The sequence below is a fragment of the Diadema antillarum genome, unplaced genomic scaffold (genome assembly GCF_040938485.1).
Source record: "Diadema antillarum isolate AM-2024a unplaced genomic scaffold, OU_Dant_1.0 seq00000523_RagTag, whole genome shotgun sequence".
Taxonomy (NCBI): Eukaryota; Metazoa; Echinodermata; class Echinoidea; order Diadematoida; family Diadematidae; genus Diadema; species Diadema antillarum.
Genome location: NW_027271475.1, coordinates 55802 through 125466, shown reverse-complemented (window position 1 = coordinate 125466; position 69665 = coordinate 55802). Strand labels below are relative to the sequence as shown.

Here is a 69665-nt window from a genome sequence, read left to right as displayed (position 1 = left end):
TAGGCCTAGGCCTAAGAATAGATCTAATGAAGTCAAAACTGAGGTCTATAGAGTCTAAACTATACAGTACCTAGATCTAGAACTAGACATCTAATGTTAACAGAGGTCTACACATAGAGTAAGATCTAGACAAGGATTTCTAGATCTAGGGTCTAGAACTATTTCTCTAGGCATTGGGGATCTAGATTTTGTTAGAATTTCTAGAACTGTAAGGTCGACTACTACGGTACGGTATTAAACCTTTGAAGACTCCTAGATAACACGTTAGACTCTAAGTCTAACTAGTTACTAGTCTGTAAATTATAAACACAAATTGTACATAGACAATCTACAGTAGACTAGAAGTTAGGTAGGCCTATTCGCCTATATCAAGAATTCAAAAATCTGGCAGATAGAGCTAGGTACAATGTGTAGGTCTAATACAAATGGTGAAGATCTAAACTAGAGTCTAAACTCTGACTTAGATCTCGTGTAATGGTCTTGATTTTCTACGTCTAAATCAACCAGTCTAGGTCTCACGTTAACGTTAGATGTAACAGTAGGCCTACAGTTGTTAGGTTAGATTCCAGTAGATTCTACTAGAGCCTCTGGCTCTAGATAGTTAGTAGAAATCTAGATCTAGATCTATAGAAAGTCTAGTATACTAACCGTTTTATAGATCTAGGTAACGTCAGATGTAATATTTCAGGCACTAGATCTAGAACCTAGATCTAGTCTAACAGTTAGATCTAGAGGTCTAGGCCTAATTGGAAACTAATCAGATCTAACAGTTAGCCTACAAATCACAATGAATGTACATGTAACTAATGTGGGATCTAGTATTTTCCAACCGTTAGAGGCTGGCCCCGACTACGTACCGTAGACCTAAGGCTAGAACCTATTTAACTAGTATTGGCCATGTACCCATACATAACATGTTAGAGTTCTGTCGTAGCCTACGTTTCTATTACTGTTAGTGTCATTAATTAGGCCTAATTTCTTTTGAATATCGGACATAATAACTCAGCTGTTAGACCCTATAAAGTTTTGGTTTGTTCCCTCATCGTCTCGTTGGGAATTGAACTGCTCCCCATCCTGCTATTAACTAACAGTTAGGACACTGCAATTTATTGTTAGAACTAACGTTAGACGGGATCTAGACGGGATCTATAGAAGTCTAATACTGTTATGTGAACTGTGTTAGGCCTGTTACTTCTGATAGTAGGATAGGGCCTATATGTTAGTAAGTTACTGTTGATTCTAACAATACTCCAATAGTTAGACTCTACATCTTAATGATCTAAAGTCAACAGTTAACGTCACCGGTATATGATAAGCATACCGGTAGTTAACTTAGCCATGTAAAAAGGCACCTAAACTAGTGACATTAAACCTAACAGTAACACCACAGTTCTAGGTAGAAAACCCTATTGTGCCACAGACGGTCTGATATACGACGTACCGTAACGTACGTTTGAAGTAGGCTACCGATACTATATGGTACGGACATCTACAGTACGTTACTACTAGATTCTACTGTAAGGCCGAGTATCCTAACATTTTAGAGTCTGTAACGTTAGAATCCATAAATTATCTCCCGTTTAATACTACTAGTAGGCCTACTGTAGATCTAGATCCTCTGAATCTAGGGCAACAGTTGGGCCTACAATTAAAAGTGTTAGAATTTCTAGTAGACACTTCTACTACCTGGTACTGTGGTAGGCCTACTGGTACAGTAGTTAATGCAGTATGGCACCATCAGCCTGCCAGACATAGACAAAAATATATAAAAATTGCATTCAGTCCTTTCAAGAGACAACAAGAGCAATCTGATTGATATCTATACATCCAACACTATTCATTAGGCTCAAATGTTTTGCATATTTGGTTTTCAAAAAGATGATAAGAACGGATTAAAACTTACCCAAATCACATTCGCGAACATCATCTGCAGCCAAACTTCCAGGATTAGCGAGCGAGCGCAGGTCACTGCGCATGCGTGCATTACGTACAAGTACGTACGTACATTGACGAATAGAAACGCTCCCTGCCAATGACGTAATTTGAGACGGCCCTTCTACTCAAAATTTCGAAGCAACACCCGACAAAGTTTTGGAAATGAGTAGAATTCTACTTAAAATAAGTAGAACTTCTACTCAAAGTGAGTAGTTACGACTTAAAAATATTTGAGATGGTGTTCTACTCATAAAATGACAAGTTTGTTTTTAGAGTGTACGGCAAATCATGCAAATTCGTATCCCTAAATGGCACTATACCAGGTGTATATCTCTTACCCTAACTGGCGTATTGTAAAATATCCAAGAGAATCTGAACCCGGCAATAAACATTAAGTTTTAAGAAAATACCGTCAAGCATTACTAACAGAGACATGGGGGAAAGTGAAATTTAAGAATTTGACCTTGAAATTTGATGTTTGTACATGTACTTGAGCATCTACTGTGCACAAAATTAATTATGGACAGAAGGATGGACAGACGGTAGACGATCCAAAAACATTATGCTTCCGGTGACACTTAAAGGGTGTGTACAGTTCTGGTCGAGGTGAGGATTTATAGCTTTTAGCGTTTTGTGAGATATTCAGAAACCACTCAATGAGATGTAAAAGAGCATGCAATTCTAAGGGGCATCAAAAGTTTATTTGATGAAAATCGGTTTGGAAATGGCTGAGATATCCAAATACAAGGTGAAACAAAGAGATCCTAATAAAAGGCGTGGCCTGTCGCCTTTTATTATATTATCACTTTTTTGGCTATCTTAGCCATTTGAAAACCAATTTTCATCAATTAAATGTTGAATCCTACTTAACATTACATGCTCTCTCATATTTCATAAGAGGTTTCTCAATATCTCACTTAGGAATGTTCAAAACATGAATACCCACCTCAACCAGTACTGTACAATCCCTTTAATGGCACAGGCATAAAAGCAGATCCTTTGATAATGCTTTATTCAGATGCAGGATCTAGCCAAGATCGATAAATCAATTTTCATTCCAAATGAAATGTGGCAAATCCTATTGTGTCATTGATAACTTTGCTAATTGTAGCAAAGTAAGAATGGGAATTTTATATATTTTAAATCATTTTGCTTTATATATGTAAGGAAGCATTTTTGTGGTTGTATTTGTAGTATAGTAATAGATAGTTTTGTTATGATTTGAGTATGCATGTTCTTTGATCACAAGTGGTGGCAATTCAGCATGAACAAACACGCAAAATCATAATTTATGAAGAGTTTGTTCGCAAAAACGGATAAGTCCATTTTTGAAGATTTTGAAGTACGGTCTCTGTCATAAAGTACAAAATAATACCCTTTAAATGGCATATTGGTCACTACATATTAAGGTACATTTTTTAAGTTATGGTCAAAAGAAGCTAACATTTTCTTATTATTCTCTTTATTTTTCTTGACCTTTAATTGTAAATATCTCCATTTGGCAAATATGGACTTATCGGTTTTTGCAAACAAACTCTTCATATATATGCTTGAATGCACACACGCTAAATGCACACACACATAACTGTACGCACATTATACATACACAAGTTTAAAGACACATCCCTCTTGCACCTCAGCATGGAGTTTGAAATGCACCAAGAGGCATTTACTCGTAGCAAAGTATCGGAATCATATGTATATTTGTATGCATTATCTGCGTGTATAAAGAATTGTATGATTATAATATGATTATATTTGCAGTCAGGTATCAGACAGTTGTATGCATCATGACTTTTATGCACAATTGTGAGCAATTCAGCAATCACATTGCTGCAAGTCACGATTTCAATAAACCATGAATAATACTACTACTAATAATAATATAATTGGGAGTTAAATGATTCATGCTTTTCTTGTGGGAATTTTGTAGTCATATGAATACAATACAATTACACACAACACAAGCTCACATACATTCTCAAAAAAGAAAAGTCAGTGCACAAAACCTTCATACATACAATACAAAGCAGCTATGACCATAATGACTTGCTCAATGCGTTTTGTAAATAATTGACTGAGCACCATTCATTGGTGTTTATTTATTTTCATGCATGGCCATGCACCCAGCCTCAAATTCTTGTGGTGTGGTGAATCCCACATTATATGAATATAGACCCAAGTGCAACTCAATGTCGATCACAACACAATTTACTGACTGTAGATAAAAAAAATAAAAAAAATGGTGCATGGTCTGTCAGACATTGTTTCAGACGATTATGCATTCAAAATGGGACTAGTCTTCAATGAGTCAACAGCCTTCACACATTTCATATCTCATTCATCCTGACTTTTGACCTCGGTGAATTTAAAGGGACTGTACAGTACTGGTTGAGGTGGGGATTCATGTTTTGAACATTCTTAAGTGAGATAATGAGAAACCTCTTATGAAATATGAGAGAGCATGTAATTTTAAGAAGGATTCAACGTTTATTTGATAAAAATTGGTTTTCAAATGGCTGAGATATCCAAAAAAAGTGATAATAATAAAAGGCGACAGGCCACAACTTTATGAGGATCTCTTTGTTTCACCTTGTTTTTGGATATCTCAGCCTTTTCAAAACCAATTTTCATCAAATAAACTTTTGATGACCCTTAGAATTGCATGCTCTTTGACATCTCATAGAGTGGTTTCTGAATATCTCGCAAAACGTTAAATGCTAAATCCTCATCTCGACCAGAACTGTACACGCCCTTTAAACTGCACTTGGACTGTACAAGTCATTGCCCTTATTCAATCTTCCATAGAACAAGAAAGATGGTGTCTTTATCAAGTTCATGATCATGGATCAATATAAAGTCAAACCTACCTCAGTGGCCACCTGTCAATAATGGCCACCTGCCACATACAGCCACACTAAAAACAATTCTACTGAGAGAAAAGCCATGTACAATAATGACCCTGTCTACAGTGGCCATGTCTATGGAGGCCACTTTCTATCTCCCCTTGATGGCCACTGTAGAGAAGGTTTGACTGTATATCTTTCCTTATCTAATGTGAAGTACAAAAAGTGAAAGTATTCATGATCATGTTATACTGAGTACATGCAAAAATATGTATGCATCATACATACAACACATAATAATCGGTTCTGTGTTCTTTTTTTCTGACTATCGCAAAGTATCATTATTGACAAGATACATTCATGGCTTATGATTGTCTTATACAGATATCTGCATGCTTCTAGCATGTGATCATAACATTGTGATATCATCAGGAAAATAAAATGATAATTACAGAACATGGCTGGCTTCAGGCAAAATCAGTGGGAGATGACGTATTATTACAAATCACACTAAAATTTAGCACAAGCGCATGATGGAACAAGGAGTAACTGTTGCCACAATTAAGTCAGAACACTATCCTCACGATTCTACAGTAAGCTTCCATTGGTCTAGGAAAGACGTATCACAACAAAAAATAAAGCTTCAAGTAACCTTCATATTTTGTAGATCTAGCCAGCTGTAGCAGCAGAATGTATAAAGCTTATGATCGTCCAATATAATAGGAGTGGCACCCCATCCTGAGTAATTATAGGATAGGCACCCCTGGGGCCCTTACCTACCCCACAGTGGTCACTTTGCAAGATAAGCATTCTGCTAGGCCACACTCCACTGATTCTCCCTGGCCATATAATACAAACATCTATGTGGCAAAGCTCAGATGCTGACCACGACCATCATTTATGAAGACAAAGAGAGCATCCCAAGTCAAGTTGTGAAAAGTTTATTGAAAGTATGGAGTATCAAACAATTGTGAACCGCAATCACAAATGTATGCGGCCACTCACACTATCGCAAATGTACGAAGTACACACGCTTGTACATAACCATATGAAGTTGTGTACACCGTACATCTCCACATGAACGTTTTTTCTGTACACTGACGAAATAAACGAACAGTTTGCTCAGCAGAATTAAAGGACTGTGGATTTGGATTCATGATTATTTGCGCGTTCCAATGACGATACCCCCTTATGTAGACCGTTTGACGGAGAAGCTACATTAAAGTTCACAATTCTGTATCTCAACGAAGTTACTGCTTGAAACAAAGGATTTATGATGGATCCACCACCGAATGAATCAACGACGAAGGGCGGCGAGATGCCGGAAGCGGACATCTCACCGTCAAATGATGTAACAACAAAGAGCGACAATGATGACGTGGAAATCCAAGTGGAAATCCAAGACGGTTCCTCAATGGGTGAGGTAACTGCCCCCAGTGTTAAGAGTAGGAGTAATGTAAATAACGAGATTAAGGAGCTAAATCTAAAGCTCCAGTATGGCAAGGTAGCGTAGTACCTAATGTTGTTCCAAGCATTAGTTATAATGCCAATGTTGAAACAAAATTAAATGATGTTGTCCATGCCGTAGACGTAGCCTTAAATATCCCCAAAACCAGAATTGACTACATTTAGTGGTAGTCCTCTAGAATACTGGAGTTTTACTCATCAATTTGAAGCCACTGTAGCCAGCCGACCAATTGACGACAAGGCAAAGTTAATTCATCTCATACAGTTCTGTTCAGGCAAGGCCAAAAGTAGTATCGAAAATTGTATCTTTTTGAGTGGCAAAGAGGGATATTCTAAGGCCAAACAGATCCTGTCTGAACAGTTCGGACAGTCTTACGTAGTGACCACTGCCCACATGAAGAAGATGTTAAGTCACGCTCCGCTCAGACCCAATGACGGAGACCCCCTGTGGGATCTAGCGCGGGATATGAGGAAATGCGAAATAGTGCGAAATAGTGTAATATCTCTGTGTGATGCAAACCTAATAGAGGAACTTGACGTAAAAGGGGGAAAAAAGGCAGTTCGAACTAACAACTGTAAATGGCGTTAGCTCCAAGAAGGATGGCCTCGAGGTGAGTCTGACAGTGCAGAACCTCAATGGAAGGGAAGAAATCGAGATACCACGTGTTTGGACGGTAGAGAAGTTACCGATATCAGACGCTCTTATTCCTAACAAGGAAGACGTCACACAAGGGACCACCTCCAAGGAATAACATTCCCATCAAAAGATCGAAAGAGGTCAAATTTCTGATTGGCGGAGACACCCCAGAGGCATTCTGGGTCCTTGAACAAAGAAAAGGAAAGAGAAAAGAACCCTATGCCATACGTTCTCCACTCGGTTGGACGCTGATGGGATCTATATCAATGCGACAAGGGCCTTCCTCCATCGATGTTCACTTCACATGTCATGATGATCAACTTCAGCAGCAGCTAAAGCAGTTCTGGGAGTCGGACTATGGAGGTTACATTAACGCATGAGAAAATCGGCGACTCAGTCGAAGACCTCCGCGCGCAGAAGATCGTGGAAGAAAGTGCTTCCATGGTCGGAGGTCATTACGTAGTAGGCTTACCATGGCGCCACTGGCCTCCGAACCTACCAAACAATCGTTATCTCGCAGAAGCAAGACTGCGGTACTTGAAGAAGAAACTGGAGAAAGATGACACCCTCCAAGAAAAGTACACGAAAACTGTTGAAGACTATATAACAAAGGGTCATGCAGAAAGGGTACCAACACAGACACGAGAAGCAGGACATCAAGAAGAGAAAGATGAGAAGCCTACTTCAAATACATGGTACCTACCGCACCATGCTGTTGTTTACCCTTGGAAACCAGACAAGGTCAGAGTCGTTTTCGACTACGCCGCGAAGTACCAGGGTACCTCTTTGAACAACGAGCTACTTCAAGGACCTGATCACACTAACAACCTGGTGGGCGTACTTTTGAGATTCAGACAGGAACCAGTCGCCATGGTTGGTGATGTGGAAGCCATGTTCCATCACGTAAAGGTCCCCGATAGAGATTTCGATGCACTTCCATTCCTCCGGTGGGAAAAGGGAGAACTTGCATCAGAGCCAAAGGAGTATAGGATGAAAGTTCATCTGTTTGATGCAACCTCCTCTCCAAGTTGTGCAGGCTTTGCATTGCGGAAGACCACAGAAGACCACCAGAGCGAGTATGACAGAGATGCAGTCGACACGGTACGGAAGAATTTCTATGTTGACGAAGTCTGTGAAAACCAAAGAAGCAGCCATAAAGCTGATTGAAAACCTGAGACGGTTACTGAAAGAGGGCGGTTTTCGGCTCACAAAGTGGATTAGTAACGAGCGTGACGTCCTGGCTACTGTACCTGAGGCTGACAGGGCAGCATTCATGTCGAGTCCTGACATTGAAGAGTTACCAGAAGAACAAATGCTTGGAATTCTTTGGGAAGAACAAATGGATGCCTTTGGGTTCAAGGTCAACGTAAAGGACAAACAAGCAACAAGAAAAGGCATTTTGTCGGTAGCTAGCTCCCTATAAGACCCACTATGGTTTGTAGCACCATTTGTACTTCCAGCAAAGGCACTGATTCAACGGTTATGCAGACGAGGTCTAAGCTGGGATGAGCCAGTCTCCGCAGAGGAAGACAAAGAATGGAGAAACTGGTTGGAAGATCTTCCCACATTGACAGACCTAAAGATCAACAGATGTATCAAACCAGATGGTTTCCAGGAAGTGGCTTCAGCTCAAATCCATCACTTCTGTGATGTATTTGAAATAGGATATGCATCAGTGGCGTATCTGCGCTTAACAGACGTCACAGGTAAAGTGCACTGTTCCTTCATGATGGGGAAATCCAGACTAGCACCTGTGAAGGCCGTATCCATACCAAGGTTTCAGTTGATGGCAGCAGTCCTGGCAGTGACGTTGGACCAATTCATCAAGGACGAACTTCAGATTGAGGTCACAGACACCACATACTGGACTGACTCCACATCAGTACTACAGTACATAAGAAACGAGAGGAGGCGTTTCAAGACCTTTGTTGCAAATCGTGTCGCTAAGATTCACAACGTCTCCACACTATCTCAATGGCGTCATGTTGATACAACATCCAACCCCACAGACGATGGATCTCGCGGCATGAAAGCGACAGAATTAACCAACAACCCACGCTGGCTGAAGGGTCCCACATTCCTATGGTAAGAAGAAGAAAAATGGCCATCACCTCCAGAAGTGCTCCAGGGACTGCCACAAGAAGACGTAGAAGTAAAGAAAGCCAATGTCAATGCAGTGGTTTCCACTGACAGCATATGGGAGCTGTTAACCAGGTTCTCTTCATGGAACAAACTCATGAGGGCTCGAGAGTTTTGAGTGATCTCCACGAATTTTGTACGCAACGCGGAGCGGATTTCCCCCGTCGCAGGCTTTTCTCGCGGACTTTTTGTCATATCGCTTGTTCTTCAAAGAAGCCTCGTTCCAAACTGCGAAATGCGACGGCGGCAATTTCGCACTTATACACTAGTCTTGGTGTTCCAGACATCACGAAAGCTCATGCTATTTCCTTGCTCGTCACGTCTCTAATCAAGTCTGGCACATGTGAACCTATGCGATCTACGGATGTACTTCGATTATGCCTACAGGAAATTTTGTCGATCAAAATGCTTCGATTGAGGGTGATTACGTTGTTAGCATTATGTCTCATGTTGAGACCATCGGATATTGCCCCCAGAGCAGTTTTTCGACCTCCTTGGTCTTCAGATGCTGAATCCCTGCCGTTCTGTATCGAACATGTTAAATTTGTCGATGATGGGTCGGCGGTACTTGCGTTCTTCGGTACTAAAAATGACACCCAGCGTACGGGATTTGAGTGCCATCTTCCCCCACACAGTGACCCCCTTCTTGATCCCATACATGCTCTCTGTGTGTATATTGATCGTACCAGTCGTGAGCGGGCAAATACGCGACACTCCCCAGTTTTCTTAACATTGCGTCGACCCTTCAGACATTTGGATGCCTCAAGTATCGCAAAAATTATGAATGATGCGATCGCCACTGCGGGTCTTGACCCTCGCGAGTTCACTGCCAAGTCGTTCCGACCTACGGGTGCAACAAACGCGGTGGATGCGGCTGTGGAGCCGGATAAGGTGAGACGGCTCGGCAAATGGAAGACTCAAGAAGTGTTCTATTATCACTAAAAGAAACAAAATGAACAATGACTTCACAGACAATCTTTTGAAGGCGTGAAGTGATATGTCTTTTCATTGATTCTGTATGTACAATTATGATGTGCATTTTCATCGTTTTTGGTTGTGGTTTGCTCATCCCCCCTTTAATTGGTGGTGGTCTATGTTATTACACCTTCTTCATTTACAAAATTTGCCACTATGTTTCCCCATGAAGGTTTTTGGCCATACCAGTTCCATTTCCCATGATTGATGTACCTTCCTCGCTTTTATTCTCCTTCCTCCACCCGTTCTCTCCTCTTTATGAATCATGTTTCTCATGATAGTTTCATACGGCTCATTAATAAGGCTTGTAAATAAATGTAATGTTTATTTATATTACTGGTGTGGCTGTGTCTCCCTTTGACATAAGTTTCTCCTAAACTGTCACTTGATGGAGCTTCTGCTTGCGCATGCCCTCTCGAGCCAAGGCGGTTTGGCCTTGGCTCGGCACTCTTGTTCTGTGCAAAAACTGACTTCTGCCTGCAAGCTCACACCTGGTTGTAATGCATATACTTCAGCTGTACGGTGCTCTGAACTGTTTGCTGTACATGGACATGAGTATTAAAGGCTTGTAAATAAATGTAATGTTTATTTATATTACTGGTGTGGCTGGGTCTCCGTTTAATGTAAGTTTCTCCAAAACATTTGTTAGCTAATCGTTTTGGTAATGATTTTGTCATCAGTGTCGTTGAGGGTCCAGTCATACAGAGTAACAGCAAACAACGTAGAGACTTTGTCGATCAACTAAAGACCTGTGCCGACACACTGAGGGCACTTGGAATGTTGCAAGAGATGAGCAACCATAGAGAGTTGGTCAAGATAATCAAGAGGCTACCATACTGTACCATCTTTGTAGTCATTGGTTAAAGTAGGTGAAGACTACCCGAGACAGAGGTGGATCCCCGCACACCATTGACATTGACACCATTGACACCAACACCTACAAGTCATCGTCTTCCTAATAGAGGTACCTATTCTACATCTGTCAGTACACCAAGATGTATTCTCCGTGAAGCTAATCATGGGCTCTTCTATTGTCAGCGGTTTAAAGACGTGAAGCCTGATCAACGTCTTTAATTAGCCTGGGACAAGAGATTGTGCTTCAGCTGTCTGCTGCCATGCACGATATCTCTTCTTGGTGTCGCCCTTTGTGGTTTTTGACGTCATCAAATGGTGTCTGGGGCTCATACCTTACGTCAAATGCTTACCCAAACTCGGTAACCATTGCTTCTTCATTCTAAATGACACATACATTGTACATATTCTTTGTTTGGTTTTTCACTGTATCATTGTTAATGATTATGTAGCTGTAAAAAGAATGGTAATCAGGTTGAGATATCTAGCTGTTGTTTACCTGCCGTGGATGCATCTGTGTACTACACTTTCTGTACAACAACAATTGAGGGGTTTATCATGATATGACATGTTAAAATGAAGGTGGCATAGGGGAGAGCGGGGCAATAACGGACGTGGGGTAATAACGGACACTAGTACTTCACCATCTTGCCGGTAGGTGGCGTGATCCAGACTCCGCCCATATTTCGCTAGACGAATAACGTAGACATGTGCAAAGTGTCAGCTCCACTCGTCCTTTATTGGCGAAATTATCACAATTAACGGTAAGTAAACCCATCAAAATAAGATATTAAGCATTATATAATCGATCATAAGTATATATTGTTATCGATAATGAGTGATGACCCTATGTTCGAAAGATTTGGTGTGGATTGGGATTGTTGTCAATGAGATGTGAGCAAATATTTCCGTGATTGTTTTAGTGTAGCCAGGGATTATTAGTCGAACGTCACTTGGGGCAATGACGGACATATGTCCGTTATTACCCCAATATGTCCGCTATTACCCCCTAATTTTTTTCTCTTGAAGTTTTCTCAATCAAATCATTTCATGTGATGATTAAAATACCTATTACTGTTTTTCAGATGGTGAGAAAGTATAAAGCCACAGGGAAGAGAAAGTCGTGGACGTCCCAGGATCTTCGAGCCGCATTACGGCAAATCGAACTAGGAGAATCCGTGCGCCGAGTGGCTGAGCGATCGGGCATCCCAAAGTCCACACTCCATGATGCAAAAAGTGGGAAAAACAAGCATGCAAGACGACAGCAAGATGAATGTCACCTCGGAAAGTACAGCGTTTTTACGGCCGAACAAGAAGCAGAGCTTGCAAATTATGCAATGGAGGTTTGCCGTTCATTCTTTGGACTCTGTCCCGAGCAAATACGACACATGGCGTATGAATACGCCGAAAGAAACAAAATCAAACACCCTTTCAATCCTGTGACGAAGTTGGCTGGGAAGGATTGGTTTGCGGGGTTCCTTCGTCGAAACGCACAGCTTGCTTTGAGAACCCCAGAAGCCACTAGTTTTGCCAGGGCAATTGGGTTCAATAAAACAGCAGTTGGGAGGTTTTTTGACAATGTCAACTCTGTTCTGAGTGAGAACAACATCAGCCCTTCGCGGATCTATAATGTCGATGAGACTGGACTGTCAACATCGCCCAACATAGCAAAATCTGACAAAGTTGTGGCTGGAAAGGGACAAAAACAAGTCGGAAAGCTGACCAGTGCAGAAAAGGGGCAAACTATAACGGCGGTTGGCTGCATCAGTGCATGTGGCACATATGTTCCACCCATGTTGATATTTCCGAGGAAGAATTACACTGAAGCACTCATGAATGGATGTCCTCCGGGATCTACAGGGAAGGCCTCTGAATCGGGTTGGATCAACAGTGAGCTATTTGTCGATTGGTTGAAACATTTCATTTCGTTTGTTGGTGCTACTCCAGAGAATAAAGTCCTCCTCATCCTCGACAACCATACTTCTCATGCTACACTGGGTGCATGGAAAACCTGCCGCGACAATGGTGTCGTGATGGTCTCGATACCTCCACACACATCACACAAACTGCAGCCCCTTGATCGAACAGTATATGGCCCCCTAAAAAATGCGTTTGCCAGACAGAGCTCCAACTTCGTAAAAACATTCAAACGCAGGATCACTCCTTACGATGTTGCAAACATATTCAACAAGGCATACTCCAAGATTGCGACTGTAGACAAAGCAGTCTCTGGATTCCGATGCACTGGCATATGGCCAATAAACCCTGATGTCTTTGATGATGAAGAGTATGCACCGGCAGATACACTTATGCCTCCAGAACCTCTGCCCGTGAATACGGCTCCTCAGGTCACAGCTCCTTCCGGGACGAATGACGTTACTCCGGTCACAGCTCCTTCCGGGACAAATGACGTTACTCCAGTCACGACTCCTTCAGGGACAGACAAAGCTGCTCCGGTTACAACTCCTTCGGGAACAGACGAAGCTGCTGCAGTCACGACTCCTTCAGGGACAGACACAACTGCTCCAGTCACGACTCCTTCAGGGACAGGCGAAACTGCTCCAGTCACGACTCCTTCAGGGACAGACGATACTGCTCCAATCATGACTCCTTCAGGGACAGACGAAGCTCCCTCAAGGATGAATCTGCATGCAAATGAAGCTGCAAACCTCAATGCTACCCCACCTGATCTCCACCAGAATGAAGAGGATACAGAATCAGATTGTTCTGTAGGCGAAGGTACAGCTGAAGTCAGCATGGATACCAGTGATGATAGTCAATCCTTTTACGAGCTCTTTCCTTTGCCTAAAGGGCAAGGGAAACCATCGAGTAGGCCAAGAAAGCGTAAGGCGGGACAATCCGAAATCATCACATCCACGCCAGTTAAAATAGTTCTCATGGCAAAACAATCAAGAAAGGACAAAGTACAACAAAAGAAACAAAATCAGGCTAAGTCAAACAAACAAAAAGGAAAGATACGCCACCAGACAAACAAACAAACTGTGAAGAAGCAAAAGGCGAGCGTCAAAAAAGCTGGAAAGAAGAACATGAAACCAGCAAAAAGATGGTTCTGCATCTTCTGCAAAGAGGAGTATCTTGACCCCCCTACGGAGGATTGGATTCGATGTGTCCGCTGCAACAATTGGGCCCATGAGCATTGTACAGACTACGGGTCAGGTGCAGGTTCTGGTGGATATGTTTGTGACTTATGTCGCTGATCAATCCACTCGGTACTGTTTCGGAAGAAATTTAGATCAAAATAAGTAAATCTAATTACTTTCCGGCTCTGCTGAGATGCAATGTGAACATTGATTGAGTATGTCCAGTACAGAACGATATGATTTCATAATTTCAGTTGTATTTCGAGGCAAATAACTAATTATGTGCTCACCTCTCATTCATTATTTATGAACTGCATGCATAATTAGACATATTCTTTTAATAATCAGTTTGACTGTTAGGCCTATTCGTCATTAAAGGTAGTGGATCTCATTTGCAGCCCCCCAAAAAATGATACTGAATAAATATCCTGGTAGGAAGAAGCAAACACCATTTAGAAACTCACCTGAGAAAATCAGAACTGGAAACTAACTCTAAGTTGAATTATTATCAATAAATGTGATTTTTTAATCAGTATGAGTTATACTTTAATTGTCTCCCATTGCGCGTGTGTTAAAATCAGTAAAAAACTACTTCAGATTTTTATATCGCATTTAAATGTTTTACAACCTACAACTTTGAAAATTCATACATTTTATCAGAATAGTACTTTCTTCATTCATGCCAAATTTCAAGATGTTTAGAGCTGGCTTGCAAATGAGATCCACTACCTTTAACAAGCCTTAAAATTTATGCTTTTAAAATAATTGTTGTCATTTTCAAACTTATCATTTATCCTATCCACAAATTCGAGGTAGGAGGGGGTGGGTGGTTACATCCCCAAATTAGGGGTATGAAGTTGAATTTGTTATTGTGTTGGGTTGTTTAAAGTTGTATTTTACCTTTCCGATACTATTCGTAATGTAGTTCAGCAATTTTATATCAGTTGCTTACACTTGAAATATGAATAAGAGTAAAATAGTGTAGAAAAGTGTGGAATTTTACAACTATGGCCGAATAGTTCATAATGTTTAAAACAAGCGAAATATTTGCATATAGTGTTCCCGACCCATTTTCAGAATTTCTATCATCTTGAAATGACTGTAGCCTGTAGGTGTACTGAAATTAAAAATTTTTAGGAGTCGTCTCATAATTAAGTGTACAAAATAATGTAGTTTGAATTTAAAATGATTTTGAGATGAAAAAAAAATGCCTGTCTTGACCATTACACAAACTAAAAGAATGAGTCAGAGACTTGGAGATGGAGGAGTGGGGGGGGGGGGGCAGTGGCGTAGAAAGAGGGGGGGAGGCGTGTCCCTTTTTCTCCCACCCCATTATTGATCATTACGTCGGAAAAAATAATTTAAGACCTGCAGCCGTGTTACGTTCTACTTAGTCGGTAATTTTGCCAGTTCATAAATAATATGCCACCCCCTCCCCTATGGAATTCCTAGCTACGCCACTGTGGTTGGGTTTCTTAGATATAAGGTACACACATTAGAATAGTACTTGTATTTTACCATTTTTGAGTTCAGATGTGGATTAAATGCAGTTATCAACAGCTAAAAACAATACAAGGGTAAGCGTCCGTTATTCCCCTTTGTGTCCGCTATTCCCCTCATAGCTGTCCGTTATTCCCCAAAGAGGATGGGGTAATAGCGGACAATGGCAATTTCTTTCAACAAAGGTAACTCAAAATTAAATGAGCAGTTTCATCGGTTGTACATGTCACACCATGCGTATACCTAATATGTATATCCCACAAAAGAATAAAGAGTGAGGGCCCTTTTGTTGGCTCAGAATGGGAATTTTAAAAATTTGTCCGTTATTGCCCCGCTCTCCCCTACATTTGTACCCTTATTTTTAATTGCCTCTCCAAAGGCAAGGTGTTAGAGATATTGCTGACTGGAAGCAATTCTTATAAGTTAATACCCATATCTTGCCATTCATACACTTCTTGATACAGTGTTAACTGTGCTACCATATAATTTGTTTGGATAGTTAAGCATGGCTGGTGAAGAGACTAGCATGCGTCTGGCGTGTTCATATGATGTGTCACCACAGCAAGTATTCGAGATGAAGCACTCATTCGCAACTTCCAGAACGTAATCGAGTGTCTTTTTTGTAAGATTTATGCCAGTTAAGAAGGTGGGATTGTTAGACCTGAAAATCTATAGTTTTGTGACCCTTGTGGATCAATTTAATAGTGCAAAGGGTGATTGTTAGATTTGTGGTTTGCTCCATCAGTTAGCAATAAGCATCCTTAGCTTCGATCGTTCATGACATTGACATTGTGTGCACTTGCCTATTGAAAGTTTGATTCACGGCCCTTGTGCGTGCTGCAACTAGTGCAAGTTTAAAAGACATTTGGTGTCTGATTGGGGTTTGAGAAAGCGAAATGGAGTATTATTGATTGTTTGAAGAATAAATGTTTAATTGTGTTTGAGGTGAATTCGCAGTTGCAGTAAAAACAATGTGAATTCAGTCTGTTCAGGAACTATTTTATTAGTAATTAGCTGGCTTGGTGTTCCTTGGTAACTGGTTCACGCCAATAAAAGAAGCGGAGTGATATTTTGGGGTAAATTTAAGGTGATACGCCTTTCGCATAGTCTCAAATTAGGCGTCCTTTGGTAATAATCACATATACTGTATAATGTCATTGCAGACGTTTATATTGGGAATAATTAAACAAAGCAGTGGCACAGTTTATTATTTCAGCCTGTTTCACGTGAACAAACCTCAAGTGGCTGATTCATGGTAGTTAGGCAGTCCTGTGAGATGCAATCAAAGAATCATTCACATGTTAAACTTGCAACTGCTTTACCTATTGGTAAAGGTTGGATAATACATGTATGTTGTATACAACAGACTTCTAACCAGTGATGTATTAATGGTGAGCAAGGACTGTTTATGTAAAAAAAGAAAGAAGAAGAACAAAACCCTGTATGAGCAAAAAAGATATTTCATTGATACCTTTGGACAACATAACACAAAGATATAACAGCAACAGCTGATGCATATCATGACTGGCAAGACAGTTTAGACATGTGCATGAACATGAATGTGTGAATCTGCTTTCCTTTGGTGGTACATGCACATGTGAAGGAATTTTGGTGCCAATATTTAACAGAAGTTGAAACATACACTTCAAGTGTATTTGTTATAGCATTCAGGGAAAGGTAAATGCACATACAGTTGTATTGATTGGCATAACTTGTACACATAACGGAAGGTTGAGTTAACTGTGTTTATATTATGTGTGTTTGGTCATTATTTCAGGTGTAACAGACACAGTTGTTGAATTTACTACTGCATATACTACAACTAGCTACAGTATCTACAGCTACTACTGCTACTGCATATCGTACCATGCACCGCATGCCACGTTACTGTTTTACGATATAACACCTCACTGTACTGCATTGCCTTGCATTGCATCGAGTATTGTACAATGTACGTCATATGCAAGAGAGAATAAAGGAAGCTACAAAGGTTTTTTATGGTAAACGCTAGTCCTACATCTCTTTATTACAGCAACGTGTAAGCCTGGAAGTTTGCTGAGTGAACCACAACATATCTTCAACAACTGTTGTAAGATTTTGTCATCGTTCTTCTGCAATTAACACGATCTACCCTTCAAGAGCAGCAGCCAAACAGCACCATGACAGACACGGCCAAATTGAAGCTCTCGAGGAGAAACTTAGAGGGAAAGCTGACGCGTACCCTCACAACGATTAGTGGCTTGGTCGAAAGTGATGCCAGCAATCTTGAAACATTGAAGGAGTATGTCAAAAAGGCAGATGAACAATTTCGCCGCATTGAAGAGAAGCATTCAGAGTTGATTGACATCACTGGAACTGAACCACAATTTGAGGAGGAGAACTGGATGGCTGAGTGCGAAAAGGAATACGTGAAGGTTCTTGTCCAGGCGAGATGTACCATTGATCGCCTCTCCCAATCCTCAAGCAATGTGGGCTTAGCAGCAGCTCCAACGCACATCGCGTCGCCAGGTCCTTCAATGCCTGTGAGCCCAGGAATCTCGACGCCGATGCCTAGCCAAGCTGTAGCTTCACCTTTTCGGACGACAACTCAGTCAGTATCAGTTGCTCCAAAGATGGCACGGTTAAAGTTCCCAACTTTCAATGGAGACCTGAAGGATTACAAGCGCTTCAAGGAATTATTTGTGCACTGTACAAGCGGTCTGACGGAGATAGAATGCTTTTATCAGCTTACAGAAGCAATGATAAACAGCAGCGAACGCAATATGATCAGAGGTTGCGTTAATGTCCAACGTGCATGGCAGGTGCTGGATGAGTACTACGGAGATGAAGACAAGGTTGTTGATAGCCTGCTGAAGGAACTCAATGACTTGAAGCCTTATGAGTTCAAAGGGAAGGTCAATCTGTCAGCCATGAGGCGATTCATCCAGACACTCCAGATGTTTGAAACTCAACCAGAGACAGTTGGATTATCAGGGGAGCTAAACAGCCGGATCATGTTGAGCAACATACGACAGAAACTCCCAGAGGAACAGAGTTGCCTTCTTCAAGAGTGTAAGAGATGATGGAACACCCAACACACTCGCTGGCCTGGTGAAGTGGCTGTATAGTCAACTTCTTCTACTAGACAAGGCCAAGCCTTCCCACACAGATTCTCCAACAACACAGAGAATTGATAAGATGTCTAGATCTGCAAGGCCAGAAGACTGACCTTCTACTCACAACTATGCACAGCACCTCGAAGATAGCGACAGAAAAGGTGAGAGGACTTGAAGTGACCAACGTCATTCAACTTCCAGCTGCCTTCACAAGATCAGAAACTCCTGTCACTGGGTCTCAAATCCCTAAGGCAGAGGTAGCCAAAAGAGTCTCATCTAGTGGGCATAACAGACGAAATGATGCCGGATGATGAAAGGGTTTAAATTTTGCTCCTCATCGGGAATGACTGTCTCAGCGCTACATTTTAGTGAAGAAGAAATCAAGGAGTGACCGGATGGGTACTCTGAAATGACACTTCCTCTCAAGAGCAAACATTCTATATTGTTGCCCATGAATCATCATGTTGCTGAACGATACTTTGGAGACAACAGACAACTGGAATCAAGAAAACCCAACGAGAAGATATGCATATCAGGAAATAGTGGCGTTGAGTCAAGCACCTTGTCAATGAGCTCTGGGCAAGACAGAGGCTTCAAACTGCAGTCCCGGCAGAAGTGGGCTTGTCCACAGACAAATCTTGAAGCCAGCGACACTGTCATCTGCAAAGAAGCAATGGTTCAGCAGCCACTGGGGAGAGTATCGCAGGTGTATCCCAGTACAACCGTCTCGTACACAAAGTAAGTTGTATGACTCATGATGGCAGATCCATCACTGGACAGTCGAGGCAAATGCCAGAAGCAGCCCATCAGGATGGAAAGGCCAGTTCACAAACTGGTCCTTCCCCTGTCTCCAGAAAAGACCAAGTACATGTAACATGGAAGACCGAAGGATTTCCCATCGAAGAGCCAGTATAGTGAACATTGATTTGATTGAATGAAATCATTCATTTTGCTTTATTTCTTTTCTTTTCACTTCTCTCTATCCTCACGAATCATTTCCTTGTATCTTTATTTCAATCTTTTCTCCCTCTATATTCCTTATCTTTGCTCAAATCATATATGTAAATAGTTAATGTGGATTGTTGTTACCAATGTATTGATGTAGTTTATATTCCAGGACAGGTTTCACACCCTTATTCCACTATAATTAATGTCATATCAGTTGCCCAAATTGCCTTGAATTATTTTTATCAAATATACACATTGAGGTATAATAGATTGTTGAAGCTTTGACTAGGTAACTGCTCATAAACAGTTAAAGAAGCCATCTCACTGCAGCAGTATGCAATGAAGAGATATAAGAGTGCATTTCACTGCAGTTTCTTGAGTATATATTGATCAGATATATTCTTCATATAACATGTGTACACATGAATGCCCCTACTGTACTATAAATCATCAGGGTGGCAATTTTGTACATAGGCTGGTTTGCAGTGCATATGCATGCATCTTACACATGCACCTGTACCTGCAACTCAATGTTTGATATACAGCTTTAAACAGCACTGCCCCTAGAGCCCTCATCTCTATTATGCATCGGAGTTGGCCACTTGGGCAATATCGGAAGTCAAAACTTAAACCCAAAGCACACTACCAATACTCCTTTTAAATAGTGTAGTCTCACATTGTTAGATAACTTCTGCTGGTAGCTTTGGCATGGGAACTACTATGTTAGCTTTTGCACTAACCTTGGCTTGGAAAGCTAGCCAGACAGGCAAGCTGGTCAGTATATTCCTCAAACGCCAGTGCTATAGGATCTCGAAACACACACCTTTATCAATACTTCTACAAATTTGTCATAAACAGTTTTCAACAGCTCAAAGGCTCCAATCTTATTCTATCTACTATTCTTCTGCTGTTCTGCTGTTCTTCTACTCTTCTACTACTATTGTTCAACCACTTCTGGAGTGATGTTGGCAATGAATATTTGTTTTGTGAACTTTGCTCTATGAACATGATGAACAGTTGAATTCATTTCTTTTGAAGTATTTTATGGTAAATTAACTTGACCGAAACTCCTCACTTTAAATAGCGAATCGTGTTAAGAGAGGCAACTACAATACACATGTCCATACGGAACAGGGCCAATGTGGAAGGTGTCAAGCAGTCACTTCATCAATGTGCCAAATATTATCACAAACGTTACCTTGACTATGATGTCAATAACAAATGGGAAGAGATAAAGTCAAACATCTTTTAAATGATGGAATGTCATGTGCCACATAAATTTTCTTCTTCTTGTTTTAACCTCCCCTGGTTTGATAGATCCCTACTTGGTTATAAAGAAAACAACAACAACAACCTTTACAGTAAAGCTACAAAATCTGGTAAACCATCTGACTGGGAAGAATTCAGATCCCTAAGGAAGTCCATCCACAAACTCATCAAGAAATCTCGGTCTTCATACATTAGAAATACTCTAGGGACTGCCTTGCTGAAGGAACCCAAAAGTTGTTTGTCATTTATCAAACGTTTTACGAAAGAAAGTTTTAGGGTTCTGGGATGACTAATCCCTACTTGGGTGTTCACCTATCCAACACCTTAAATTGGAACCCCCATATATTGAGCAAATTCTCAAGAAGGCCTAAAATGTGCAGAATATTATCCAAAGAAATTTATGGAACTGTGACATGAAGGTGAAATCTACTGCATACTTGGCTTTAGTGAGACCTATTCTTGAATATGCATCGTCTGCCTGGGATCCTACGACTAAACAATCCATAAAATCCCTCGATAGAATTCAATTGCAAACTACCAGAGTCTGCACAAGTACCTACACTGAGGAAGAGGGTTCTGTCACAAAGGCATTATCTGAGCTGGGTTGGGGATCACTTCAGACAAGGAGAAAACATCAGAGGCTCTGCAAGCTGTACAAACTGGAAAACAGACTAGTCAATGTCCCTCTGCACAACTACGCTCAACTCAGCACATGTGACACCAGAAGAAATAACAAACTAGAAATGTCGCTATGGCGACTGGTATGCCTCCGCCATAATGCATGATTCTCCTAATAGGTCTATAGTACATGTGGACAATGTGTGATTACATTTTCACAAAATTGGCAGAATATTAAAATGACATGTTTGTCACAAATGTATTGAATGTTTACCTTCCTTGACCTATGTTTAATTGGATGAATAGGAGAGCATGTATTTGGGGATTTAAGAACTTTAACTTGACTTTGACCATTTCATAAGTTTATGCACTGAGTAATTTTCAAGGTATGGAGAAAAAGCGCAATTTCTGTATTGAACAGTAAATTGTTATCATTTTCATCTGGCCTTTGATTTATAAGAGAAGCACTGTCAGGCAGAACATGCATAAATTCAGCATGTACTAAGTTTCAAGATAACTTGAGCCACTTCCGAGATATGGAGAAAAAAGTAAGTACAGCACTTTCACTTGATCTTTGACCTTTTGACCTTTGACCTTCTTGGCAAAAAAAAAATCCCAGAGAATCTCTATTGGGTTAGACATGATACATCAAGTTTTAAAAAAAATATCCTGCTGGCATTGCATAAATATAAGGAAAATAGTAAGATTTGAAGTATTGCCCTTGACCTTTGACCCCTGACCTTTGACCCCATGAACCCTAAATTCCCTAGATAACCACTGCCAGTCAGTAGATGCATATACACTATGTTCCATGAAGATACCTTGAACAATTTCCAAGATACAGAGAAAAAAGTGAAATTTTAACATTTTACTTGACCTTTTGACCCCTGACCTTTTGACCTCATGACCCCAAACTTTCACCAGAGAATCTTAATTGGGTAGTACATGTATACACTAAGTTTCAAGAAAATATCTTCAGGCATTGCATAGATATGGGGGAAATAGTAAAATTTTAAGCATTTGACCTTGACCTTTGACCTTGAGCATGTGCACCCAAAAGTTGATAGGCACAACTTCACCCCCTAATACACATACATGCCAAGTTTCATTAGGATACCTCAAAAGGTTTTGGTAGTTACCCTGTCCACAAAATTCATTACGGACGGACGGAAGGACGGACGGACGGACGGAAGGACGGACGGACGGACGGACAACCCGAAAACATAATGCCTCCGGCACCACTTCGTGGCGGAGGCATAAAAATTCTTCCAGCAATGGCATAGAGCTAGAGCTTTCCAGGATTCTTTCTTCAAAACAACTGTTAAGGACTGAAACCAACTCCCCAGTGCAGTAGTCCAGTGTCCATCATTATTTTTGTTTTAACAAAATTTGAGGTAATTCCAGTTATAGTATTTTCTGTTTGCACTCTGCCCACAGATAGTGCCCCTCGAGAAGTTAGCGTGGATGTGTACGTCTTCTTGGACATTTTGCTGACTAAATCGTACAGATACAGATACAGAACTATCTTTAGTAGCCCACTATGAACTTCAATGTGAATTCACACGAGATGAGTGGATGACTATGATCACGTTTTGATGCAACCATATTTTTTTTTTCCAATACAGGGTGACTGCATGCTGACCATTTAGGCTGGAATTCTTAAATCTAGTCCATGGCTTATGCAAATTTTGATTGCAGAAATGCGCTCAACTATCACACATGCCCAACTATGTTCAATAATGAACCTATACTGTTGTATGCATGTGCTAGTTACACCTCTTCCAAGTTTTTATAGTCCAGGGATTTGATGAGAACTAACTTTTGCGACTTTGGGCCACATCGTCTCTCAGGACTCTAGTGAACTACCAGCTGTTCCCTGATATTCCTGTAAATCCCTGTAAGTTCCTCTGCTATTCCAAGTGTCTCATTCTCCTGAATGCCCAGCATCACTTGGTCCTGGATCACTTGAAGTTGTGCTTGATGAGTCTGTGGTGAGGGGGGGAAAAAAAACCCAATTATATATTACTGGTTCATAGACTCCACTTATTGTTCAACATGAATTAAAAGATTGGAGTCACGCAACTGCAACAGAGAAAGTATCATGAAACTCAGATTAAAATTATATCTATTACAAATTTATCACACATCAATATCAGATCACTTTCATTGTCTGAAATGACTTCTGTTTTTAGAGTCAAGTTTTTTGTAACAGGGTCCAGCGCTGCTAATGATGACAGAAGTCTTTTCCAACCTTTATTTGATACTTGGTCACTGAATGATATGGCGCATTTCAGCCACTTACATGACTGCAAAGTATTTTTTTTCACACTACCTGTGACCTCCTGCCACTGAATTCTTGAGTTACCAATACAATATACTGTAAAACGAGAAATATTCGCGTGCATTTTAATTTCGCGAATTTCGCGAGCGCCAAGATTTGCGAAATTAAAATTCACGCGAAATTTCTTATCTACACTATACGCATTGAACGCAAGAGGCAATTCGCGGAAATTTCTTGCCACGAAAAAGGCCGTCGGCGCCACTTCGCGAAAATTTCGTGCCGCCAATATATCATGTTTTACAGTAATGTACTTGTGTGGCTTTGTATCTGTTTAAAAAAAAGAAAAAATCCTTCAGTCAAGACTTTGCCTGGACTGATTGAATGTCATCACGAGATTCTGACACCATTCAGTTGTAGACAGCACAGCATTCACCACAGGTCTACATGTACCTGGGTATTGGTCTATAAAGATGTGTGTTCAAGTGCCCACTTACACCAGATTAAAATTAGCTTCTTCAAATGTTTCTTGAGAAGCCAAAATCAAAATGATATTTCAGACTTTAATCTTATCTGTGATATAAACTACCTTAAATTCCATATTTACCACAAATTATAAAACTAAAGCTCAAGCCTTGTGGCTTCCGGATCTTCCAGTTTATATTTGTATGCCCACATGTAAATGTAATCACTTTATGTTTCATGTTGCCAATGGTAACAACAAAATATATGACACATGGACAGAAGTGGCAACAGACTGCATGACAGACAACTTTGAAACACATTGCCTCTGATGAGAGGGACATATAATACTCTCTGGTAATCAAACTTCAAAATGTCAATGTCATATAAAATCTGATTTCAATCCATCATACGGCCAAGTATGACATAAATATGTTTCAACAAACATTACGTCAAACCTCAAAAAATTTAGTGTTGTATGCTTTAGACTCTATCAAGTCACAGTTACTATTAAAATTAAGGTCATCTAAGGTCATGTTTTATTATATTTACCTCAATGCTTTTCAGCTCTCTGTTTAGTGTCTCTATGTCTAGTATCAGGGGGCTCTGGATCAGCTCACAGTTCTGTAAGGTAAACAAAAATAATGATATCATGATAAAGAATTACCTCATGAAAATGATATTGAAAATACGTACCCTTAAAATTGGTTACAGTAAAACCAAATTCAAATTCATGGTAATAAAAGTAGATTCTTTAATATAACTGGAATCAAAACATTTACTAGGTGTTAATAATAAATTTTGCCTGCATTTCATTTCGTGTTGGAGTACACATATACCTGGTATTACACATAGTTAAGGAGTTTGAACACAAACCAAATAAAATATTGTGAGCTAAACTTCTGTATTTTCTGTAAAACATTATCTGCATGGTACTATACTGTTGCTCCCTTTTATCATTTTTTTTTTTTTTTTACATTTCTTGTTATGGCAATCAAGTTCTTGATGCATGAAATATTTTTACATTTTCCTTGAATATTTGTTTTTCTTCGTTCAGATCAAATATGCACAATGATGATACCGTGATAATTCAGACATATATCTCACTATGTTACATGCAAGGTTTAAATCAGTTGCTAGTCTCAAGTGAAAGGCCATTTTTATCTAAGGAATGTCATGAAAGAATTTAAAGCCTACACGTAGTCGTATGCCAATGCTCAGGTAATCATTAGTGAAGGATTTATGTCACCTTTGTGTGATGTTAATATTTCATCTTCTCCTTTCAATCTTATGCTCTTCAAATGAAACATGTTTTTTATTGCTGAGCTTGGCATATCTACCCAGAAAAAATAAATAAACAAACAAACAAACATACCTCCAGCCTTCTATGGACTGCCTCAGCCAGCTGTTTTGTCACTGCAGAATCTGAGGAGGTTATCTTCAGCAACACTACTCCAGGAGAACTTGAATTCACAGCCTGAAAGGAGACTAGACATCCATCTGGTGTCTCAGCTTCAAAGCAGTGACCCTTGACCTGAATCTGTGTGTTGCTTGGCAACAGGAATAGGAGCAATTGCTCCAGTGGACTCTTGTCACCTGTGATGTGCAAAAGCATATTAGGCCTATATTTGATTTTTGTGTTAGAAACAACATTTTCCTCATAAGTTTCACATTGCTTTTATTTTCTTGATATGATGGCAGGGTTACCTCAAGTTAATAATTCAGAAGTTTTAGACAAGGAAAAAAAGAAGAAGAAATATTCATACAACTGTAATGATGTTTATTTGGGTCTGGGATGTTTACCACACAATCACAGAGTACTTAAGATAGCAATACATGTATTGGGCATGCAAACAATTGTTGACCAATGAAAGAAGAATACATGATGCACAAAAGAGAGAGAGAGAGAGAGAGAGAGAAGAAGAAATCTATACACTGATGACTGGTTACTAACAGCATCCTCTTTGATCGATTTGTATCTGATTACATACTTCTGTAGTAGTCTTTTCCTACCCATAGTTGCTCTTAAACAAGTTTGATAAAAGCCATCAGAGATTATGGAGGACTAAGTACAATATCCATTTGATGTTTCATATTACAGCATCAGCACATTAGTGTAGTTTATCGTCACAGTCCTGGCATGCTACCACGATAATATAACAGCTTTATGCACAAACCACACACTGTGGAGTACATGAAAGTATGATTCAATCAAATGATAAAGAACTAGGTCTTTTTCAATTCTTTTTCAACAGGTCACCTGTCAGACATATATTATCTCAATAAGAAAAGAAAAGTGTCTACAACTTGAAAGAAACAGTTTAACCACATATAACCATGAAATATAAAGTGAACCCGTGAAAGGTGAAGTGAAACAAAGTCAGACAATCCTTACATCAAAAGAAAATAACATTTAAATATCTAGATTAAAAGTACACATTCCCTCAACTTTGTCAATACCATCTTGGATGTGCTACAGATTTTGTGACACTCAACTTAATGATTTTCTTCAGTCATAATCTACTATTGTAAAATCATGAATTCTGGCAGAATTCCCATTTGCACAGGGTAGCACATTCACCAAAATGAAAAATTCATAAACTTTTGAAATCATCCACTCGATATCCTAAAACCATTTCATTACACTTTCCCTGAATCAATGAAACTTCTTGAATCAGTGTCATACCTTTGGTCAATGTTTTCAAGAGAGAAGCATCAAGGCTGATGTCCACTGAATCACTCAACCTAGGTGATGCGAGAACTTGATTCTCATTTGACACAGAAAAGGGCAAGAACTTTCTTGAAGTTCCTCGGACGTAGCCACTGTCGGCATTGTGTTTGCTGCCCCCTAGCTGTGGCTTGTAACCAGGATTAGTCCTATCATGGACGGATTTTTGCACAGGTTGCAGTGCATCAAGGTGGTCAATGGTTGAGGTTCCTATGGCAAACACAGTCCCAAAGTGTTGGCCATCCAGGTGAAAGAAACTACCGCTCTTTTCTTTAAGCGTTCTGCGTTGAATGCTACTGGGCAATGCTGCTCCATCGAAGAGCAAAGAAAAGCGCACCGAAATGGGAAAAAAGACGGCAGTTCTGCGCTCACCCATGCCATAGGTGATCGCCAGGGAACTCCCTGGTGCAAAGTCAATCAAGGGAATGTATTGTGAGGTGTCGCATCGACCGCGACCAACGCATCCTCCAGTTTGCAGTCCACAGCTGGAAAAAGTAGCGACAAGTGTCCACCCCCGCGAGAGCACCCACTCCGTGTTGTTCTTCACACTGCACTCAACCCTGACCGTTCTCTGTCCGTTTTCCTGGATGCAACTCACGCGCGCCCTGCAGTCAAAAGCCCTGGATGATTTCCCATCTCCGACCAGACTGACAATGTGGTGTGCCTTGCTCAGCTCCTCCAAGACCGCACTCTGCTCGTGGTCAGACTTTGCGAGGGTTGCCATCTTTGACGTTATCTCCTTGATGCTGTGGAGGAGTTCCTTGATGCACTGGCCAGCATCCACAGGACTGATGGGGGAGTCCTTGGAAGAGGTTGCCTCACCGGAGGGCACAGACAGATGGAGGACTGTCCCATTCTTCTTCAAGGCAAGAAGTTTGTACGAATTACTGCTCTCTGAAAGAAAAAAGACAAAAACACACGAGAAAAAAAATGTACCAAATTATCTTCTAAGTTTCTTGAGCATTTATATTAAAGGGCTGCCAACATTTACAAATCAAAGTCAGAGAGGTTCCAAAAAGGTATCAGAAAGATTCCTGTGCATTTTGCAAGAGGTAAATCACATATTGCAGTGCTCTCCCTTTATAACCAACACATTTTTAACAAACACACTGTCACAATGGAATTGAGGTCTCAATAATATTTATAGGTACATACTGTATCTTTACATAATTTATCGTTTTGTTTTTACAAATTTACCATAAAAATAACTGCTGGTCCTGAGAACGTTGTTTTAACAGGAGTTGCCTGTTATTCCAAAATCTGACAGGATGTTATATTTCTTTGTCACAGCATGAACAGCCAGTTAATATTTCAGGGAGGATCCTACAGAATCTGGGAGATCAGACAGCTCTAGGCCCAAGTGTTATCATTGATTTTTCGGGACATATATTCAATTATAAGTTTTGATAAAATGGGGCCCCAGTATCCTATGATTATTGTCATCCATTTTCCAACTTGATATTACAGACAGATTGTCTGTAATATCTGATGTTTATCATGTCAGACTATTATTATAGTGTGAAGATGTAAATTACCTCTCAGAGCACAGATGGCTTCTAATCCTGACACATTGTGATATTGAGAGGTCATATCCAGGGTATTCCCCTGTGGACTGAGGTTGAAGGTCAAGATAGCAAGGTCACAGCTGGTGGCACACAAGATCGCATTCCTCGTTGCAGAGGCAGCTGTTACCCCGCCCCCTGTGTAGTGCGTGGTTTCCATGGCGATCTCTGAAGAATCAGTGGAAGAAACGTGGAAGGTGATTATCTGTCCATCTCCGCAAACCATAGCCAGGTAGTCAGAATTGGACTGGGTCGGAGTGCCGGCGCATGTCAGAGCGAAAATGCGTTCCACTGGCTGTGTAGAGTGGTGAAGAAGTCTCACACGATGTGCATGGCAGGCTGTGCAGAAGAGCATAAATTCATGGTCAAGAATTAGTTGCATTGGGCAAAGAGCACACACACACAAAAAAAACAACAACAACAGCTTAATAACCATGAGTGGCAGCTGTTACATGGACAGCCATATATTAACTTGCTTCATTCTGCTTCTCACTGTCATTTGCTGAGTAAATACTTGTAGAGAAAAAAAAATGACCTGGAGAATTTTGCTTTCATCGTCACCAAACCATTTTACGTCACATGATCTGACTGCAGGGCCTGATGTGACTGTATGATTGAGGTAAACAAGACCGTCAAGAACAATTATTCTCTCTACACTGTTCATATTAATGACATTTTCTTGCTTCTACAACAAGACCATTGCATTTTAGTTTGTACTAATCATTGCTTTACATTCATGCACTTTTTATTTTGTAAATTTAATTCATTTTGATGATTAGCACATTGAGGATGAGCTGATTTTGTTGTAACATACATTTCCTACAGACACCTGCCCGAGTAAAGTTGGGACTAGTCTTCAGGGATCAAAGAATTAAACATTGACTGCAGTAGACTTAGTTGTTGGCTTGTAGAACTGAGTTTGCCATAGTGTCCAGTCAGGAACTGGTTAAATTTCAAGGATGTGGACAGTGGTCAAATAAAATTCACCTGCCAAGAGGAGAGAAAAGACACGGCCATCTGGGAGGGAGATTAGAACCACTGGCGACTCGAGCAGATTGACCTCTGACCCAAACAGAGCATCAAAGAGGGCATCTGACATCGAGAGAACGCTGGATGATTGCATCAGAAGGTGGCTCATATGATCTCGTGTGGAGGCTGACGTCCCCACGTACAGCGATGGGGATGATGGGGGTGCATCAGTCATCTCCTCTCTGGTCTCCTGTGACTGATTGCTGCTCTGGGAGGAAGGATGCTGTATATGAGAAACACGGGTGTGGTCTTCTGCACAATCCCACGCATCGAGCAATAGGGTGGAGTAAGCAGGAGTTCCCTCGCAGCGGAACAGACCCTTGTGGCCGAGGTCTGGCTGGCACTCGTGAAGGGACACCCGCCATCCCCGGCCCTCTCTGCAGCTTGCGGCGAGGTGGTCATTCACCAGGGTGAAGCTTTCCAATCCTTCCCTTGTAAGCACCACACAGTCATCCTCTACCTCCTGATGGGGACAAAGAATGATGAAATTCTTCCATCGAGATGCTTTCATTGCAACTGATTGACAAATTGCCCTGCATCGACGTAAATAAGCACTGAATTGATCAGTGTTTCAGTAGTAGCCATGATGAAAAATCATGGGCGTACATACTCAAGCAGGATTCGAACCTACGACCTCCTGATCCCCAGTATGTACGCCCATGATTTTTTATCATGGCTACTACTAAAACACTGATCAATTCAGTGCTTATTTACGTCGATGCAGGGCAATTTATCAATCAGTTGCAAAAAATGGTAGTATCGTCAATCCTACAAAGTAGGTACAATGTACTAGGGGAGCTGGCCTAGTACCTCCTTGATCTCAAATACTGCTATGTGGCAATATAGAACATTGTGAAAGATGTGAAACCTATTCACTGCATCAACATTCAATACACCATTTATTTTTGTGGTGATTATAATACAAATTGTATAAAGTTTCATAAAAGTTATAAAGACATTCATATCAATTAATAAATCCTGTAATTGTTATGATTATTATCATCATCACAATCATCAATTTCATTATTATAATATTATCATTACTTTATATTATAATCGTCGATCATGCTGTAATCATATTGACTGAGGAGTGCATGTTTGGGATAGTCATTTCTGACAATAATCTGTTAACTCCCTTTACTGGAATGTACATTATACATGTGGTTTGAACTGATCAGAATAATTCACTTTTAAAGTTCAGTTAGATTTGAATTTCTTAAAATATTGGTACACAAATTTTCATACTGGAATCACTTTGGTATAAAGTTATTGGTAGTCATTAATTGCTGCTAAATCTCCCAAGTTGTATCAATCTACCCTCCACAAGCACAGGCCTACCTGGATGACATCCCCTAGAGCCTGGTAGAACTCCTCCATCTCATTGGAGAACATCTTGTCTCCATCCCAACCACCAGCTTCTTGGAGTGTGGCCTCATCTTCTGCTAGCAGGTCTCCAAATATATCATCATCTATTCCACCTCCTCCTCCTCCTCCATCATGAATTTTCCTCTTGTCCTTTCCAGTTGTCACCTCTGCCTCTGCTCCATTGTTTTCTTCATCTTGTCCTCTGCATTTTACAATATATGTATATTCATATATAGAAAGATACAATGTAGAAAGACAGAAAAATAGATAGATTAGGTAATAGATAAATACAGTGTAGATTAAAAGACAGACAGATATACATGCATGAAAACATTTTCTGTGACCATGAGGCAGAGTTGGTGAATCTAACATTGCCATTACTCTTTTATCCCCCCATGCCATTACTCCTCCCCCCCCCCCCCCCCCCCCCCCTCCCCACCACCTCCCTGAATGACAGATTGGTTTATGGGTGTACAAATGTAAAACATATCGCTGGCTGAGAATGAGAAGAGCATTAAGTTGCCTCGAACACTCTGGCTTTGTGGCAACTTAATGCCCTCATCATTCTCAACACCAGCTCAGAAAGCTGAAGAGTACTTTTGGGCATTTATTCTTCTTGCCATTCTACCAAGTAAGTCTTTAACCCGTTGAGGACGGTTTGATTTTGCTACAACACACATTTTCCACAGACGCTTGCCCGAGTATACTCAGGACTCGTCGATCCTCAATGGGTTAAAGGGTTTTTGGGTTGCTGTATGTTTTTGAAATAAGAATTTAGTGCAATGGACATGAATATTATATTGCATAAAATGGTTGACTCTTTCAAAATTCCTGTACTCTCTGCTTTGTAAGCATTGCCTACACAAGCTTTTCTAATGCTTGCTGGAGAGAACATCCTCAACTTTCTACAACTGGCATACAATGTGATAGTAAAAAAAGAAAGTACTGTTTTGAGAAAAGACACAAAATCATCAGAATTTTGTATTTTTTCCCATTATTTGTCTGAATCTATTCCAGACAATTTAACGTTTTTCTTTTTTATTACTCCTCTTTATCAGTGTCAAGTTGAACAATGGGTGCTGATTCCCTAAAATGTCACTGTTGGTGACAATACAAAACTAGAGGGCGAACTATACATTGGTGTCAGTGATTTCATGGGGGCTGCCATTACCTACTTAGTATTATGGCGGACTTTGCTTACTAAAGTAACATTTTTACAGCACGTATTACGCAAACTTTTGAACTTTTACGCGAGTACGCACTTCTAGGCTGCTCCTCGGTTGCTCGTTTGCTAGCGTGTTAGCGCGAGGGGTGAGCCCACCGCCTTGTCATCTTCCAAGTGCTCCCCGTGCACTCACAAAACAATAGTACAGGGCATATGCATACTCCCCACTCTAGCAGTGTACTGGGGAAAAGATCTTTGTCTACGTCGCACAAATTGGTCATGTGATCTGCTCTACACCAACCTTTTACGTTTCTTTTTTTTCTGCTGCTGACACCATGGCTGCAGGCTACAGCTGAGGATACGACCGTCTCGGAGACCGCACAACAAACAGCATTGTCCTTGAACGAAGGCTATGTCGAAGCACAGGCAAGCATCTGGCAGTTTCAGGGTGACCTTAGAGTAAAGGAATAAGACATGCCACTAATAAACAAAAATGAGACTTCTTCAAACAGCCTTGGGAAAGGCATTATTTCATTGCATGCTTTAAATTTCAGCTGTTGCTATACATCTGCATGGCTTATTGGGGCTAAATGCAGAGCGTAGTTGAAGATTTAAGAAGTTTTCCATACAATTACTAGACAGGAGCAAAGTCAATATCCTTTGAACCTGCAGTAAGAATAAAGATGTTGCAAAGCGTGACATCAATTTCATGTTATTTTACGGCAGATTAAGAGATTCTCTTTAGACCCTTTGACTGTTTAAAGTCAGCCGTATGACAACCCTTGGCACGTACACAGTGAAAGTGACCACGTTCCAATTCCTTGTGTTTTCTACTCCAGCTTTGAATTCAAAACTTGACCAAAATGCATCCTACAGCTTACAGCCAGCATGTGTTTAATATTACAGTCTAACAGAGTTTTGTCATGGCGGCTAACTCTGTGTTGATTATTTCTTGCTATGACACATAGGCCCAGGGCTATATTTTGTTTTGGGTTACAAGTGTAGTTTGTTTTTCTTTTCTTTTCTTTTTGAATAAAGGTGTAATTTTGAGTGAAAGTGAATGGGTGCACTGTGTCCCTGTATGCAGCCATATGTATGTGACATGGCTGTTTGCACTGTCACCAAGGGCACGCATAGTACAGAGCCTAGAAGTCTACTCAGCTCAGCACGGATCGAAACTAGTCGTACTCTAGATCTATACGCCACTCTAAGTATCTTCACTGGACTGGATGAGATACTGTAACTTACAATACTGACGTCAGCACACAGTGGAATGTTATTGCTTAACTCTTAGTCGGCCAGAATGAGCTGATCAAGGGATTATCAGCTGATTATGAAGGATTCTGGTAGCTTTAGGAAAGAAAAAAATCTTGCCAAGTTGCAAATATGTAACTCAAGAACTTTTAAGTAACAATGCTTATAATCCCTGATATATGCTTGGTTTTTGGTTATGAATAAATTGCACTGAATTTAATTTAACAGGTCTAACATTTTACTTGGAGTTCTACAATTTTACTTACGACTCGTCTGCGACAAGATTTGTCGTAGACATAGACCCGGTCCGTGCCATTGTTCAACACGTGGATTCCTCCATCCCTGACTGACACAATTCTGCTTTTTGCCTGGAAAAGACTGTCACCTGCTCTGATGTTTTCCAGTATATGACACCCAAGAGACATTTCGTGTTTTTTGGACTCAGCAAGAAGCTGACAGCAAGCGCTGATCGCTGTCCGTGTCCCGCGCCGACAATCTCGGGTTCCACACGGGGTACCAACACCCAAGCGCCGGCCCAACGAACGGATCGGTGGCTGTGATCGACGCGCCTTGAGCAGGGCTGGTAGCTGTAGTGGCACCCGTTCGGCAGTCCAAACCCAGTCACCAGTTTCAACTCACCACTCGACAAAGATTCACACCGGGACTCTTCACCTCGTGAGGAAACCGCTAAGTTTGTACATATTATGCGGGAGTTCGCCGCGAAAAAAGAGTCTGAGTAGAGCCTAGAGGGGTAAACGCCGCGGAGAAGATGTCATCTTACCTATAAAAGTGTAAATGGCGTTCTAATCCAGAAATCGCGGTTGGCGCGGCGCACTCGAGTTGATCTTCGAGCTTCGTGTTGGCAATGAATTTGAGCAAAAGCTGAAGAGCGCCCTCGTCCCCTCATACGCTGGTGTGTTGATCACGTGTGGAAAGGGAAATCCCCACTTTTATTTCATTCTGCTCTGTGACATACATGTAATTCAGTGTTCTAATTTGCAAGTGAATCTGCTCTACACTTTGTATGGTCTACCGGTGGCGGTATCCTGTTTGGAAAGTGTCAAACTAGGAGAACTCTATGAAACCCGGATGAGATACAACGTGAGTACAGTAATTGTATTTACTGTCGGGTACATCATTTCAAACGCGCTATAATTCGGTCAGCTCATGACAATGCACCTACACCATCTTTCTTGTTAAAACACAACTTTATTGCATCTACTATTAGAGTGAAGAACTCAATGGAAAGTTAAAGTTTTGACTCCATCTTGAACGTTAAAGCGAAATAAAGTGGACTTCTAGAGTTATTTTTCTTGTATTTGGTTGTTAGGCTGTTGTGTTTTTATTTTTCTGAAGAGCTTGATAGGCCTAATCATGGTATTTATTGGTAAACAAACGGATGCCTCAAATCATATAGGAATTGCAATACCCTAAACAAAACAAAACAAAAAACCACACTCACAAACAAGTAAAAGTTATAAATCTCCCGTTGCTTTAGATTTGTGTTTGTCTTGTTGTTTAGTTGTTGTTGTTGTTGTTGTTGGTTTTTTTTTTTGGGGGGGGGGTGGTTTTTGTTGTTGTTGTTGTTGTTTTTTTTTTTGGGGGGGGTGTTGATTTTTTTTTTTTGTTCGCAAAGCTCTGCAAACTTCTAATACGTCTTAATTGCTCTGGCAAAATGCTATGGTATCGATTTCCAGCCTCGCGTAATACCCGCCCCCTGATGATCGCCCATGATATGATATTGCATATTAAAAGGACATTTTCCCAAATATTTTGTGTTTTATATAATGTATATAGTATATATAACTATATATAAACTTGAATATTCACTGTATAACTATATATATATAACAAATACATGTGTGTGTGTGTGTGTGTACGCGGTTGTCATATTATAAAGACGAGTTCTATCAGAATCAGGAACACTTGAGAAAGGGCGATCACTTGAAAATGTGCGTGTCAAAATGAAACGTTGGTAATGACAGAATGGACTTATATATTATATACATGACAAATACTATATAATATATATCTTTATATATATATATATATATAGACGTGTGTATGTGTCGAAAATTTGGTTTGAATAAATCGCACTTTTGGACTATACAGAATGTCCCCCCCCCAAAAAAAAAAAAAGAAAAAAAAATAGAAGATACAATCGGATTTTCGCATTGATAACACTCGATATTATCCTAATGCTATTCCAGGGTCTCAAAATATAACATCTTAGCTGTGTTCTGCAGAAAACCCTATTCAATTTGGTTGAGCGGTCACAAAGAAATAATAATTCATATGGACTATTGTAAGGCATGTCATAAGTCTGATTCTTCCAAGTTTAGCACTTCAATGATCTTGGAACTGCATATTAATGTGTGAACACAATAGACAGAACTTGGGGGGGGGGGGGAGATTCCTGACATGCTCTACAAAACTCCTCATTTCCTTTTGACCACTGAAGCAAATTGCATGGGGTTTTGAGTAAGATGTGGGCAATGGGTTGAAGTTTCATACCGTAGAATTGTGATTGGATTGATTCACAAGTTATCATTGCGGAGGGTCCCGTTGTATTTTTTGTTTGTTGTTGTTGTTGTTGGGTTTTTTTTTTTTTTGGGGGGGGGCATAAGGTTTATATATATATATATATATATATATATATAGGCATACACATACGTCAGTAAAGTACATCTAGCGCAAGTGAAAAATCAAGCCAGTAACATAAACCATGCGAGAACTCACAGGAGGCTGCATTTGTCTAGTATGGGATAGAACAGCCTCCTTGCGAAAAGTAGATTGATGATATAGGAAACGGAGACACAATGGACATGATGGATAGAGCGAGATACAGATAAATCGCGATTGTATACCTACATGAACAATGACAAAAATGTCACCATGGATACAACAGGGCATATCGTTGTAGTTGTTCTTGAATATGAAGAACGCTGCGTTTATTTTTCAAGCATTGATCACGATGGTTCTTAGGGTGCCCTCACTAGTGTACGCCTTTGATGCTGACTACCGGTAAACAGTTTTATGCTATTTTTGACAATTGCATTTTCTTGACACAAATTCTAGAAACACACGCACATGTATACACTTTAAAAGAATTTCTTCAGAAAAATGGGAAGAGATTTAAGTACATTTAACTTCAAACTTTCGTGGAATATATACTACACATACAGCATTCAACTGGCTTATCAGGTTTTCAAGCTTTGAGCCTTCATGCACCCTATACCATAAACTACACTTGACTAAACGTCCATCCATTGAAGTTATGCACTGTGTAGTTCTGTTTACACACGGTATATAGATATCCATAACAACCAAATACACCAAGAAAGCAATTTGTATAACATGACTTTCAAATTTAACTAATTTAACTAATAAGATACAAAATACAGTAAACATTCATGTCTTCAAACCAGTAATACCTAAAAAAAATGAATGGTAATTACATGCATGGTACATGTACATAGAACTACTATGATACTACTAAATTGACTGTGTGATATAAGCAATCATTTGCAGTAATATGAACTTACTGATCAATTGGAAACGTCGTGGTATCTTTTCTCAAAATGTACAATGTTTTTTACTTTCTAGTTGATGGTATACCAAGTATCTTGGTGTTAGTTTGTCGAAGTGAAGAATCATAAGCTCAAATAGTTGTTGATATGTTTATTTACAAAATCAATATGTATGTCATTAATTGGTAAATTTGTGATCAAGGGTTCTTGTCAGGAAAACAAAAGCAGATATACATGTACATTGTAAAACACTATACAACATAAAACATAAACACCACACCATGCCATGCCATGCCACTAGGTGGCGGGAGCGATGCCCGTTTATGATGGTTTGATCAAACAAGAAGTCTGCTTAAAAATACAGAACGGCGCTGCAACAAAACATTAACTCTCGCTGCGAAATATGCAATGTATAGATGATAATGCAGTATATCAGTTGTAATTAACGTAATTTTCTTTCTCCTGATGTGTAATGACTATCATGTAATACTAACATTTTCAAATATTTAATTTACCAGTACCCTACAAAGTCTAGATTTTTTTAACTCTCTTATTACAATAGTTGATGTGAAGACGAATGACTCAGACCTTATCAACTCTATATGACAAAGAGGGGATGAATATTTTGGCACGTCTTTCATTAAAGCTCATCTTGTTATCGTCTTCAACATTTTATAGTCTGGAACTTAGGAAAAAAACTTACCCTCCTCCAGAGTATAATCTCATTGTTTCGATATAAGAATCTATCAACACAAACAATGCATATGCCTATATGTTAACGGTTATACTTGCACGGTCAACTATAGTAATGTCGATGTTAACTGTATAGGTACATATCACATTGTCTATATATACCTTGTATTTTTCAGATAAAAGGACTTCCAAAATACCCTGACTTGCTCTATAGCTTATTACCATTCACTTGAATACTTGGATACCACTTAAATTGTGCATATTGGCTATGATTTAATTTTGTCTTTGCAACTGCTCAATGATGTAAGAAAGTACGACTTACAGACCCAAAGAGACATTAAAAAACCCCCGCTTGATGGCATTCTCAGGGTTAGATAGTTTCACATGAAACTTCCTGTCATCTGCGTATATGGAAGAATGTCAGTTGTATCACCTTAATAGAATGATTTGTATTATACAGCAAGGCATTGCGAGAATGTTATGCTTCCAATATCAAACAATAACAATAACGAAGGTGAACAACACGAACAAAGTCTAGCAATCTATTCAAACGCTCTTACTTATGACTATGATGCTCTTATCTATTCTAATTTATTCCAGTTTCAGAATTCACGCAGTTGCTTAGATACAATGTATCTTATCAGTCGAACTGGAAGTCCATAATCACTTGAATCTTTCTGCAAGTCTTATGTCAGAAAACTAAAAACGATTTTTCTTGGATAATGCATGAGAACATGATAATTATTATCATGATTAAGATATCGCCTGTTTGTGTCGACGAGTTCCTTAATTAACTGTTGATATTAAAAGTTTCTGCATGTTTTTTTTTGAGTGTATGTGGTTATACATTATTGTTTGATTGTTCATCTCCTCAAAGCCATAATACACAGGAGAATTTTTCATTTTTCTGGTATTCCTGCTTCCACAGAGATGTTGAGATGTCTCCAAAAGATGTCCGGACTCTAAGAATACTCGCCTTTCTGAATACCATCAATGACGCAGCAAGCAAACATCATCGTTAAGATCTGAGAAAGACAGAGAGAGAGAGAGAGAGAGAGAGAGAAAGAGAATATTAGAGATTGAACACAATAATATTATTTGTACACATTTGCGACATTAAAATTTAGCTTTCATTACTGATTCTTGTACACAGGTAGAGCATTTACCATCAGGGTGCCCCTCCAACCCTCCTGATACAAAAAGAGGCTTTTAAAAAATGCCTCCCCCACCAAAAAACAAACAAACAAACAAACAAAAAATGAGGGTTTTTTGGTGTAATTATAGTATATGTTTGGTTAGCCGAAGGTCTCTCCTATCATAATATTATGACACCAGAAAGTCACTGAATGTTTCATGCTAGCATGTGCACTATGAAAAATGCTTTATGCCGCAATAACATTCATCAAACATTTTTTTTTGGGGGGGGGGGGGGGGGGGCTGGTGTGCCGTAGCGTAGAACTATTCCTTTAAATGTTCACTGTCGGATTTTCATTTGTTTATTGTTCTCTTTTGAATAAAATTTGATATTTCGAAATCTTCCCATAATTCTTCACTACCTTAAAGAGCGTTGATAAATTATTTCAAATTGTTATATTTAGTCATTTTAGAAGATTATGTTCTATTTCTGCCAACATGTAGGGAGAATATAAATTATCCATTTCATTTACTTTTCAATGCAATTTTATTGCCTTACTGTCGATGCGCCCATCATGATGTTGATTGTACCTTATGAATCATGTCCCGATATCCCAATGTTTAGTTTATGTGTCGCTAGAGTAGAGTGTAAGGGGACCTGATGGCTATACTCCTCCCCCTTTTTCAGAGAGAAAGAATTCACTTCAATGACTTTTATGTATTTATACACTTTCCGACATAATTACACGCATGTTTGTTTTCTTGTGTATGCGTATATTTTTACTGAAAGGTTGAATAAAATTGAATGAAATTGACAAAATTTTAAAAAAAAAACTTCACACGGCAAATTTTAAAAGATAAAATTTCTTACCTCAAAGGCGAGAAGACAGAAGCACGCCACCCCGAGCAGCAATAGGTTGTCGCTGATGGTTTCAGACGTTGCGTCGACACAACCCTGAGTGAGACAGAAGTACTAACAGTTTACACATTACTGAGTGAGACAGGCCTGGGAAATATTACATTTTTACACATTATTTCTTTCAAATTGATGACATTTTTGCAACGGAGCCGGCTCTACTGCAACTCACCGACAAGTGAACTCGCCCTATGCATTAACGCAAATAAACACTAAATTAATCAGTGTTTAGTTAGTATAATAGCCATGATAAAAACAGTCGGTGCCATACATAATGGTTAAAGATGTATTTAGCACGTTATGGAATAAAACTATTGTTGTGTTTAATAATTTCTATATTTTCTCGCAAGAATTTCAATACTTTGACGGGTTTACTGGATTGCTAAAACTCTTATTTCTTCCCCCCCCCCCCCAGTTTAGCGAATACTAGTACTTAGATTCGAATATCTTGCATTTTAAACGCTGATATCAAATCATGTTGTGTTATGTTACAACGTTCTGTGCAAAACAAACAGACAAACATACACACACACAAGTAAACATCTCAAAGCGATCTAGGGAAACTTGAACAGGATTCACGTCAGTGAATATAATAACGATATATAGACAATGGCTTCTTAAAATCTTGAATGGAAGGATTCTAGTCGTCGTACATTTAAATTATTGTAAACCGTGTTTTCCTTGTCACAGTATCGTTTGAGTTTCTTCGTTTGTTTGTTTGTGATTTTTTTTTTGTGTGTGTGTGTGTGTCTTTTTATGCCTCCGCCACGAAGTGGTGCCGGAGGCATCATGTTTTCGGGATGTCCGTCCGTCCGTCCGTAATGAATTTTGTGGACAGTGTAACTAAAAAGTTTGGGGTTATGAGGTCAAAGGTCAAAAGGTCAAGTAAAAATAATAATAATCTCACTTTTTTCTCCATATCTTGGAAATGGTTCAAGGTATCTTCATGGAACATAGTATGTATGCATGGACTGACTGGGGGTCATATGTCAGGGGTCAAAGGTCAAGGGTAACACTTCAAAATTTTACTATTTCCCTCATATTTATGCAATGCCTGCAGAATCATTTTCCTTTTAAACTTGGTGTATGCGTGTTTAACCCAGTAGAGATTCTCTGGGATTGTTTTTTTCCAAAAAGGTCAAAGGTCAAAGATCAAGTGGGTTCTGGGGTTCCTGGGGTTCCCACCATCAAGTTTAATTGTTTTCTGCTTTGTTTTTGTTTGCTTTGTATATAGTTATGTATCTTTGTGTATGTTTTTTATTGTATACTCCTAAATTGATGGTGAATAAAACTGAACTGAAACTGAACTGAAGTGAAAGTGCTGAACTTTATTTCTTCCTCCATTATCTCGAAAGTGGCTCAAGTTATCTTTAGTAACTTAGTATATACCTATGCATGTTCTGCCTGACAATGATTCTTTTATGAATTTCAGAGTCAAAGGTCAAGGCTCAAAGGCGGGATGAAAATGGTAACAATTTACTATTTAATACAGAAATTGCACTTTTTCCCCCGTACCTTGAAAATTACTCAATGCATAAACTTATGAAAGGGTCAAAGTCAAGTAAAAGTCCTAAAATCCCCTAAAATACATACTCTCTCATTCATGCAATTAAACCTAGGTCAAAGGTGAACATTCAACACATTCGTGACAAACATGTTTTTGGGGGGGTTTTTTGCCAATTTTGTGAAAATAAAATCACACATTGTCCACATACAATGAACTATAGACCTATCATGAGAATCATGCATTATGGCGGAGGCATACGAGTCGCCATAGCGACATTTCTAGTTTTCTTGTTTTTTTCTTTGTTTTTGTTTTTTGTTTTTTTTACAGATCGAGGTCGACGATGACTATCCACCACGATCACAGCATGAGTTCCTTTCCAAATGGTGCGAAATCCATATTTCATCAAATCAGACCTTCGAACAGAAATACATTAATTTTTAGTAATCCTACACAGTAATCTCGTCACATTCTACCGAAATTCTATTGAGTTTTGTTCCAAAAGGTGCTAAATCCAGCAGAATCTAATCAATAATCCTTATACACGCTTGACCGCACTTTGATCGCAGTAGCTTCCCTGCTTGTGTAGCTTTCCATAACAAATTTGATGACCCAGATATTTCTTGACTATTGGTTGACATTAAAAGGGAATGGTAGACTTGACTTGCACAAGATATAAAATGGAACCTTAACACAGGATTAAGACTCTACTTGGGCCGACACACTTAGGATTTCTCTCTCTCTCTCTCTCTCTCTCTCTCTCTCTCTCCCCTTGAAGTCTGTGAAAATGTAGAAGGAAGGAAGTGCAAAAATCAGTGTATAAACACGTAAGGTACATTTCCTTTATTTTACAACTTTATGGGGTACTATGATCAGGGGGCGGGTCCAAGAATTCCATAAAGGGGGGGGGGGGGGCGCAAACAATATTTCTCGTGCTACTTCCGGGTTTCATCTATTTTTTCCTTTTTATTTCTGTTGTTTGTTTTAACAACAAATAAAGAGGGGGCGCGGGCCCGGCGAGCCCCCTCTGGATCCGCCACTGCTGGACACATATTGCATTGCATGAAAACATTTGGAAGCATGTGAAATTAAACCAAATATAGAATGTGAATCTTGTGGAAAGGAACTCTACTGTACAATCTACCATTCCTTCTTCTTTTTTTCTTTTGCGTGTTTGTTTGTTTGTTGTTGTTGTTGTTTCTGATGGTCTGAACAGTTTAACTGCGACTACCATCATTATATTTAATAATTATACACCATTAACACAGGAAAATCTCATACTTCCGCCATGTATAGTTACGTTTTGCGGACGTTTGTTTGTTGGGCTTGTTTGTGAGTATATGGCTCAGAAAGTTATTAACAGATTCAGAGAGTATCTTCCAATAGGTCTAAAATGTGGTAAAACGAACAGGTGATTGGTTCTTGGTAATTGCCCGGATCTCCTGAGGCGGATTGAACATCTCTTCTTTTTTTTTTTAAAGGATGCGTGCAAAGTTCGATGACAATATTGACACGTATATAGCCTTAGCGGAGATCTGTACTCCTCAGGTACTTCTTGTTAATTCGTCAGGAATATTAAAGCGGCCAGGAAGGAAAAATCAAATTTAAACCAAAACACGCAACAGGAGACATACCGTAGTCCAGACGAGGTCTGGATTGTCTGGGAATCCTTTGGATCCTTGCTGGCAAGCTGTTATGTTATCTTCTGTTCTACAACATGACACAGGTACTGCCGTGTCTTCATCAAAGAACGAGGCATTTCTATAATCCAATGGGCCAGATGCACCACAGCAGTCAAACTGATCTCGTAGAAACCACAAAGGAAAGAAGAAGAAAGAAAAAAAAAAAGCGGATGCCAAGAAAAAAAAAGAGAAAAATTATATGCAGGATACAGGAAACATTAAGATGGTGACAGAACATAATTATTGCAAAATAGAAATTTAAAAAAAAAATGTCGTGATGCCATGTTGGCTCAAGTTAATCCTATTTCTGCAATTTAAACTAAAAATGACAACAACTTAGAGAATTCTATATGATTTAATAGGTATGACATGCCAAACTAATACACAATTTGTGTATATGTTAAATACATCGTAGGGATTCCGCGTGTGTAGGTTTGTGATCCTCTTGAATGCGAAGGACAAAATGTCTATTATATAGGGCTCGTGCATAATGAAACTTACAAGGCTCGTGGAAACTCTGTCGTGTTATACAAAAGATGTATTACTTTTTAATTCCCTTTTCCTTCTCAATCTCCTCTCTATTCTTTTTCTAGCCTACTCCATTATGTACTATCTTCTCTTCTATCTTCCTGTGCTACAAAGCCTTTCCAACTATTTTCCTGTTTATCTCTATTACTATCTATCCCTCTATCTGTCTTCTACCTATTATGTTCATCTGTTCATTATCTCAGTATTTTTCTGCAAGTTTGCAAGTCGATTATTACTTACGTATCAGGGCCGGCGCTGCGTTTTTAAAAGTGAAGAGGCAGTTTGTTTCATGTGCCACTTCCGGGTTTAATCAACAGAAACACCTCTCAACCCACCCCCAAAATGGTGGAGATTAATCCAATAATACATTGAATGTAACGAACAATTCCAAAATTATCATAAACGTTCCAAATTCAGCATTAAAAAATCATGCATGAAAATTGTTATACAGAAGGCCCCCATTATTAAAAGCGAAGTCCTCGGAACCGGCAGTTTTCTTCCGTACACTGGAACTTCGTTATCTCCGAACAGTAGAGTATATGTATAATGAACATGATAGATATAGGGGACTCTTCTTTTTTTCAAGGATACTAGATTGCAACGAGAATTTCGTTATAACCTTGTTCGTTACAACGAGAGTGCACTGAAGTGCCTTTGAGATAGGTTCACTTTTAATCATTTGATCAATCTTTCCTTACAAGAGAGCCGCCTTGTGTTTGTTAATGTGCGTTGGTATGTGTGCATGTACATGTGTATTACTCTGTCTGTGTTTTTTTTTTCTACTACTGCTTAAGGAAATTGTTGTTGTTGTTGTTGTTGTTTTGCAATATATTTTTTTTTCTGTATGAGGGGGCTGCATTCTACAAGCCCTGCTTTTCAGCAGTCCCCTCCATTTCCAGCAATACTGTTTATGCATTTATCACAGTGACGTAACAGTTATTTGTATCTCTGTTGATAATTTATATGTATCTCTTTTACATTGTTATTCTGTTCATCGCATTGTGGTACTGATTTCCTGACATCTGTGTATACTAGTGTTTCATTGTATTTATAATTATTTTGTTTGTTGTTGGAAATGAAATAAAATCAACTTGAATCAACTTGAACTTGATCGGATTCTTTTAGAGGAAGAGTCCGCTATAATTCATACCGTCTCCTGCATGCCATCGACTGCACTGGTAGTAGCTGTAGCACTCGGGTCGTCATAATGTGTGATTGCTTCCGTCATGCCCGTCATTAAGCTGTCCCTTATCTGAAACACAATATATAATGAATAAATCAACAACACGCGGAGACGTGGGGGGGGGGGGGGGGGGATGGAGGGTCACAAGAAATTTGCAATCGATTGCAAATCTCTTTCAAATCTTGCTATAATTGCAAGTTGCAATCGATCCGTTAATTGCGCAAGATTTGTAATATATATTTGCAATCGACTTTCTTGCAACGTCCCCTCATTCATTTACAAGTGAAGCAAGGGAGCGAGATAGGGAGAGTAGGGGGTTAAAGGGATGGTACAGTATTGGATGGAGATGAGAATTTGGCTTTTAACTTTGGTGCGAGATGCCAAGAAAACACTTATCATATAGTACAGAGCATGCCATTTTAAAGGACATGTTCACCTTTATAAACATAAGGATTGAGAGAATGTAGCAATATTAGTAGAACACATCATTGAAAGTTTGAGGAAAATCAGACAATCCGTTCAAAAGTTATGAATTTTTAAAATTTTTGTGCAGCAACCGCTGGATGAGAAGACTACTGCAGTGGATGAATAACTTGCGTACAACAATATAAGGAAAATATAAAGAGAATTTCACAAAATTCCATCTTTTGACAAAAGTACACATTCCCCTGACTCGTTATCGACAAATGTTATGAGCAATATTATTCCCACTGCCTTTAGAAAGAGGCAAGTCAAGAGCTCTTTTATTATGCGAAAAAAGTGAAAATATGTTGAATTTTCTTTTACATTTTCTTTATACTGTTGTACGCATATGACTCACAAGCTGTAGTAGTCTCCTCATCCAGCGGTTCCAACAAAAAAATTTTAAAAATTCATAACTTTTGCATCGATTGTCCAATTTTCCTCAAACTTTCACTGATGTGTTCTACTAATATTGTTGCATTCTCTCAATCCTTATGTTTATGAAGGTGAACTTGTCCTTTAAGAGGAATTCAAAGTTTATTTGATGAAAATCGGGTTTGGAATGACTGAAACATCCAAACACAAAGTAAGACAAAGTGATAGTAAGAAAGTGTGGGTCCCACACTTTATTAGAATCGCTCTTTTTGGGATATACCTCAGTCATTTCAAAACCAATTTTAATCAAATAAACGTTGAATTCCTCATAGAATTACATGCTCTTTCATATTTCATAAGAGGTTTCTCATTATCTCATTAAAAAAAATGTTAGAAACCGGAAATTAGGTCTCAACCAAAAACTGTACGAACCCTTTCATTGGGAGGGTGAGAGGGATGGGGAATGGGGGAATAGAGAGGGAGAGAGCAGTACAGACAACTACATTTCGATGTTTCAAAAATCAATTTAACAAATCTGGTTAATGCCGACAAATTTCATTTGTTCGCATTTCGTTGTGCTGCTATAAGTGTTTCTATAAAAGTATTAATGTAAAATTTTGTCTCCAATACATCTGAAACTTTCACGTTGTTGTGTTCACAACGATATTTTTTCTTTCTTTCTGGTTTGGTCAATGCATACCTAGCCACCTAGTCGTTCTATACAGGGCCGGCGCAGCCGTGGGGGACGTAGAGGCTCGGGCCCCCACACTTTTTGTGCACCATACAAAGGAATACATAAGGTGTCATCACTTTGGGCCCCCACACTTTTTTCAACCCGGAAGTACGTAAGTGGCACTAAAATAGAAATAGATAGAGATCTTGAAGTATGGCGGTGGTAAGGTTAACCTTTTTTTTTTTGCTTGTCAGCCGAAGAAACCTGGAAGTGGACGGGGACGGGGAGAGATGAGCTGAGGACCTTTTTTTTTTTTTTTTTTTTTTGCTTGTTAGCTCATGAAACCCGGAAGTGGGCCCCCACACTTTTGAAAACACTGCGCCGGCCCTGCTATATACGTGTTTTGTTTTTATACCAGAAATTTACAATGACCTGCTTCTACGTAAACATGCTATGATGAAGACCCCGCCACTATGGATTGCTATTTTGTTGTTGTTCATGAACAGTGTCTTAATCTTACCATGACTTTAATAAACCCGTCATTAATGTATTTATACACCTGCATTTTAAAAAGGTTGTTAAATCATTTAATCAATCATTAAAGCAATTTAATGAAAAGTGAAAGCGAGAAAAATAAGCGAGGAAAGCTGTGATAGAGAACAGGCAGAGATGGGAATGACACTTATAACGGTGTAGAATATTATACCTACACGAATCAAAATAAACACTAAAACCAAACACTGTAAAGGTCTGGTGTAGAATTATACCTACACGAATCAAAATAAACACTAAAACCAAAAACTGTAAAGATCTGGTGTAGAATTATATCTACACGAATCAAAATAAACACTAAAACCAAACACTGTACAGGTCTGGTGTAGAGTTATATCTACACGAATCAAAATAAACAGTAAAACCAAACACTGTACAGGTCCGACCATAATGTGACGTCTCAGAAAGAAAGAGAAAACGTAGTCCGTAAAGGCTTATGTCAGTACCAACGCGAGGTGATCAAGTTGAAATAGCGTTTAGATTCTGCACAAAAAAAAAAAAAAAAAAACAGGGTGATGTTCATTATTCTGAATGTCCGTTAATCCGAAAATGAGAAAAGGTTCGAATTCCCGAAATTCGGTATTCCGAAACACAAATTCCCTATACTTAGAGGTTTGTTACTTCTAAAATGAAAAAGGGTTTGTTAATCCGAACATAATGTGGCATTATTCCGAAGATTCGTCATCCAGAAGGTTCGTTAAGGGGACTGTACAGTAGTGGTTGAGGTGGGGATTCATATTTTTAACGTTCCTAAGTGAGATAATGAGAAACCTCTTATGAAATATGAAAGAGCATTGTAATTTTAAGAAGGATTCAACGTTTATTTGATGAAAATTGGTTTTCAAATGGCTGAGATATCAAAAAAAAGTGATAATAATAAAAGGCGACAGGCCACGTCTTTTATTAGGATCTCTTTGTTTCACCTTGTTTTTGGATATCTCAGCCAGTTCAAAACAGATTTTCATCAAATAAACTTTTGATACCCCTTAGAATTGCATGCTCTTTGACATCTCATGGAGTGGTTTCTGAATATCTCGCAAAACGTTAAATGATAAATCCTCACCGCGACCAGAACTGTACACACCCTTTAACCCTATAAAGCCCAAGGGGGGGGGGGGCACATTGTGCCCCCCCCTACCAGATTTTTGTTTGCCACTCCTTCATCCTTAATCTGATTTCAACCAAATTTGGTGACTTTTCCTAAAATCTTATTGCAAACATTTTGATATATAATTTAGCTATATTTGATGTTGCTGGTTGCCATGGCAACCATAAACTGACAACCATGTCAGTCAGATTTTGCATCTTTTTTCTGTTCCCATTTCATTTAACAGCATTACAGTGTATGAAATGGGTGTTTCTTGGCTGAAATTTGTTGAAGAAGCAAAATTTGAAGTAATCATGGTCCTGGAAAGTTTTTCTTATTATTTCCTTTGTTTTTATGTGACAAAGGCATAAAACAATAGATATAGTAGAGATAATTGAAAACAATAATATTTTCTACAGATTGCCCTTATATTTTGAGTTATTTTGATTCCTTCACCCAAGTTATGCCTCTAATATCATTAGTTTATCATATTTTCAATTTGCAATCTCAAAATTCCACTATTATGCAAATATGAAATGTCATAACTATACGTGTACCCATCCCAAACATTTCATCTCAGGTTTCATAATGTATCACTCTGTTGATATGAATAGCGCCCCCATGTGGTGACCTTGAGAAATTTCAAACATAACAAATAATAAAATTCCGCTTGCTTATCATTTGTGGCAAATATGAAAATGATTGGTCTATTATAAGACATATATAATGGGGATAAAGAAATTATACCAAAAAATCATGTTTTTAGCATATTTCCTATGTATTTCTTTATATTTTTGTAAATAGCGCCCTCCATGGGTGACCTTGTGAAAATTCAAATGTACGGTCATGTAAAGTATGAGTTACTCTACCCACGTGCCAAATATGACGATGATACATCAAATACTAAAAAAGTTATATAGGGGGGGGGGCACAATGTGCCCCCCCCCCCCACCTTGGGCCTGCGAGGGGTCAAAATAGCTTGGGCTTAATAGGGTTAATGAAATAAGGTTCGTTATTCCGAAGGTTCGTTGATCCGAAAATTAAATGAGGGTGGTTATTCCAAAGATACGTTATACCAAAGGTTAGTTGATCCCAAATATAATAAGGTTCGTTTATCCAAAAATGAAGTAAGCTTCGTTAATCCGGAAATGAAATGAGGGGTATTATTCCAAAATTGAATAATCTGCGGTGTTTTTCCCCTTTTGAGAGACCTTTTATCATAATTGTTTCTACGTCATGCATGGCTCATCCTGATGATGTTTTGAAAGGGGGAAGCATGGGCGTCACCAGGGGGGGTGCGTTGGGTGCGAACGCACCCCCCCCCCCCTTCGGACCTTAAAAAAAAAAAAAAAAAAAAAAAAAAAAAAAAAAAAAAAAAAAAAAAAAAAAAACTTCAGTCTGCGAGCGACCTCAACGCCGGACCCTAAATAATAATTATTTTTTATCTATTTATTTATTTTCTTTTTAATTTTGCATCGGGGACAAAAAAAAAAAAAAAATCGTGGACAAAACAATTCGCACCCCTGGTTCTGGCAGCACTGATTTTATACATATCTACTGGTACAAGTGTATTCTATACAGTGTTTACTATTTAGATAGATTTTGGACATCCTTCCCATGCTTGGTCACTTCGACGCCACCTCGCTGGTCATACCTCCCCCAGTCATGAACATAAACCGACACCCTTGACTACCAGTGGCGGATCCAGGGGGAGGGGCGCACCGGGCGTCCCCACCCCCCCCCCCCCCGCCCCATCTTAATGTCCAAAGCGAAAAAGTATAGCTACAAACGGCAGTTTTTGGACTGTAAAATATAAAAATTTTCAAGCTCGCTGGCTCCGCTCGCTGGCATTTAGTCGTAATGCCATTCTCCTGAAGTTGCTGCCAGTAATTGCCGGCAGCTCCACCCGGTGCGCCCCCCCCCCCCCCTCCTTACTGCAAAAAAGAAAAAATATATATATATGTATAGCTACAAACGGCAGTTTTTGGACTGTAAAATGTCACAATTTTCAAGCTCGCTCGCTCCGCTCGCTCGCATTTAAATTCTCCTGATATTGCTGCCAGTAATTGCCAGCAGTTGCGCCCGGTGCGCCCCCCTTAATTTCGAAAGCAAACAAGAAATAGCTTCAAACGGCAGTTTTTGGACTGTAAAATGTCAAAATTTTCAAGCTCGCTCGAATTTAATCTTTATGCAATTCCCCTGATGTTACTGCCAGTAATTGTCTGCAGTTGCGCCCGGTGCGACCCCCCCCCCCCCCCCCCCGTTAATTTCCAAAGCGAAAAAATATAGCTATACAAACGGCAGTTTTTCTACTGTAAAATGTCAAAATTTTCAAGCTCGCTCTCTTCGCTCGCTCGCCTTGAATCGTTATGCAATTCACCTGATGTTGCTGCCAGTAATTGCCAGCAGTTGCGCCCGGTGGATTGCACTCCACCCCCCTTAATTTCCAAAGCGAAAAAATATGGCTAAGAACCGCAGTTTTTGGACTGTAAAATGTAAAATTTTCAAGCTCGCTCGCATTTAATCGTTATGCAATTCACCTGATGTTGCTGCCAGTAATTGCCAGCAGTTCCGCCTGGTGCACCCCCCTCCCTTAATTTCCAAAGCGAAAAAATATGGCTAAGAACGGCAGTTTTTGGACTGTAAAATGTAAAATTTTCAAGCTCGCTCGCATGTAATCGTTATGCTCTCCTGATATTGCTGCCAGTAATTGCTAGGAGTTGCGCCCGATGCGCCCCCCCCCCTTTAAATTCCAAAGCGAAAAAATATAGCAACAAACGGCAGGGTTTTTTTACTGTAAAATGTCAAAATATTCAAGCTCGCTCGCTCCGCTCGCTCGCATTTAATTGTTATGCCTTTCTCCTGATGTTGCTGCCAGTAATTGCTGGCAGTTGTGCGCTCGGTGCGCCCTCCCCCCCCCCCCTTTATTTCCAGAGCGAAAAAATATAGCTCCAAATGGTAGTTTTTTTACTGTAAAATGTCAAAATTTTCAAGCTCGCTCTCTTCGCTTACTCGCATTTAATCGTTATGCCATTCACCTGATGTTGCTGCCAGTAATTGCCAGCAGTTGCGCCCGGTGCGCCCCCTCCCCCTTAATTTCCAAAGCAAAAAAATATGGCTACAAACGGCAATTTTGGGACTGTAAAATGTCAAAATTTTAAAGCTCGCTCGCTCCGCTCGCTCGCATACAATCGTTAAGCCATTCTCCCGATATTGCTGCCAGTAATTTGTCGTTTCTCACCGTCATTCCATAATCCATATAGGGGGACAACCCCCTCCCACAACCTCCCCCCTTGCTCGTTCCGCTTGTTCGGGCTCGGTCGCGTTCATGACATCAGTGTAAGAATTATTACTAGAAGTTTATTTGAATTATACCATTAATAGGCAGATTGTTCAATAACAATTTACTTCAAAATGTGCTGATACCTTAAACAAGTGGGACTGTTTCAAGTCGATAAAACACGCAAAATACCTGCATCAAATTGCACCATTTACAACATCAAAATGCAAAAAGTGCTCACCGTGGGAGGGGGACACTCCCTCCCACATCCTCCCACTCGCTCACTCCTTTCGCTCTTGCTTGGCCGCGTTCATGATATTCAGTGTAAATATAAACAGGAAGTTTATTTGGATGATACTATTTTATAGGCAAATTGTTCGATATTAATCTACATCAAAATATACTGCTTTACTTTAAACAAGTGGGACTGTTTCAAGTCGATATAAAAAAAGCAAAACATGCATCAAATCCCCCCTCGCTCTCTCCGCTTGCTCGGGCTCGGTCGCGTTCATGACATGAGTGTAAGAATCAATACAAGAAGTTTATTGAAATGATATAGTTTATAGGCACATTGTTCAAAAACAAATTCCATCAAAATGTACTGCTACCTTAAACAAGTGGGACTGTCTCAAGTCGATAAAAACACGCAAAAAGGCTGCATCAAATTGCACCATTTACAACATCAAAATGCAAAAAGTTCTCACCGTGAGAGGGGGGGGGGGGGACAACAGGCACTTCCACACCCTCTCCCCCCCCCCCCTTGCTCGCTCCCTCGCATACTAACACACCACCCCCCCCCCCCCAATATGAAATCCTAGCTACGCCGATGCCCTTTCCCCGTTTGGTTTCCCTCAAAAACAGTAAAAGTCTAGGGATTGAGAGCTTCCTATATTCCACATGTCTGTCAAAAAAAAAAAAAATCTCATTACATTAGGGTCAAAACGCACCCCCCTTGAAAAAAAGCTGGTGACGCCCCTGGGAAGGGTACCATAACATATGAGGGAGGGGAAAATACTTATGTTTTCATCAATAAACATTTACAGATTACGATTGTATTCCAGTGAGTCAATAAGTATACGTATCGTGTGTGTTTGGATGTGCATTGATGCAACATGTCTGTGTAGGTGAGGTCATGCATATGGGTATGCACGCGGCGCGTGTCTTCATTGCGTATCCTCCTTTTTTCGTAATGACAACACCATATTTTGTCATGAAATGAGGTATATTTCATTTTCGGGATTACGAACCTTATCTCGTTTTCTGATTAACGAACCGTTGGTTTTCATTTTCGGATTAACGAACCTTCCGTGTAATAATGAAACTTATTTCATTTTCGGAACCTTGCTACGAACTTTATCCCAATTCACTGAATACTACACACAACGGCAAGTAAACTTCAGAAGATCAAAAGGTATATTCAAACTACATAGATGACTCCGTATACTTCACGCTGGATACCAATATTATTGACGTTTAAGGGATTATATAGTTTCGGGTGAGACATAATTCCAGGTTTCTAACATTTTTGGTGAGATAATGAGAAACCTCATGAAATATGAAAGAGCATGATGTACTTCAATGAGGAATTCAACGTTTATTTGATGAAAATTGGTTTTGAAATGGCTAAGATATCCAAAACAGAGCGATTCTAATAAAGCGTGGGACCCACATTTTATTACGATCTCTTTGTTTTACTTTGTTTTTGGATGTTTCAGTCATTGCAAATCCAATTTTCATCAAATAAACTTTGAATTCCTCTTAAAATGGTATGCTCTGTATACTATTTCATAACTGTGATTTCTTGGTATCTCGCAAAAAAGTTAAAAGCCCAATTCTCGTCTTCACCTTGCACCAATACTCCAAAATCTTCGAGTGATCCCTGACGTCACTCCAAAATGAGTGAAAATGAGCATTTTCACTCAAAATTCACTCCAATTTCACTCGAAATTCACTCTTTTTTGTATTCACTCTTTTTAGAGTGAAAATTTTCACTCGATTTTTTTTTAGAGAGTATGGTTTTGTTTTGTGGTGCAGGGTCACCCAAGTAATGGTTTTCATTGATCTAGGTGAGAATCATTCGGATATGAATCATTAAAAAGATCAGACAAACTCATATTGTTAACTTCCTCCTTGAGTTGATTAATCCTTTCTGAGCCTGGGACTTTGGACATGGTGTATAACGCCTATGGGCTTTACTTTCTGCGCTGAGACGATCGGCACTCAAAGCAAACAAATGAAATATTTTGATGGTTAACCTCAACCTTCCAAAAGCAAAAGTTCGCGAAACTTTAAAGAGTGTCGACGTGAGAATTTGAATCTATCATCCCGTGAGTCTGTGGAGTCTTTTTTTTTTTTTTTTTTTTTTTTTTGCTGCTGAGCGATTTACATGTATTTTTTTCCCATTTTTTCTTTTGTCTCTGCTGGAAGGAGGGGCAAGTTGGACTTTAGCTTTATAGATAAACTAGATAAACGTTATTCATCAGACGTCGGGTTCTATCTGTTGCGACATGAGACTGGAATTCCGCTCTTCATTCCAGATACTGATTACATTTTTCAATGTCTAAACTTGGCTGAGATAAACTATGCAATGCAAATATGATTATGTTAATTATGTCGAGATAGTGTATACCCTGATCATCACTTATGTGTGACTAGAAAAGATAAAATGTTTGATTAGGAGCTTTATGTTTATGCATATATTTTATCATGTGCCGTCGGATTACTTGGATAAAATACGCGCACATAAAAACCTACCAAACCAATTACGACTCTGTCAGCGACATCTCAGTCATTCACTGCCAGGGTAACAAAAGACATTGGAAAACATCTTTTCTATGAACTGAACATAGCTTAAAAGCTTCCATATCTTTACTGACATGACCGACAAAAATGGCATCTTCTTTGCGAACAAGAAAGCTGAAATTGCCTAATTTGCACAAAGAAAGTGCTTTTACTCAAAGTCTCAAAATGTTCATTCTGATATTTAGTATATCAAGCAGATATTGCAAATTTCATGACAACTGTCAGTGATGGCGATGTTGTGCATTCCAACTAAGATGAGGGTGCATAAAAGAGCTTTGTCAGTCTTGGACACCATAAATCTTTCCTTCATTAAATTGTACGTTAATCTGAAACATCATCCCGACCCCCAAGAATGATAGTCCTCAATATACATTATCATGGAGTGAAAATGTTACATTATTATGCAAACACGTGCAGGAGTGATAATACACATCCGGGGTCGAGGAAAAATATACTTCCTGAAACAAGTGAATCCTATAATTGATCTTTAGTTTGAACATAATCACTGGATCTGAATTCGATATAGGCCTACTTACCTCGTCATCGTACACGAAAGCCAGCACGCCTGCTGTAATTTCCATACAGATGATCAAGAGCAGAAAGAACCAGTACTACAATGTGTGAAGACACAAATAGGAGGAAAAAAAAAAGAGGGAAATCGAGCTATTTCAAATTGAGTGTACCAGTGAAAAGAATAATACAAATTGTCTGTTCGTAATTGTGGTTCATCTGCCTTCTACCGTCTTCTCAAGTCCAGGTGACGATTTACACTTTTGTAATAAAAAATAGTAAAATTGAATATGATGTATGATTTGATTGGGCTCTGCTGAATACTGTGCAGTCATTCTATTTTTTTTTTTTTTTATTGATGACACTATAAAAGTTACTTAAAAAATGTATTTATACGTACAGCCAGGTAATCCTTATCATGTTCAAAGATCCAGAAGCCACCTTTTCTTTAAAAACTTGAGACTTTAAAGGGGCCCTGAAATCCAAATGCATGTTGATTTGTGTTGATTTATGATACCTTCAACATCACTTTTGCGGTGAAATGGATATCTAGAAACATTCCATGTTTTTAACGGTTTTTTCTTCTATTTTTCTGCAGTGTACTTGGGAACGCCCACAAAAATCCTTCCAAACCAATATTCTTGAGATGACCTCATCTGTCAATTATTGCTAAAGTACCGAAATGTTTAACAAAAGACATTGGAATGCACCTTCCTCTCGACTCAGCATAACTTGCATGTTTCTGTGATATTAATGTGACTAACAAAAAACATGGCGAGGGAACATGCAAGTTATGCTGAGTCGAGGGGAGGGTGCACTCCAATGTCTTTTTTTAACATTTCAGTACTTTAGCAATGATTGACAGATAAGGTCATCTCAAGAATATTGGTTTGGAAGGATTTTTTGTGGGCGTTCTGAAGAAAAATAGAAGAAAAAATCGTAAAAAATATATGGAATGTTTCTAGATATTCGTTTCACCGCAAAAGTGATTTTGAGGGTATCACAAATCAACACAAATCAACATGCATTTGAGGGCTTTTTACACTCTTGTGTTTCTTAACCCCGGACTTTCTCTGACCCAGGACTATCGTTAGTCCCGTACCAATTTTTTTTTTCAGCTTTTTACACTCGCCAATTAGTCCCGTATAATCTCTTGTCCGGGGCTAAGGAGAAAACTGACCTTTTTACACTCGTATTTCTTAGCCCGGGACTTTCCAAACCACATGAATATTCATAATTACGCTGTGTACTGTACACGTACACGCACGCACCGGCATGCAGCACTTGATTACCTCGTTTCTGATTGGTCAGTGAGGGTCGGACTTCGTCTCCGTCGCTTAGCCCAGGATTATTTTTTCGTTCTGTTTACACTCACTTGCTTGGCACCGCAGTTGCGGTGCTAACCCCTGCTATTTTGCAGGGCCAGATAGTACCGTACTATCGGTGGGGCTAGCCCACTTTGGCAAAAACGAGTGTAAACAGAAAGTGGGCTAAGGATAGTCCCGTACCAACGGTGGGGCTAAGGCCCCCCCCCCCCCCCCCCCCTTAGCCCCACCGTTGGTCCGGGGCTAAGCAAAAATTTACAAGTGTAAAAAGCCCTTTGGATTTCAGGGCCCCTTTAATAACGACCATTCTTGCTTCCACCCATGGCTGCTTTAAGAATCTTATCGATCCACTGAATATAATTTTCTCATATTGCTAACGCAGTAATACTTAAAATGTTCTTGACACATCCAAAATTGGCTGATTGCGAGTTAAAACATCACCAAAACGAGCTTTAGAAGGAAATCTGCCTAGAGACTAAAAGCAGATGAATTGGTCGGTCATTTGTCGGCACCTGCCGTTAAAACATCACAAATTGTAAATTCTTTAAAAAATGCATTAAAACAGCCGTAGCCTAAAGTCATCTATAAGACTATGCAATCCCTTTAACTGCTGTTTCACAATAATTTTGTTATATCAAAACCCACAATATTCAAACACTTTCAGTCAATCGAATAAACAATGATACATTATATCATAGCAAAACTATTGAATCACTTTTGGTAATTGCATACCTATTAGGACAACAGAAATGACCAGCGCAATAGTTTAATTTCCAAACTGTAAACTTATTATAAACTTTATCCTTTTAAATCTTTTATACCGTTACGGCTATGTTATCTTTAAGTGCTATGACCTGGTGACTTTAAGCTAGAAGAGAGCGAGATGAATTAATGAACAAATTGATTGATTATACATTCTAATAAGCCGGGTGCTCGCGTGTGTCTCACCGTCTTGAGCAGGCATGTCCCTTCTTTCACCGCGCCACAGCATCCGCAGAAACCGACGATGAAGACGAAGCAACCGACGCCAATGATCAGACCGGTGACTACCAGAATATAGTCATCGGCGAATAGGTCTTCGTACTGAGCGCGCTCGGCCGTCACGTACGACCCTACTGTGATCAGGGCAATGCCAACACCCTGAATGTAGAAACGATGACCGAATCAAATAGAACATATATTATTATAATCTGCTAATAATCTGCTACCACCGGTCATGTCAGTATATTGCAAGTTATCAATTTAAAGCTTATTCTCATTTCTTAGCAGAATATACAACGTTGTGATTGAAATTGGACATGTAATTTCAAGCAGAATAATTATAAAAAGTGTGTGTGTATGCGTCCTCGTGTGTGTGTGTGTGTGTGTGTGTGTGTGTGTGTGTGTTTGTTTGTGGAGGGGGATTCAGTTGATAGTATATATGAACATGCTGGGTTTTTTTTTTTTGGGGGGTGTATGTATTATGCGTAATATTATGTCTGTCTAATTCTAATCATTACGTTGTAAGTATATTTCGACATAATGTATAACTACTAGTATACCCTCTGAACCGCGCGATTGCTTACTTTGAACTGCTTCGGCCCGCATCAAATTTGAAACTTGATGTATATTAACATCATTAAATCGTAAAAATTGTTCTGATCCTTTGATGGTTGCAAAGACCTGGAAAATCGAACTTTATTTTCTGTCAAAATCAAGCAATCACTGCTGAGCGACTCCAACCATCCATTAACTCTCATCTCGTTTGAGTGTGATTCTGTTTTTTATCTTTTATCTTCAAACCCCGTAATAATTCTTTTTTCTCTCTCCCTCTTTCCTTTCTCTTCCTGCATGACAGCAACTTTGTGTAGGGATTTGTACAGGGTCTTTGTTTTGAGCTAGTATAGTTAGGTTTCCATATCTTATGTTTCTTTTGTATTTCCGCTTTTTATGTATAACAGTATATCAATCAAAATAGTAACCTCTGTTGTAGTACGTGTAGGGGGAAATGCACCCTTAGCAATCCTTAAAAATCCTCCCCATTTCCAGCATTTCCGTACAGCTAAAATATTCTGTAAACTATACTTTATTATGTATTGTGATGGAATTTATGTATTCTATTTCAGTAAAATTATATTTAGATGTTTCTTTTGGAAATGGGAAAAAATAATGAATGAACGATTGAATGAACGAATGAATGAAATTTGCTGCAATGTTTACTGACTTCCAATTTTGGATATCATGATGAAATCATTAATCGCAATGCTTCTGACGATGATGATGAAGATAGTCATAACGATAATGATAATCAAAATAACATCAATAATAGGTGTACTAAAAATATGATGATGATAATGATGATAATGGTAATAAGAAAATGATGACGAAAATAACATCATCATTACTGTCTTTATTGTCATTAGAAATAGTAGGAGCAGCAATTGCAGAGCTACAGTAATATGCAAAAGAAGTGGTAGTAATAGTAAAAATACAAGCAGAAGTAACAGGCGTACATGTCATAGTGAATACCATCATTTTGACTGTTGTTTACTATCATTATAAAGTCATCATACTAGCAACAATCACCATCATCACCATCAATACAATAATGCTATTGTCGACTATACATTAGGGAGCATTAAGATATCGGAAAGATGGAGGTTCGTCATCACTGATCGTCAGAAGAATGCCAGGTCGGCATACTCTTATAGGTCTTCAGTGATCTACAACTTAAAAGCTGAAGACGTTTCACTTACCCATATGCAGACATTCAAAACGAAGAGAATGAGCTTAGCGATCTTTGGAGCACATCCAGCTACCATTTTGGATCCTTCGTATGCTTATGGCGATGACTACAATAAAATTTGTTAAATTAAAAGAACGAAGGAAAAAGCGAGAAAGAGGAAGATTTTTGTGGAGTTGTTGCCACCTGTTACAATCAAGTTCGAATATTGGTTGCCACACACTATTGTTTTATACCAAGACAAAGGTGAAATGCACGGCAACAAGCATCACAGAGCTGTTGAGAACAACAGACGCCCAATATTAATCAATAACCTAATCTTCAAAATTTAATCAGTTTCGGATAAACTAACGCGTACGGATGATAAACGCAAACTTGAACTTTCCCCCTTGTGAATGTTAATCATTGATCTTGGGCGGTACACTTTGCACCACCGATATGTCGGGATATGAAGTCAGTAAGTTGAAATATTAATTCGTGCTAAATGACGTCACACGACAGAAAGATTGTCGAACTTTTTATACCCATTCTTGCTCACGGTGTTCTTTTAGATCCTTATAAAGAAGAAAAAGAAAAGAAATATGATCAGCGACTCTGTATTTTTCCTTCTCTTCATTTTCCCCGGTTACTCCTAATTTACACTTTACATATACACACTATCTCTCTCTTACTTTCTTTTTTTTTTCTGTTTATGAATAATGCCTTTATGATTATCTTACTATCTCTCTGACATGTATGCCCTATATAATATATACATTAGCTCTCGATTCTCTGGTGGTAGCCAGAAATGAAAGCAAATATTACATTCGCTGCCTGATCGGGCCAGCAGAACATAAACGTTTTCGAAAGTTGGTGGTCTGGCATCAAGAAATTTGTTGACCCCGGGCCATCGGGCGCGCTAATATCGAGCCATGCATATATATATATATATATATATGTATATATATATATATATATATATATATATATATATATATATATATTCACAACAGTAGGTCAATATAAAAACTCCGTTAGAGACGTGAATTTGACAACGGAGTTTTTATATTGACCTACTGTTGTGAATCTATACTTTCTTAGGACTCCGAGCAGAAACTAATTATTGCTGTTATTCATTTATATATACACTCAACCAAAAAAGTAAGTTCCCCCTAGCATTTGTGGATATTTTTCAAAAAGTGTGTTACCGATTTTCATAATTCAAACGGGAATGAACAGGGAATTTTATTTAATACTCATAACATGAATGGCATATCATTGCCACCAGAGGTGAAAAATGCATTTTATGTCAAAATGTATGGGAAAAAAGTTAAACTTAAGGAATATGAAGCATACATTTCCTATGCAAGTTAGCAAATGACCTTTTTAAATTGTTATGTAATTCTCAGGAATTTCTTCAGGTACAATGTGCTTCCCTATTAAACAGATGTTATGCATACCTTTTCAGCAATAGGCCTTTTCAATATGAAAATGTTGGTAGAAGTCATGTGCTTTTTAATTCCAGCTTGGGTTGATCGCATTAATGTGCTTATGGCCATTTTGCAGCATACCGCGTCTGCAAATTGTTGAAAGAGGGAGAGCTACTGTTTTCCTTGAAGCTGGGATTCCGGTTAAGGAGGGGTCAGGAGACTTGGGGTTTCGCCCAATGCCATAACGAAAGCGAAAAGCGAGCAAGAAGGTGAAAGATGACACCTCGCTGCAAAAATTTCAGCGTATCTTGCAGAGAGCATGGGCCAACATTGAGCAGCGCCAAGTACAAACTTTAATTAACAGTATGAGGAAGAGATGCCGGCTGGTCTTGAAGCGGATGTTGGACATATCAATTATTAAATACTTCACTGTATGCTCATGAAAAGAAAGAGATAGAGAAATATGCTATAAGCCATGCTTTAAAGTTCAGAATCATGAGTGATTGGATGATTATTTGTGTAAAAGTCAATGCAAATCACTAACGTGCAACTTTTTTCCCCATGCATTTTGACATAAAATGCATTTTTCACACTCATAATGATATCTGGTGGCAATGATATGCCATTCATGTTATGAGTAATAAAATGCCCAATCTATTCTTAACTTACTTGTTTGTTGAGTGTATATGCATATATGTAAGGTCTATATAATAAAAAAAAATACACCAGTAGACGTACTGTGCATGCATATCTGTGTATGTGAAGTGCCTTGTGCATAATCTGTTTGCTATCAATTACCCATCAATTCCTCTATTTCTTGTTAATCAACCTCTCTCAAAAGGAAATTGAATTTTCACTAGCTTCTTTACGACTACGGGTAAGGACCCAGCATTACCCCAGACGTAACCAATTTAGGATTTTCGAATGGGTCTGCACTGTATCTTCATTCTTTTGATAGAATGACGATATGCATACAGGGTCGGTCAGGGTAAAAAATGACATTATGTGACTTCAGGGAAATGCTTGTATCGATCAAGATGCAAATAAGAATGTTTGTTTGCCTTGGGGTTTTTTTTAGAACTCTGGAAATCACTCCGGACTCGGTGTAATGCATTTTGAGCTAAGAGGTTTGGATGCAGAGCCTTATCAAACAAGTTGGGTACATTTATCGCGAATCTCTTATCTGTTCTTTCAAACATTATTGGGAGTGCTTATAATCATGTTCTTGCAGGCGGAAATACTCCTCTCCACTTGATTGCTTCATATTATGCTGACCAATTAGGAGGTGGGAATGAGACATCTATCCACCTCTCTGATTTGACTCTTCGATGTGAAGATATTCCACGTGATAATCGCTATAGATATTATCGAAATCTTTCATTATCAAGGTTACGACAAAAGTTGTGTAAACACACAAACATGCACACCCACACATTGAAATGTCAATATACTAGTAGAAGACTTCTTTTCCAACAGGTGATAAATGTATTTCTTGTGGTAAGGACAAAATCTGGATTTTTATTTCACATGCTTCTAGGTACTTAACTGTAAAATGTTGAAAATGATACTTTGCCCGTTTTTGCTATCAATCTCGTTATTTACATTACAATGAGTCGGCTTGTGCCGAAAGGGTGGGTTGGATGGTGGCGCGTCGCGTTAATGGGAACACCACCCTTCGTCCAAAGCCCCCACCCCCCCCCCCCCGGTTTTGCCGAAAGGGTGCGTTGGGAGCGTTGGGTCGCGTCGCGTTGACTGGAACCCCACCCTTCGTCCAAAGCCCCCCCCCCCCCCCGGTTTTGCCGAAAGGGTGCGTTGGTACTTTTTCTCATGTAATATTAAAAGACGAGTTTGAATTTATATTTAAACTTCAAACAGCCATTTCAAAGAGGCTATCGTCCGGATCGGTTTACACTCTATTACCACTTGGTCTACAGCCAGTTGGTCTAATAGACTGATTAATATCAGTTGGTCTAATAGCCAGTTGGTCTAGTCATCATTTCGTCCAATTACTGTTTGATCTAATTGTTATCGGGGGGGGGGGGGGGGCTTTGGACGAAGGGTGGTGTTCCCATTAACGCGACGCGCCACCACCCAACCCACCCTTTCGGCATGATAAGCCCAATGAGTCATATTGATTATAATGTTTTATATAGCTCAATTCAACTCACAGAGTTTGATATAGCTATTCACATATTATATATATATAAATATCATATCTATATAATCACGCATGAAGTTACTGTAGGCCACAATGTTAATCATTTAACGTCAATTGTGTTCAAAGTTAAACCATTTCATTTAGTTTTTTAATTCTTCCTCCCCTAACTTGAAGACAGTTGCTTGTCGTTTTGTATGTTTATGCCTTTCTGTCTTGTATTCATGTTCTTTGTGTGTAATCTTGTTTTCATTTATTCAGCTTTGTTCTTAACTGCTTGTATCGGTTTTGATATACTGCTGATATTTTCCTATAAATCATCAACTTTTCTTCTTCCCATTAATCGTGTTAATCGTAAATCTAAACAATTTACTAGGTCTGTCTATTTTTGATAGCACAGAATCTTGTTATCGTTATTATTCATAGGATGTATCGTTTTATCAGTCCTCAACCAAGCTCCCAATTTAAATCAAGCAACATCGTGTAATCTTTATGACACTGTTCATACAAAAAGGCTAGAATTCATCGTCACAAGGTGGAACCCATGTTTGATTGTCATATTGATTGTAAAATTCGCTGGTAGTGGCATTTTTAAAGTATTTCTAAAAAGATACAATAACAGGTATGAAAATTGGTGCTATAAGAAACGTTTCAGCAATGTCTGTCCATTGGGGGCTATCCATGTATGACTGGATGTACACAATATCTAAATAACATGTACATGCATGGTTAGGATTATTCGGGATATCTTTAGTACTTCAACTTTACAACCTGAGGAAATAGAGGGACTGATCTCAACGGCACTGGACTCGATGTTAATTGCGCCCCCTATGTACGTTAATAGAAGAAAAGTAATGCGGCCTAACTCTGGCGCACCTGCAACTTTGTACACAGTTCATTTTGACTAGTTAATCAGTCTTGATATGCTCACTGGATGGATTGATTCTATCCAAGAACAAGTGTTTGTAGATGTACAAACTTCATTGTCACAGTAATAGTTTACATCGTGTGATTTTTGAGAAACCGGAGAAAGTTTAAAGATTCAAGGAATATTTACCAGGAATTGATTTAGACACACATCTTATTTATAGCACTTGTTTCAGACTAAATCGCCAGCATTTTTTTTTTAGATTTATTCAGCCGTTCTGCTTCTGTTTCGATTCTGTTGTTACCAAAATGAAATTTGTAGATTAATAACTAACTGTATTGCATCTGTTTTGCTTTTTTTTCGCATATTCCATTTTTTTGTATCCGTTTTTTCGCAGTTTACTCTCTATGTCAAATGGTAGTTTTCATTTTGTTGCAAATAAACAAAAAGGGCAGATGGAAACAATTTACTAGATCTGTATGCAGCAATCTGCCTTTTAAGGTTCTGCTCTGAACTTATCTTGTCAAACTATAGGGAAATAATAATGGACAAGAGTTTTATTGCAAAATGAGTTAAGCGTCATTTTTAAACATTTCGAAGTAAGTCCATCATCAGATAGAGCAAGATTAAACCTTTCCAGTAATACCTCACTTGTGACATAACAAGGAATATTCTACAAGTTATGATTAAACATATCCTGTATACTTTCTCATTATTTTTTTTTGTTTTTTTAGCAGCTTTTGTCACAAATATCTCAATTTAAGAAGAATGGAGTTAGCTCGTTTTGCGATAAAACTCTTCAATTTTATTTTAGTGTTCTTTGATGTGAAATAGAAGTTCAATTATAACACCTTCAAATAAAAACAGTATCCATAGATTACAATGTACATGAAAGAAGAGAGATGCTCTTTCTCAGAAGTGCTATAATTAGTTCATCACGATTTTATTCTGTTTCAAATCTTTTATACACTTTACAAGAATTAAATATTTATAGGAATAGGCCCAAGTTAAAGATTGTTTCTATCCCGCACAATTCAAAATAATCAAATAACATCAACCAACACTGATCATAAAGACAATGAAAGACGTAACAAAATATATTCGCTATTTCGACTTTTTTTTTCATCGGTACTTTCTTTGAGGGAAATAGTACAACAGTACAATGTATATATATGTACACACATGAATATAAGAAATATATCGCGGGATACTGTATGCCTCGTCGGGATACGCACAGCACGCGTAATAGTGAGATATCCATCACTATCAGTGTGTGAGACTTCATTGTGTAATGAAATACGAACATACACTCTATTGCCGTAAATAGTGATTCCGAAATGATGTGGATTATCATTCTATGATTTACAGAAAAAATAATCGATAAAAATTAATCATCATTTCTTGTCTGGCAGATAGATGATGATAAAACAGATGGGTGTTGAATAGTATTAAATCGAGACTCTTCTTCTCTCATATTGTCATATTGTATAGGGAAATCTTAGGTGATTAACACCTCTCCAAACTCGCAGAATGTACAGATAGATTATAATTATACCACACACGTCATGGGAAAATGTCGATGAATGGTTTGATAAAATAAATGTACAGCTGTGTCGTCTTACGTCTTATTTTTTTTTATTTTCTACAAGAGATAGATATCTTTTATATAGGCATACATGCTATATAGTAACAAGCAACAAAACAAGAGGTGCGCGTCGCTAAATCCTCTTAGGTGCAACTGTGATGTATGACAGCAGTTTCACAGTGAAATGTGCTCGATAAAAGGAACGTCATTGTCATTAATTAATATGATCGATCACCAACAACGAATGAAAAATTTGAATTTAATAACCTCCTTGGCTTTTCTTAATCATGTTAATTAGGTTTTGTCGTGTTTTACTTATAGTACTGTGTAAATCAAAAAATCTATGTCGACCTATACACGAAAATGAAGACCTAACTATAACCTGCAGTAATAAATTTTTACCCAGTACCTACACTGCAAAGCAATCTATAGCATTCGCTTCATTGTATTGTGAAATTCTTCTAATGCAGCTGGTGTTTACGTGTGGGACGGTTGCAGAAAGGGATAGATACGTACACATTTCAAAAACATCCCAACTCAACCAACTCACCACTTCAGAAACATGTTTATACATATTGCATGTATCTTCGTATTTTCTTCATTCTCTGCAATCTATCTCTGCCATCTAGCTGCCTACATTGGGAGATATCCAAGTTGGTGTTCACCTTGGTCCGTTCATTCATGACGTTGCTTTTTTTTTCATCGGTAAATAATACGGACTCTAGAATAATCTTTTCATGTATATTTTTGCAGATTTATTCACTGTTTATCAAGGTTCTGCCTTTCTTTCCGTGGGAATGAATTTTACAACAAATCATCAAGCAGTACTTTCAATACTTATATTTGTCCATAAATTAGAAAAAAAATACATACGTATACAATTTTTAATTTTTGTGAAGCATTGGTTGGAAAGAGCGAAATTTTTAAATATTTTTCTTTTTCTTGGGGGGATAATGCTGGCTCTCTTGGAAAATCGCTGTATGCCAAACTTTGAGGAAAATATAGGGGAAAGTCGGCGTCACTGATGATCTTTCTTTCTCCAAAGATGTAAAACTACTAATTGCTATTGCAAGTTGAATTTCATTTTAAAACAACCGCTCTGAACTTTGACTTGTTCACGCGAATTTGTCGTAGTCCTCATCCAGTCCTTTGATGACACAGCATGCAAACACCATGGCCAGAACCTAAAATGATAATCATAACATGAAAAAAAAATAAATGCATTCATTTAGTCGACCTTAAAGTTATTTTAACATTTGCACTGCCATTTCAAAAGAAGCAAGCATCGGCTTACAAAATGCTCACGTCGTTTGTGATGGCTTTACCATTTTGACAGTCTCAGAGACTCCAACTCTCCCGTTTTCGACGGGAGATCTCTCGCCGAAAACCCATTTTTGCAAAATCTCCCGTTCTCCCGCTGGAGATTTGATTTCTCCCGCCCTGGCTCTGTGTCTCCTGGTGGAAGGGATTTCTTACTTATTGCTATCGTATGTTGAAAAAATAAGCCTTATAGATAGTTAGCACCAGAGAACATCTAGAACCCTAGGAACTTCGTGCTTCGCACACATCAACTTGGAGTCTCCCGTTTGCTAGGGGTTTCGGGCGGGAGAATCTCCAGATCAGAAGGTGCTTGGGGTTGGAGTCTCTGTAATCTATACTATACATTCTTTTCAAACTGTGTTATGCTTCAATTGCCCTCTTACTGGAAGCGAATAGGTGTATTTTTTTTTTTGTTACAATAACAATATTATCATTGCATATTACAAAACACGTTATAGTACATGACCACACAGTCAGACTTGTCACATACATGTAATTTCGGCTTAAAACCATAGTTAGTCAACATAAAAAGAAATGTATCTAATCGTTCAATTCTTTGTAGTCAGCTTATCAGAAGATAAGCAGATTAGCAGCTAGTAAGTTTGTCCCAAAATGTTACATGACAGAGATCTAAAATGGTAATATTATACTATCTTGTGTCCGCTTTCTGCTTTACAGAGCATATTATCAATTAAACATTTATTTCTAGTTACAAAATAATAACAAATCCTCAATCGTTGGCTCTGCCCAGAGAGACCGAAGTTGAATCAAAATATAGTCACTCCTATACCTCACTCTCTTGCAGTACACGAAAATTAATAATGATCCCGGGACAATGATAAACCAAATCAATCCTCACCTCAAACAGTATCAAACCAATGGCAGCCGCAGCGATGATTACATAATGGTCCTTCACTTCCTCGTAGCTAGCGTCAACACATCCCTAGAAAACAAAAACAGAAACAATATTAATTCTTCTTAACATTTCGAAATGACACTTAATTGCATGATATTAGTTTTGATGCATATGTGTAAGTCAGTTGTATCACAAAACATCCTACTATATCTTTATAACATTTTTTTTTTGCAAAAATATAAGGAAATATCATTATTTTTCTCATTAAACCATAACTATAGACGATTAAGTGTGGAAAAATTTCATTATAACTATTGTTCCCAATACTTAACCTCTATCATACTGGTTCAAATTTTCACATTGGTTGTTTCTATCCATAACTCACATTTAAGAACTATTTTGAAGCATTAATGCTGGGTCTTTGTTTAATCTGCAAATGATAAATTATGTCTTCAATGTTCTCCGTAGCAGGTTGACAAGCGGAAGGGGTTATGGTGTGTCTTAGGACAATATTATTACACTTTGTTACACATGAGACAAAGTTGTCCTGAGGTCTGCCCCTCGACCGATGGGAGATGTTTGTTATTCCGAGGGTTCGTTATTCGGAAACATATACAAATTCTGTATACCTAGAGGTTCGTTAATTCAAAAAAAAAAATTAATGGAAAAGGGGTTCGTTTGGAAACCGAACATTAGTGGCGTTATTCCAAAAGTTGATTGTTATTTCTAAGGTTCGTAATCCCACAAATTTGAAATAAGGTTCGTTAATCCGAAGATTTGTCAATCCGAACAACGTGAAGACCGTAGTGCTAACAAACCCTCGAAATGAAAAAAAAAAAAAAACCGGGGGAAAAAAACCGAACCGCTGAAATAACGAACCGTGGGAATGACGAACTGTAACCGTGCCGACCACGATTGCGTGCTATAGGGCCTACAGTCTAACCATGGAGCTACAACACACGATCTATGCACACAACGCGGGACTCCCTCGTGGGAGGGGGGGGGGGGGGGGGGAGGGGGAGGGGAGAGGGGCTCCTTTCCAGGTCACGTGACTCTTCTCGAGGCCTGGCCAGGGATCCGCACCCCAAGGCTAGGTGTAAACAGGCCCGAATTCGACGTTCAGAGTTGTGATTGATGATTGAGTGATGATCTTCTCTGGCCACGTTTGTAGCCGCTTCCAGTGGACGTTCTTCAGCAATAAGCACTGTTATCATTGCTATCGCATTCACTGAATGCTTAATACTATAAATTGCGCTACCTTTCATTATTCTCCTACACAGAAAACACACACACACACACACAAAAAAAAACTCAAACCATTAAGGGAATGGCACGTGTGATAAACTTATAATCTATACATGCGTTCTCATATCTCGTTAATCCGAAGATTCGTCTTCATGCGTTCTCATTCAAAACATTGAATTGAATTGAATGGAATATGCATACATAAATACATACATGATCCCACAATATTGCTGGCTCCAACCGCATTGGGAACCGTTTAGATGGCCTTTAAAGAGGAAGCTGATAAGATTTCTGTCCCTTCCCCCGGGATCATCCCACAAGACCAACACCCTAGAGTCATACAGCCCACGAGTTCGACATTGAAAACAGGTCCATCAGTCATACAACTCAAGAGTTATGCAGCCCATGAGTTCGACATTATACAATGTAGGCAAATAAAGCCCATGAGTTGAACACTAGGTAAAACAGTCCACCGTGTCCACTAGTTTAGGCCTATTGTGTCGGTCTCGTGGGCCTTGTTAGCTACACCGTAAGTAGTGTAGAAGCCATGGACTGTATGACTCGTGAGCTAGCTGTATGACTCGTGGGCTTTATCACTCGTGGATGTCGGTCTCGTGACGTACATCCTCCCCCCACCCCCCCCCCCACCCAAAAAAAAACAACAAAAAAACTTGGTGTTCTAAACTTCATCTTATTGTATTCAAACGTAATAAGGACGTCTGCTCAAGGGATTTTTTTTTTTTGGTCAAGATGTAAGTAAAGGTGAGAGTCACACTATTAAACTTACCTCACTCCAAACAAGATTTGGGTCGACTGGTTTACCCTTTGTCCCTGCCGTGCACGCGGTAACGTTGACGCCAGTTTTGCAACAGCTTTCTGGCACGGAACCTTCAGTGAAGTACATGGCTTTCTCGTAATCCGTATAGTTTGTGGCTCCGCAACAGTCGAACTATAGGGAAATAATAATGGACAAGAACGTCGTATATCACAGTGATTGCCGATATGTATTCACCTTACACATAGGTAACGTAAAGCACAAACATTATGATGATGATAATGATAAACCAGTCATCTGTCAGGATTCTCATTGCATTCTTCCTTACATCTATCTCTGTCTCCTATTCTCCTGTCTCCACTTGTGCAACTTCAACTTCCAGCTCTCTGCTGCCCCTCAATTATCACGGCCTTGCTAAAAAACAAAACAAAACAAAAAAACCAAAACAAAACAAAACAAAAAACAGCTGTCCAGCAGAAAGCAGGCTTTTATCCCGTGGAAAAATGAAGTAAGTTCAACAGAATGTACTTAAAAACTGAAAAAAAAAGAATGCTGCACAAGGAATGATACTTACTGCTTTCTGCCAGTCGTCTACGACATTGGTAGATCCGTCAACTCTGCCGTAGTCTTCTTCAATAGTCTCGGTCATACCTTTGAGCATGCTACTTTTGATCTGGATAGAGCAAACATGACCAATGTATAATGAAGCCAATTACACATCGGTTAGTTTTTCATAGCGGTAAACAGGCACATAATTCAAATATACTTTCACAAAATAACAATGGTTGGCCATTACCCTATCATGTTAAAGGTACTATTTATTATTGAGAGAAGTGATTTGAAGAATGTTCGAGTTGTCGCATTTGATGCATAATGTGTAAGTCAGTTGTATCACAAAACATCCTACCTTACAAAACTTTTGCAATAAAGCCTGAAATACAAGGCGAACTGTAGACTGTTTATTCTTAGAAACATTTTTTTTTTTATGACTATTGTTCACAAGTTGTATATTTAACAATATATACTTAGCATTGATTATGCTGATTAACTTTTTTACACTGGTTGTTTTTATCCCTAACTCACATTTCGGAACTATTTTGAAGCACTAAAGCTTGGTATTTGTTTCATCTGAAAATAGTAAACAATGTGCACTAACTCTATCAAGAGCCAGCTTCCACATACTTTAAGATTTTACTGTACTGGTCTAGGCTGCTATAGCATATATGCTCTTAAAGTATGGTGAACGAGACATTAAAATCAAGAAAATAA

General features: G+C 39.0%; 2 protein-coding genes across 2 annotated transcripts in view; both read right to left on the bottom strand.

The window, feature by feature from the left end:
• Positions 1 to 38410: 38410 nt before the first annotated feature.
• On the bottom strand, positions 38411 to 58262 carry LOC139734346 (23 kDa integral membrane protein-like). Its single transcript, XM_071645138.1, has 7 exons — positions 58197 to 58262; positions 56410 to 56601; positions 54163 to 54237; positions 44363 to 44464; positions 42637 to 42801; positions 39454 to 39537; positions 38411 to 38473 (listed from the first exon to the last, which is right to left on the bottom strand). The coding sequence occupies exons 1-7, from the start codon at positions 58260 to 58262 to the stop codon at positions 38411 to 38413; spliced, it is 747 nt and encodes a 248-aa protein (XP_071501239.1).
• A 6817-nt stretch (positions 58263 to 65079) lies between these two features.
• The window catches only part of LOC139734345 (CD63 antigen-like), an 11181-nt gene continuing 6595 nt past the window's right edge, over positions 65080 to 69665 (bottom strand). Inside the window, exons 4-7 of the mRNA XM_071645137.1 lie at positions 68971 to 69069; positions 68409 to 68570; positions 66380 to 66463; positions 65080 to 65384 (exon numbers count right to left, since the gene is read on the bottom strand). Of these exons, the coding sequence (XP_071501238.1) occupies positions 65316 to 65384; positions 66380 to 66463; positions 68409 to 68570; positions 68971 to 69069 (414 nt within the window). The 3' untranslated portion in view covers positions 65080 to 65315. The remainder of the gene's footprint in view (positions 65385 to 66379; positions 66464 to 68408; positions 68571 to 68970; positions 69070 to 69665) is intronic.

Excerpts from the sequence above, each read along its gene's own strand:
- LOC139734346 (XM_071645138.1), bottom strand. The coding sequence starts at position 58,262 with ATGGTAGCTGGATGTGCTCCAAAGATCGCTAAGCTCATTCTCTTCGTT. Across the intron at positions 44,465-54,162 it reads CTTTCGTGTACGATGACGAG|ATAAGGGACAGCTTAATGAC; the intron begins GTAAGTAGGCCT and ends ATTGTGTTTCAG. Across the intron at positions 42,802-44,362 it reads TCGATGGCATGCAGGAGACG|TTTGACTGCTGTGGTGCATC; the intron begins GTATGAATTATA and ends CTACGAGATCAG.